This window comes from Poecilia latipinna, unplaced genomic scaffold (assembly GCF_001443285.1).
Source record: "Poecilia latipinna isolate Pla-1442-1.1 unplaced genomic scaffold, P_latipinna-1.0 Scaffold2135, whole genome shotgun sequence".
Taxonomy (NCBI): domain Eukaryota; kingdom Metazoa; phylum Chordata; class Actinopteri; order Cyprinodontiformes; family Poeciliidae; genus Poecilia; species Poecilia latipinna.
The window spans coordinates 1-72,089 of NW_015114751.1; the positions used below are offsets into that span (position 1 = coordinate 1).

At 38.8% G+C, this 72,089-nt stretch overlaps 1 long non-coding RNA gene across 1 annotated transcript; it reads left to right on the forward strand.

Annotated features, from left to right (window-relative positions):
• The first annotated feature begins 5,328 nt into the window (after positions 1–5,328).
• LOC106936406 (uncharacterized) lies at positions 5,329–27,540 on the forward strand. The gene is made up of 3 exons (XR_001422128.1): positions 5,329–5,520; positions 27,112–27,155; positions 27,467–27,540. It is a non-coding gene; the product is annotated as an uncharacterized LOC106936406 (long non-coding RNA).
• The last annotated feature ends 44,549 nt before the right edge of the window (positions 27,541–72,089 follow it).

Genomic DNA, 72,089 nt, shown 5'->3' on the forward strand with positions numbered 1-72,089 from the left:
GACGAGGAACGCAGGCCCAGCAAGACCAGATGTGGAGGCCCCCGCCCCCCCCCCCCCACACACGCACACACACACACCGCCCTCTCCAAACAACAACACTCCCAGAGAGTCAGGCCAGTGAAAGTGCAGCCCGGCCCATCTGCTGTGTAGGTGGCTGAATGACGTCCCAGAGTGCGAGCTGCCTGGCCTCTGACCTCCCCGCTGAGAGTTGCTTAAAGTGGCTCCTTCTCGGCTCCATTTCGTGGAAACACACACCGACACACACGCAGCTGCCCGTCCACGTCGCACTGCGCCGCGCAGGGAATATGGTGACGGAGAGGCAACGTCTGGTTGTGGTAAAAGTTGCCACGTCCTTCCGCTTGCGCATTAATTATAGATGTGGCATGTGGGTGTCTGATTGATATGAATATTTTACTGCTTTTAATCACTGCCATTGCCAGAGTGATGGAGCATCTGGCTGTATTACCTGGGTAATTAAAGAAACTGTCTCGCAAACGCGCTCACGCAACTCTCTGAGGCTGTGTCTGCGATATGAGACAGAAGTACTCAGGAGGCTTACTAATGAGTCCAAATTAAATTTGGACTGTTTTGAGGCAATGGAGCCTGAGAAAAGGTAGACGCTGCTCCACATTTCATTCTTGTTGTCTCTCTTCTCTCTGCTCAGCAAAATGCTTTTCAAATTGGCTGGATGCAAAACAGGAAAACAAAGCAAAGCAAAAATAAATCTATCTGTAGTTAAATGTCTAAACCTAAATTTTGCGTTTTCAGTCACAATTATCCTCTTGACTGATTGCAAATCCATCTGTGTTTACAGTGTTCAGTGGCAGCAGGAGAAAATTGGTTATGACCAGATTCGTCTGCCACTACTGTACGGATTATAATCATAAATATCGTCTCATCATGTCCATTCTTTTCCTGCTGGAGCCAAAAAAAAAAAAAAATTCTATTTATAGCAATCAGGGCAAAACCGTGGGGCTCTGGCAGCCTGGTTCATTCTTTCAGGTGCTGTCTAGTTTTCATTTAAGTAGGTTGACAGCACAGAGCTGCTTTTCAACTTCATAAAAACGCTTGTCCGAAGCAGCTTCAACACTTTCCACAAAGCAGGTCTCTGTACTTGGACCAGCTCTGTGCGAGTAATTGAAAAGAAATCAACAGCCATTCTTTGAAGACTGCCAAGCATGGCATGTTGAATGAAGCGGCCTGCGAGTGTTACGGCGATAACACTGGCTGCACCGCTGCTACTCCTCAGTTATGTATTACTTGCGGCTTGTGCGATACTATTAATTTTAAGTGTTTTCTCTCTCTCTTTTTTTTTTCTTTCCGTAGAAGGTACACCTGGGTCTGTTTTTTGTTTTTTAGGTTCAGTCAGCTGCGTTGTAGCTGTCAACTGAGCTTTTGTTCTGATTTATTTTTACCTTATTACTTTCCATGAGAGGGAGTGTATTTGTGTCTGGCTGCGTGCTTATGTACAACTCCTACGCACAACAAATCTGGAACAAACTCCCAGAAAACTGCAAAACAGCTGAAACACTGAGCTCCTTTAAATCTAGGCCTGCTTAGAGTTGCTTTTGAACCATAATAAATGAAACGTTGACCAACATATTTGATATGTATTAATGTTTTCACCTGTCAAAATGTAATGTTTGTCGCCGGTGTTCTCATTTAACTGTAAATGCTTTTTTTTAATGACGTAAAACACTTAAAAACTGCCTTGTTGCTGAAATGTGCTATATAAATGAACTTGATTGATTGATGGATAATTTTCTTCCCCATAGAAATCTATGCTGGCTTAGTGCTTCTGTGTTTAACTGTGTTTCTCTCCTAAGTGAAGGGTTAGGGTTAGGCTTTGCTTACAGAGTCCTGGTCAACAGCCTCTGTGTTTAGCCGTATCTCTTTCTTTGTCAAAGGGACTGATGGAGCTTTTGCTACTGTCAATATTTCTTTCCCTTTGAAAACACGATGGGAAAGCTTTCCTTTCCTTTTTCTTGCTCTGGTTTCTGTACTCCCTGCTTTCAGGCTGTTGCAGCAGAACACCGAGTCTGGTTCTATCTATTAAAACACAGCAATCCTCCCATCTTGTTGCTACAGGCTTGGCCAGGGGGAGAGATTGGTGCAAAGTCAATGACTCCATAAAATCAGCTGGGCTTTGTTTAAGAGCTTTTTTTTTTTTTTTTTTAATTTTTTCACATTAATGATTGCATAACTGATATTCCAGTGTTTCGTAAGTTCATTTGAATACTCACCATTTATTAGTCAAAGTGGAGCTGCCATGACCAATTGTGAGCATGTTGCTGGACACACTTTGAAAAATACTTCTGCCACTTTTACATGGAAATAGATCTGTCTTTCTTTTTTTTTTTTTTCCAGACCTGAACAAATCTGAGGTCTATCTAGATTTTCTCCTCCACCCTGCAGTTCGGCTCCTGCTCTGATGGCCTGTCGTCCCTTCGCTCCCTTCCTTCTTATCTTCTAATCTGTGCGTCGGGTGTGTGTTCATGACTGAACTGGTGGAGTTTTTATAGTCTGGCTGCTCTGATGCTATTAGAGATTAGGATGTTAACACAGTCCTTCATCTGACTGCATCGATCCCATCGCTAGCAGTGGAATCGCATTAATACTAACAACGTCAGGTACAAGCTTTACCCCTCGCTCTCTGTTCTACATCTGCTTCCCCGTCAGTGTTGATTTAGATTTAAATAACCAGCCCTCTTCCTGGTCTTTCAACGCTGGGAGGGGCCAATTTAACCAGAGGATGATGGAATGGAAGATTGCAGACGCTGATGGGGACTGGAGGCTGTGGAGATGAGATGAATCTGCTGTAATTGATCTTCCTGGTTTTAGTGATGAGGTGAATATATTAGGTAAAAAAAAAAAATAAAAAAATCAAACTCAAAGCATTAAGACGGCATTCCACAGGATCTGTATCAGATTTTACAACATGAAGCTGCATAATAAAGACCATATATACTATACTGCTTATAGTTTTATAGTTTTGTGTTTTTGCTTTCTGCTCTTAAATGTTTCAAATCATCAAATCGTTTCATCCAATCCATCCAGGCCCTTAAACCTAACCTAGTTAGGTGTCTGTGACTGGTACCGAGCGTCTGCAACAGCAATATGTTTTAATATTGCTTTGGTGGAATTTGAACCCCCTCTTATTTGCGAACTTATTTTAATTCAGCCACATTCGAGGACTTTCAGGCATTGTCAGTCTCCAAATCTCAACAAGATTTCCGTTTGGACTCTGGATCTTAAATCCTCCTTTAGTAATTTTTGTATGGACTTGCTGCTGTGCTTTGGTTCATTATTCTGCTTTATAACCACAAGTCTGCTTAAGTTCAGGATTGCAAACTGATGACCTGGATAATCACCACCACCATGTTTGCCCACAGTAAACATGGTGGTGGAGTTAAACTAAATACTGAGTTAGTTTAACGGATCATGCACTCTTTAAGTTTCACTTCTGTGTTGCCAGTCAATTTTGAGATATCTCAAAAGTCTTGGGGATCATCAAAATGTATTGTTTTTTTGTTTTTTTTGCTAAACCTTTCGGAGGATACATTTTTCCCTTTCTGTTTCCAAAGCAAATGACTTTGCAAACTTTGTTGGATGTCAGTGACATTGCTTCTCGTCTGTTTGTGAATTTTGTTAGGTTGGGGCTTAGCGTGACATGATTTTTTTTCTACTTCCTGCTGTTGAACAGGCTCTTTATTTTGCTGATCAGGAATTTATAGGGCCTAGGTATGGCTAGTGAAAATGAGTCCAAAAAAATTGTACAGTTGGTAAATTCACAATTTAACAATTACCTAAAGCCAAGCTGCTTTTTTCTTTGTCTTTAAGAAATCGCCATTTGAAAACTGCTTCTGTATTTACTCAAGTTATCGTTGTCTGCTAGCAAAATCTGTTTGATGAGCAATTTTGTTTTTACTGTATAATCTAATTTAAGGCCCAAATGCTTTTTACATCACTACACCCTTACAATAGTATGTCATTTTTTCAGTCCTTAATTTAATGACAATGAGACATGCTTGTTTTGCTCGGGCTTACACTCTGTCATCGCTGAAGAAGAAAAGAAGAAGAAGAAAAAAATAAACACAAAGCAGCAGCACCAATCTCCAATTCTAAGTCTGCCAGGGCAGCAGTGCATTGTGCTTTTCCTCTCTGCTTCTCTGTGATCCCCGTAAATCCACACGAATAACATGGCAGAGCAAAACTCAGACCAAAACACTGTCAGTCAATGTCAGCCAAATTCAGCAAACTGTGACGGACCCCGTTGTGCATGTACACCTAAAATAAAGTACAGCTAGTAAGCACAGCAGGTGTGTTTTGATGGCTTTGGCAGCACATATTCAACACAGATGCTGTTATCTTCTGATTTCATTCATCAGCACGCTGTACGGCCAGCTCTTACATGCTCAGTTACGGCTTGCTTCACTGGCTCATGAATGCTCCACGACTGTTACTTTACCATGTTTAGTCATGCAGCTTTATGTTTAGTGAAAGACCCTCTTCCCGTAAAGGGGTCGAACCAAGCAGCTTATTAATATCTTAGAATATCTGTCTTCAAATAAGTATATGGTGTTTTTATTTTTCAGTAACACAAAACAATAAAGTATAAACAAATACAATCTGGCAACAAAAGGACAGAAAATAAAATAGTACAAATAAAACAGAAAAATTTAATCATGTAAACCATAATAATGCATTTTAAAAATATATACCATACTCATAGAACACAATAAAAGCATTACCACTCTCAAACAACGCGGCAACAAAAAACTTGCATACATAAAATAATAATGGGTTATTTTTCTTTTTTGTGTTGTTTGAAATTAAAATATAATTGTTTTCTGTTGTATTATTGTATTCTCTCTCTTTAAAAAAACAAAAACAAAACCCTATCAGAGGTTTACAGTTTTGTGTGTCTTGCACAGCTGCGTTAAATTACACTAATTAAGACATTTCAATGTAAGAGACCTTTCTTTATAGAACCAGTGTAACGCAGTTGATAAATGAATAAGGTATGTTTAAAGAAAACGCTACAGTGGAGCTGCTGTGACCTTGTTTTTTATTTAAGCTAGGCTAATAATGTCATTGCGAAATAGTGAAGGGAGTTGTTTAATTTATTAATGCTTTGAAAAATGTATGTTTTTAATTTGAACACATGCAGGGGAGCAGCAGTGAGTCCCAACAACTTTCCCTCCAGTTTTGGGTTTGGATGACGTCACGCCAAAAAGAGCACAAGCTGTAAGTCCTGCTTTACAAAACAAAACTTTGGGGGAGATTTGTTTACACAGACAACATTGTTTTTCCTGTTAAAAGGGTCACCATGATTAAATGCTCAGTTGCCAACTTTTTGGTGGGAGCTTGGAATGAGACGACGTTGAGGGTGGGGTCAATAATAAAAATGGCGTCAGGTATGTGTCGTAATGGCTGAAAGATTCACAAAGGTAGTAGGTGCACAGAAAGAAGCAAATAAGATGGCAGCCAGTGAACGAGCTTTCAACATTAACATGCAAGGTTTGTTTCTATTATTGACTTGTGATTATGATGTTTTCTTTTAGTTACATGATTATATTTACGTTTGTTCTTGAGCCAATTCATTTCTGTAAAAACAAAAAACATGCAACCAGGTATGTCCAAAATAACAGATTGTTAAATTACAACGAGATTATGTGTAGCTCTTAGTGGTTTATGATATTTTTTGACCACCAAACGTGGAAGAATAATCATGCTTCTCTGAACTGTAGTATATAAAGCGGCTCTATTTACTTCAGCGGAACCACTCCCCTAGCTACTGAATTACCTAGATGTTATCCGCGAGTGTATTGATATGTGTAACGTTGAGACTAAAGTGAAGTTCAGTAAAGAAGTTACGTTCATGTTACCTTCGAGTTGAATCCTTCTTTTAAATATACCATGTTGGAGTAAAGACACAACATGAACTTGGTTTGGTCAGATGATTGAAATCATGCTGTGATTAAACCCAAAACAAGTGTGATGCAGACTAGTGGTTTCATGGCCTTTAGTTGTACGGAGCGCCATGGGGGACATTGGGAAATGTTCTTTTTCTTTTGCGTTACCTTCCAAAACTTTTGCGTTTCCTGGCAAAAGGTTTTGCGTTCTCTCGCAATAATGTACTGATTAGGTAAGCCTTTCTTACGGTGGCCGTCATTCTACTATAGTATAAGGCTTTCGTAAGGTTTATCCATGAATAATATCTCGTTGTGAAATATCTGAAGTTTTATATCTTTAGGATAGAAATGCACCACAAACGTAACACAGACTTTCCGTAAGAAGGAAAGAAATAAAGAATACATCCAAGCTATTTGGATTATTTCTGAGTTATCACAGGGTAATAAGGTCATCTGACAGTTTTAATTGTGTCTCTTTTGTGTTGGTCTGAAGGGCTAAAGAAGCTAATTGCATTATAACAGTCTGTCATAAGGATGTATAATTAGACACATTTTTTTACTAGTGATCTATTAGCATGCCACTGAATGTTGCTTTAAAATAAAAACATACCTTTCGACACATCCGGTTAAATTGTCGTAGTACAAATGTGCTGCTAAACATGCTGCCCTGATTCCAGTAAATCACAGTGGAAACTGAAACATATGTAGCACAAGTTGATGTCAACCTTGTTTACATGATTTAAAAAAATCCTCTTGAGTCCGTTTGTGCTTTATTAAACCAACACCTTTTCCCAAAGTCAGAACAGTGAAGTAAAACCTGACTTGTCAGTGTGGAACTTGCAAGATAACTAGAGGTTTTAATTCCTTTGTGGGTGTATGTGCATCTGCCTGCTTACAGCTACTTATGAGAGCTATAATGAGGGATTAGGGCTGGAATAAATTAGAATAAATTCACATTAATCCTTGAGTGTTTGTTCTTGTGTAGTTTATTTTAAATTTGACATTTTAATTCCAGGTAACTCCTGGAGAAAACCAGCATAGCATCTCAGGAAACCATAAGCCACTGCATGCTGTGAGCTAAGACTCATAAAATAGACTTTGTGCCAAATTCTTAGTGACTGGGAATAACTCAATACTTTTTTTTTTTCTGGTGTGATTCCAATCCTCTGGCCTGTATATGTTTTAATGAGTAACTTTGATAGCTAAGACTCAGAAATTATGAGGAAAACCCCACAGAGCCCTTATTAGACCAAAACACCGACTCACATTATTCCTCAAAGTCCTGCAGATATGCCAAGAAAATGAAGTTCTGGTTGCCGCTTCGACGCTCGTGTCTCGACGTGCTAGCATTCAGACAAGCATATAAGGGAGAGGATGTCAGGAGCTTGTGTTGAGAATCGTATTTTCTCCCACATATTATCTCAGTTCAGTTCCCCTTCACACGTCCTTTCAGAAAACCCCATCTAACTCATCAGTCCTCACTCAAGCACTGCTGTCTATTTGCTGTCATGTTGCCATGGTTTCCATTATGCCTCCTGCCTGCTCTGCTTTGAAGGACAAAGCACTGATGAGGGGCTGTATTTAGAGAAATAGTAAGTAAAAATGGTGCTGGAGGGTGTTTGTGTACAGCGCCTTTCCAAAGTATTCACACCCTTTGAACTTCACCATATTTTTAGGATTTTATGTGGTGGCCCAATCAACACAAAGTTTGGCATTATAATGAAGTGGAGGGAAAAGGACATGATTTTCAGTTTCATTACAAATAATAATTTTTAAAAAATGAAGCGTGGTCTGCATTTGTCCTCAGCCCTTAAGTTTGCACAAACACATTTTACATGAATTACAGCTGCAAATATTTAGGGCTGAATCTTGACCAAACTGGTAAATATAGAAATTGGTTTAAAAAAATAATTATTTCCTATAAATCTTGAGTTCAGTCAGATTGCAAAGGGAGCATCTTTGAACACCATTCATGTCTTGTAGTAGGTTTTCAGTTAGAAACAGGTCTGGACTTTGACTGGGTTGTTAAAACACAGTGTTTTCTCTAGACGTTTCCATCGTAGCGCTGGTTGCATCTTTAGGCTCATCATCCAGCTGGAAGGTGAACCTCCACCCTAATCCCAAATCACTTTCAGCCAATTGGTTTTCTACCAGGATTCCCTTTAAATCTGAGCCACTTTCATGTCCCCTCAGCATGATGCTGCCATCACTGTGGAGGATTTCGTGTTCAGGGCAATTTGTAGCTTCAGTTTTCTCATTTGACTTTCTCATTGGAGCATCTATTACCACATATTTGCTCATGGCTTTCCTTTTGTCAGTCTCTCATAGAGTGACACCATCGTTCTCCAACAAATCTGTGGCCTTCACAGAGCAGCTGGACTTTTACTAGAAACCTTTTATTGTTTTCCTTACACTTCTCAATCATGTGCTACTTCATGTTAGCCTCTCTCCCAAAAAAGTACATAAAAATTTTGGCTTTAATGTGGAGTAAAGGTGAAAAACATTTAAGGGGTGTTAATATTTTGGTGTGTGGCTGTGTAATTGCATCACACACACGTGCTGAGACCTTTGAACCGCGTCCCTGTGGTTCTGTGGAAGGAAGAAAGGCAACCACACACAGACATCTCCCTTAAGCGTAGTTACTCTGCTCTATCTGGCCTTATCTTTAACTGATCAATAAGCAGGTGGCGCAGCACTCCTCCTATTCTCTCTGGTATATGCTGCAGCTTGACAGGACTGCACCAAACTTAAGTCAGCCTGCATATTGCCGTGACTCTGCTGCACACTGGCCAAGCAAAGCGTGTAAAGGAATTTGTGAAAATCTATGATCTGGAATTGCACTTGATAACTTGTGTGTGTGGTTGCTTGTTGCTAGTTGCTACATTTATGTGAGGGCTTGTTGCTGTCAAAATCGGGCTAAACCATGGACTTTATTTAGCTGACCTGATTACAGAGGGAGAACGAGTCCCTGCAGTTGAGTGAGGAGAAATACGGCCATTTAGTGAGCTGGAAGAGAGAAAAAGAATAGAGAGCCCAGGAAGGAGAGCTTAAGCTGAATCCCTTCACCGCCACACACATCACCCTCTGCGTGTGTGATTCACCCCCCCCCCCTCCCAATCTTATTTTAAGGTTCTTAGGGCCTTCCTTAACTTTTAATAAGAGTCTTTAATAAGTCCCCAGATCATGGCTTGGTCGGTTAGGGCTTCTATTTCAACACAGCTCAGCTTAATCTCACTCTAAAATAGATCTGCCCCTCCTTTCATGTCCGCTCAGCTTTCCTGCTTCGTGTCTTTGTATTTCTCCACTACATCGTAAAAGTATTTTATAAACTTATTGGGAAGGAAGATTGTGTTGACCTTTCTGCTTTGCATATGTGGCAAAAAGTCTATTTTATAGGGTACACCAGGCGTTTTAATGGAGACATTTCCTTTTTTGCTTGAATGAGGAAAGGTGGTTATCATCAACTGTAAAGAGAGAAACGAGCCACGCAGAGATTTTGTTTAGACTCAAAGCCAGACTAAACCACCAAAGCAGCTCCTAGGAAATGTTACCTGTTCTTGGACCTCTTGTGATGCATATTGCTATGCTGTGATGCATCTGGATGTCATACTTTAGTCAGTCTCTTTGGCCTACTTAGAAATATTTTAAGTAGCACACTGAGCTGCCTGTTCTGTCCCCGTGGACCCAGGCAGAATAATTGAGTGCCGCTGAGGCAGGGTAATAAGCTGCACTGCCAGTGTAATAACCTGCCGGACGATGCACGGGAGCAGTAATGACTGCCATTACTTCAAGGCCTGAAAAGCAAACGCGCTGGTGAAGGAACCAGATGTACAATGTGACCATGTGTTTGTGTGTCATGTATGCAGAATTAAGCATAGCATGTTCTGTTATCTAATTCAGTGTCCTTCAGAGGACCTTGTCATTCTGTTTTATTCATCCCTCACATGGTTGCTATTTTCTGTTTTCTATGTGCTACATGGTACATTGTACAGTCTGTTTTTTGGAGTATTCTGGTGATGGATCATTCAGAAAATGATTGCTTAAGTTTATTAGTATTTTGTAAACTTAAGTCTTGTGATTCTATTTTTGGTAATTTGATTCTTAGTTTCAAGTCGGCATATAAACAAATGAAGAAGTACGTATGCAGTTTAAATAACTGCTAAATCAAAGATGACCACTATTTTTTAACATTTTTTGTTTAGATTTTTTAAATAATTGTATTATTTGTGTGCTCTTATACATCCATCTGTCAGCAGTTCACCAGCAGAAAAGCATAATCACCCAGTGATCCAAAATGGATAGATGGATTTTACTCATCCATTTCTTCTTTTGTTTATATTTGGGGGAAACAAATCCTCATCAAATGACAAATACCTCCTAGCGTGTTTCCCTTAGGACTGGCAGTGTAACCAGTTGCACAATCAAAATGTTTCTCTAAGATTACTGTGAACATGTTTGTACGTCGTCGATCATCCTTCCCTCCAGCCTTACCGTCGCTTTGGAGACAATCTGAACTGTGGAGGTTTTGTTTGGAAAGCATAAACAGTTGATTTGATTCCAGATAAATTACTGTTTTTTTTATCATCATTAAGTGAATTATTAATTTAAGAGCCAGTGGCCTTCAAACCATAGTACTGTCAATGAAATGGAGAAAGTGCCAATTAAATTAGTAATCGCAATTATTTGTATGACTATTAATCTTTACATAAATAGGATTGCTACGACAGCCTTACTTCCCCCTTTCCTCTGCTTGCCAAGTGCCAGTGTCACCACACAGATGAGTAAACTCTTTTCTGCTATGTTGAACCAGCAACACTTAAATCTAATAAATGTTTCATGCAAACATGTAAACCTGAAATGCTTGAAAGCCAGTTTCAAGTTTCTCTCTCCCCACTCTCTTTCATCTGCCTCCCCTTAGACAGCTGACTCTAAGGCTGCATATTTAATTTTATTGGCTTATTTACTTAATTTAACTTAAGCATAATTTTCTGGTGCTAAGCAGACTAATAGTTTGGCTTGCAAAAGCGTTCATATCCCTTGGACTTTTTCATATTTTGTCACATTATAACTACATTGCATTTTATCACCAGACTGTAGTTGACCAGCATGTGGCGCACTATTAAGTGGAATAAAAATAATTTTATTCTTCCACAAAGTCTGAAATGTGTGGTTTTCTCTAATCACTGCCTCTGAAGGCTACTAACCCCTTCATAAGTTACATAATGGGCTAAAATGCCACTTGAGTGTAATTTTAATGTGTGTGTAATATGAATACAAATGCATGCCACTCGTTTCACATTTTTATTTGTAATATATATTTTTAATGAAATTTTTTTCCACTACTTTGTTTCGGCTTATCCCATAAAATGATTTCACTTTGTGGTTGTAATGAGAAAACATCTGAAAACATTTGCAAGGAACTATCTCTTTAATTAGGTGGTGCTAGGATCATTTCGTCTTATACTTTGTAACCTTTTTTTTTGTAGTTGAAAGTGAAACCTCCTAGTTATGAACAAGTCAGAGGAAAGGATAAGAAACCCTAGTCATCAAAAACCTGGAGATAAATATCACCTTGCAAGGAGGTTTCCACTTATTTAGTGTTTGCTTTGAAGTGTGCACTTGCTGCCATGCTCTCTGTGAATAAAACAGTTGGCTATAGAAATATTATGTGCTGCAGAGTTTTCCTCCTGGCAACCTATGTCACCCTGTGTCTACTTATTGTCAGTCTTCCCTTGTCTCCATTTTTTTTCTTTGACGTTTATCCGCAGCTTTATGTTGCCAGCCAATATAATACTCTGTCAGTCACTCAGCTTGTATCTTGGCTTAGGTAGCTCTCACAAAAACACCCTTTTACCCAACTAACTAACTTATTATATCACACACGGGCACACATGCTGGGTTTAAGCTGTCTGTGTGATGGATGTGCCCTCTCAGACAGAACTGCTGTGTGTTGCATCTCAACCTGCACCCTCACCTTCAGGCTGCACTGTATTCCCTACCACTGCAATGTACTTTTTTTTTTTTTTTTTTTTCACGGGGAGAGGTTTAAAAATCAATATTTTTAGCAGAAAAATACAGCACAGTGTTTTAAAACACATGAAGGCTGAGGGACTCTGCCCCTTTCAGCCTGACTGTCGCACACACAGGCAACCCAGGCTCCTAGAGGCTGATAAAGACCTTTTTGGCAGAGGCTCTCCTCTGTGCTGTGGGCTCATTAATGCTCCGAGTGTGTCCCTGCGAGTGAGGACTCAGCCCTCAGCCCTTATCAACAACACCAGGCCCGGTCGGTTACACACATACACACGCCACCGTGGACAAAAATATACACACACAATGGATTATGAAGAGTGCGGATAAGTCGCCAACATCATCTCAGATATCCCCTTACAGGACAATGACAGACACCCCCACTCCCATCCCAGTGTTGCAGTCATGGATAGTGTGTGTTTGTGCTTGAGGCTTGGTGGGAGAGAGGATGCAGTGCCATCCAATTGATCAATTTGTATTTGTTGATCCATCTGCACACAGCTGGCATAATGAATAGGTCATTGGGACTGTGTGCTTTTTGGAAGTGTGTGTGTGTGTGTGTGTGTGTGTGTGTGTGCTGGGTTTGAACTTAAGCATCGTTTCGTATGCTCCTCGACGCTGGATATTATAAAAGCCCCCAACTGCTGTCTTTATAGGTGCTGTTTGTTTCCTGTAAAACACACACAGCCTGGGTTATTTGCATATTTATTACGGTGTTGTGTTTGTGCTTTTTAAATTGAAATCACATGCATATGTGTGTGTGTGTGCATGTGTTGGTGCAGAGTAATGTTACAAGGCTGGCTCAGTAAAGACAGTGTAGGCGGCTGCTGGTTTGTGCCTGTTTCAAGTTGGTATGAGCATGAATTGTTTCCATGTTTTGTCTGAGCCTTCAGGCTGTATCTCTTCAGCTTGGCAGTGAATTATTATTACTTTATTTCCAGGGAGGGCAGGGGTGACACAGGAATACCCACCTCCACAGCCCGCCACGTTCCACAGAGTCTGCAAAAACAAAACCAAAGAAAAAAACACTGGTCATACACACCCAGGAGGACTTGACAAAATCTTTCATCTTCAATCCATAAAATAGGAACTCGGAAAGCGTGCGAGTCATTATTTTCTGCTTGATAACGACTGAACAGTTTCATGCAACATTTGTCTCCCTTTTAACATTTAGTTAAACATACAAGCAACATTTTTCTTGTCTTGATTTTTCATCAGGTTTATAGTTTATGCATTTAGATCTACTGATTTCGAAGTGATAATTTTCTGCAGCCTGGATTTGACATGTGGGTTTTGCAGCCATCTTCAAGCTTCTGGTGTTATTCCATAATTTTATTTTATTTAACTCTGGTTGGGGTTCTTTAACATGTTTAGTTTTCTGACACAAACTCCAAAGTCCATGAAATTTAAATAAAGTTTACATAATTTCAGAAGTTTACCTGCTTGTCCATTCTAAAGCCATTTTTGATGTGTGTTTGGGGTCGTCCAGTATTTATCCAACATTCATTCTAGAGATAGATCACCTTCATTTTTATTAATTTACTCATTTGATGACTTATGTTACTACACAGACTAAATCTACTGTCCAGCATTCACCATTATGCAAAACAATTACAATGTTGTGAAGTCAAAAAGCCTCAGCTTGACTCTTCCAAACATGCCTTTTGTCACTTTGGACACGTTTGTGTCACCACAGAAAACATTTTTTGTCCATTTTAGATGCTGTATGTTTTGTTTAAACTTGAGGGTGATTTTTCAGCAGGGGCTTTTTCTTTTTGGCTCCACTGTGGACAGTGAAGTAGTATTCTGGCATGTCTCAGTGTTTGTAAAGGGTTAGGTCTTTGAGTTGTTGAACATCTTGAACAATTTTCTTTCAGCCTGAAGGTGATAGTTTGGCCTAAAGCACTGACACTTTGACACATTTCATCTTCTAGCTGGATTATGATTGCAAAAACGCATCCAAACTAGTTTTGAAAGGATTACATGAATCCTCTTGAGAGGATTTCCCAAAACCTTTCAATCTTGTATTGGCTACATGTTGTGTCATTACGTTCTTCTAAGATAACATCCCAAAAGCATCGTTATTAAACTCAAATTTGACATTTGTGGCAGTAATATAATCTTTTTACTGGGACTGTAAAATGTACAGTACATTTACAAATCCATTGTAAGAGTTGCAATTTTGTCTCTATAAGAACAAGTAAAATAGACGGTGTGGTTTGATATAATTGCATTGAAAAGCGCCTAGTGAAGCTCGCAGTGGCCGATAATTGGTTGACCTCTGAGACACTTCAGCTCTTGAGGATTTTATGTCTTACAGCTAATGCTGGAACACGGGCCGCTGGTCTTAATTCATCAAATTGTCCTCCTAGTTTTAGGACCGTCAGGCAGCTGGTTACTTATTCACAGCTATCTTACCAATAATATGGCTCATTAATGGCTGTATCTGGGGCTCTCGGAGATGAAGAAGCACAGAGGGCAGTTTCCACTGAACAACTGTAGGAAAGCTCCATTAAGTGATGTAACACTTGGGCTAACCTGAGGACGCAATCTGAAATCACAGTTTGTGCAATTACTTGCTGCTTGTTTGTGTTAAATTCTCGGCACATGGCAGATGTTGAGAGTGTGTTTGCGTGTAGACGTGTGTGTGTGTGTGTGTGTGTAGCTGAGGGACTGGGTGGGTGTAGGGGTCTTTGCGTTTGTCCGTTTGATGTCAGCCCTGGTGTTTCTGGTGCATGCGTGTGTTCCCTTTGTCCGTTAAGGGAGTTGTGAAGCATCTCTTTAATTTGGTCTATAATTGAATTTGGCCCGTGGGCATGCCATGCTCTTCAGAGAGATGGCAGCAGATTAGAAGGGGAAGAAAAGAGGAGACAGCGGGAAAGAGACGGGAACAAGAGGAGACGTGGCTGAGAGGGGGAGAGCGAGCTGAGAAAGAGGAGGTGGCATAAGGATGGCAGATGAGGAAAGGGAGATTGAGGAAGAGGACGCTGGGGGAGGACACAGCATTGCATCCTCAGTCATCTGTGAGACTTCATAAGTACGGGGTGCATGGGCGAGTGGCTGGCAGTCAAGTCAATATGACATATGAATATTGCAGAAGCTATTCTCTCGCCTCGTGCCCTCCTCAATTATTAATGTCTGGCTTGGAGTTGGCTCAACTTTTACTTGAGGCGATTTATTCTCATATACTCATGAAAATGAGTGAGAACTCTTTAACAGAAGGACCGACAGTCATATAAAAGACGGAGACGGTGTCTCAGCAGATGGGGAACATATGCACTCGGCGTAGACTGAGCCTATATCATAGACATGACCAAACTATTCCTGACAGCTGCAGCAGAAATGCAGCTCACTGCCATGTTTAATCTCTTGCATTTCTGGATTTAGACATAGCATGATTGTATCAGTTTCAAGCATTTGTGGGCAACAAATTAAATTTAAAATGTTGAACGTGGAAGGTGCTGTTTGTTACCAGGATGTCTGCTGAATTTACTGATGATTTGGAAATGTTTTTCAAGATAAAGAAATTACTCTGATCATGACCATCACTGTTTGACTGATTTTTGGATTGCCGCTCATGAAAGGTTTTAAAGGTACTAAACTCAGATTTTTGCAGATATAAAACAGAACTTTGTGAGATTTGTACAGTTCTGGGTATTACCTTACAACCCAACTCTGCTTCAAATGTCTCCGACAAGGTAATTTACAAAGGCAATAAGCAGCACTGAGTTTTTATTTTGGTACATCAGAGAAAAGGGGGTTGAACACTTGCCCTTTCGCACTTCCCAGATTTCTACTTTGAAATGATGCACCGCTGTGTAGCACTGTTGAATAAAAGCCAAATAAAATTCAAGGGTAGAGTTGTAATGAAATAAAAAATGTCAATGTTCAAACTGCGTGAAAACTTTTACACGCTTTTTTTAAGATTACATTTTAAGAAGACAAAATGGACATAAAAGATGGCTAATAATAGACAAGGCTTGCTTTTACCGGTTAAGGTTGGACTTTATCGACATTTCAGTCTGGCTTAATGCAAGTTTAAAGTATTAAATGTGTCACAAAAGCTGCACTAATTCACTGCAAATGCTTTTCCTTTAGCGCCATCCTTGTTTGCCATTGTTACCATGACTTCAGCCAGATTTCTGACCAGATCAACAGGCGCTAAATGAAAGTAACGCTCGAGAGAGGAAGAGGAGACGAGAATAGAGTTTGGGCAGGTTCAGTGTGACTGACAGAGTCCTGGCAGGACGCTGGCTTAGCAGCAGGCTGATTAACCCCGGCTGGATGGTTGGAGTTGGGAGCAGATGTCAAGGTCCTTCCTGTTAGTGGACTGCATGACAGTGCTGCTAAACATTTATGCCCACACGTAACTATAAATGCACACACTCCCTCTTTATCACAGTCGTTCTCTCTCACACACACTGCTGGTGTTTTTTACTGTTGACCTTGTTGGTCCGACAGAGTTCGGAGGTACAACACCTCTCTTTGGCAGCTTCATCTGTTTGCTTACAGCAGTGCAGTGTGTGTGTGTGTGCGTGCGCGTGTACCTGTGTGTGTGTAAATGTGTGCATTCCAGGAAAATCACTGTAGTTTTAGCTTAATTCCCACTGGACTAGATGAGTCATCCCATATGTATCAACAAGTCGAGAGGAAAAAAAAAGCAGAATGGGAAGAAAGGGTAGAGAGGAGCAGTGGGATTTCAGTTTGTCTGCCAGGGGCTTACAGTACAGCCTGGAGGAAGCTTGTAGTGCTGGCTTTGGCAAGAATAGTGCTCAGATTCAATTGATTCATTCTTTGAACTGAGCTGAGGAAAAGCAAATTTTACAAGTTGAATTCACACATATGAAGTCTGAAACATGGTTCATAAACTGCTTTAATGTTCACACTATGCATTAAAGCAGCACAAACAAGATGACCAACTAAAACTTTTTTTATTTCTTTTAGGCTGACATGAAAATTATGAACAATTTCATTTTGAGGTGCAGTGAGACATTGACTGGGGACTCGAGTCGCCTGATTCCCATTTTTCTGACCAGAATGTAGAATTGTTGGTCTGAGATAAACACTCTTCAGTGTGAACACAGTCACTGAGTGAGGAAGTCTAAAGTGGAGCTGTTTTCAGTGTGATGTTTAAAAATGAAGCGAAAGAGTAAGTACAAAAGATGTGAGAAGCTATTTAAAAGGCCATTTTAGTGTCTGATTCATTTAGACTGAGAGAGAATGAGGCTTTCAGCAGATGGGATGAATGTTGTACAAGGATCTGTTTTATCTCGTGGAACTCGCTGGGTTTGGAAATGTCGCCAGCATTTTTACCTTATTCTCTGCTGGTTCAGTAACACTTGATGCACCAACATTGCTGCTCGCTAATGTAAATGATAAAGACGGTTTTAAAGTGGAAATTTTGTAATCAGTTTATTGTTTTAAATGGTAAAACCCTGTTTTACAGCAGCTGCTATCGTACACTAGCAGAGTGCAAAGTCCCTGGATGAGGGAGTAAATTAGTTTATTTAATATGAATTATTGACAACCACAAACTTCAGGAAGACTAGAGAAAAATCAATACTGTTCTTAAATTGGCACCTGAAAGCTTTTCAAAATCGGAAACTAGAGATGGGTTCTCCATTGGTGCATTTATAGTGCACTTAGATCCCTTAAAGTTGTTTTTATTTTATTTTTTATGGAAACATGGTTTCTATTCAAAAATTAAAAGCTCCATGTTTGCAAATGAAAATACAATATATAAATTAAGTTTTACTGCATTCTTTTAGGAAAAACATTTGTTGTTTCATGTAGAACTCTTGAAATTGATGGAGAATGATTTTAAGTGTCTGTTTTTATAGAGCAAGGCAAGCCCAAGATGGACAAGACCTGCACAAAGTCCTACTTTGATAATCTAAGCAGCCTAAGTTAAGTCAGAACTATTAATTTAAAGCTTAAAGTAGATAATCTTTAAGTCTTAGTCTGTGTACAGAATTTGAGACTTTAGACCTAGCTTGGAAGCTGACCTCGGTCTAATGTTGTGTGATCATATATTTGCAAAAAACACAATTGCAAAGACGTGAACAAACAGTTCAGATTAAAACTGTTTGCTGCAGCTACTGTGGCAGAGATTTACTGTGAATATGTTTGAAGAGGACTAAACCCCATCTCAATTACATGTAAATATTTTATTCTGCTGCCTCAGCAAGTTTGCATATATAGTAGAAATGGATCACACACTGACAGCGCATAAGCAGAAAGAAAGCAGGAGGTGTGGAGGAACTTTACTAGTGTTGTGACTGAAACGGGGAATAGAAATGGAGCAAAGAGAGGAATGGCTCGGCAGAGCATCAGGGCTGCAACATTGAGTCCTCTGGCTCTACTGGACCCCTACCAGAACCACCCAACAGCAAACACAGATGATCACCCCCCGTTTTTCCCTTATGTTGTCGTGGTTTGCATTTTACATCGTTTTCTTTTTAAAGCCACGTCAACAAACAGTAAAGTCTTGAGCCAAATTGTAGCTTTGACTCTCATGGAGTCTTGAAAATAATGCAGTAAAGAATAAAACCCAACAATAAATGATACAATAAATGATGATACTATGACACGCCACCTAAGTATTGTTTTATGTAAGGATTTGATCACTGTAGTCCCTTGTTCGGTTGAGGGAAGACTAAAGGGAGAGTTCAGGATTAGTGCTCTATTTTGAAATATTTTTTAAAAACCTGAAGTGCACAACTCATTTTGGCGTCTCACTATTTCATACCCAAACTAGCATCTGCTGCTAGTTGGTTCCCTGCATCAATTCACGCGATGCAAAGTTGTTTAGGAAACACAACTTGATGCTAAAACTCTGACCGATGTAACACTGTTTTTGATTTTCAGATATGTTTATTAGTGGCGAGCAGGAAGGTGCAAAGTGCTTGTGTGTTAGTCTGCTGCTCTGCTTTGAGAAATTCTGCACCAATCCAGGGAGATGATAAATACGTTTTAAAATTTGAGTTTTTAGTATACAGCAGATCCAGATATTTGTGCACAAAACAGTTTTTCTTTCTTTTTTTTTCAAAAAGCAAACCAAAATGTACAGTAGTGTAAACTTATCTGCATTACTTTCTGGTTGTTCTCAAACATATTTGCACTTTGAAAACTGGTTAAGAAAGTGTAACTTTTTAAAGCCACAAAGTCCTGCAGTTTTTAAATTAATTTGTGGTTCAAATGAGCAATCTTTGAAAAGTAAACCTTTTTCGTTATCAATGTTTCATTGTTTATTCCAGTTAACTCTTAGTATTTCCTGAAACAGTTAAAATCTTAGACTTTTAAGTTGACACTGTGTTGTGGTGATTGTTGAAACCATTCAAAAAAGAAAAAAAAAAGTTTAGCGCCAGCTCTACAAATATGGACTATTTTGATAATGCTGGCAAGGAATAAAGTTTGAAAATGAGTCTGTGGTTAATATCGAACATCGGAGAAATGAACGTTGTCATTTCTTTTAAGAGCAGGGTTTGCCCCAGAAAACTAGCGGCACGGTAAGAAGGAAATCTTATTTTTGTTTTAAAAAATGTTAAGTTTACAGGAAATCAGAGAATGTGATGCATTTTTGGAAGATATTGGCTATATTTTTACACCAACTATGAAGTCTTGCTGAGGGACGTGTATCTAATTAGTGTATGTACACATTTGAACTTTATGTAAAATATTTCACCGGAAGAAGTGTATAATAAAGTAAACCATGTGCACTCAATTTTTGCTTCATAACTCAGTAGAATTGTCTATTGGATGATCATTCCACCCTAAAACACGGTTTAACCATCAAATCGTTCAGTCTTTTAAAACTTCAAAATAAAATTAATTTCCATGTTGCTCCAATAACCTTTTTAGTGGAGCTCTAAGGTCTGCTGTTCAGCTCTCTGTTGGGGAGAACTAATCCTCAGCTTCAGATGAAATGGACCCTGTCAGATATAAGAAGTGGTTCCTGCAGTGGGGCATTTCAGGCTAATTTAAAAAGGTAAAAGCTGGTGTTTAGTCATGACCTTTTCATAAATCGGTTTCTTTCACACAAATCTGATTGATGCGCTGCACTTGCACAGAATGAATGAAATGTTTTTACTCTTTTTACTACCCCTCCACTCCCTTCACAGCAGTGATATACCAAGTGTTTTGGTGTGGAACTAAAATCTTTTAAACCACTTTGTTTGGTTGGTCCACTGGCTTATGCTATTCAGTGTGAAATAAAATTGTGAGCTTCTGTGAGGCATGTCCAAGTCTTGATTCAAAGGCCTGCAGCTTCTTTAAAGAAGGATTTAAACAGAGGAGAGTTCTGACACAAAGTGGCTTTGTTGATTGCATGAAATTAGGTCCTGCACATAGGCTTTTCACTCCGCTCTGCTCTCGCACAAGACGCTGTGCTGCCTTTTGCTTATATAGATCCCACTAGCATTTCCATTACTCTTTTGGCATAAGTACATGACAATAGCTTCCCTGTGTGGTAACATGATTACATTTACACAAGGGAACTGAGCTTGGTGCCCAGAGAAGGCAAAACTCAAACATGCTACTTTATGAATGCCTAAATTTGCCAAAACAATTAAAGCTTCACTGTAACCCCGATTTTTTTTTTTTTTTTTTTCTTAGCTGTCGTAACTTTTGTAAAATTTACTTTCTAAGCAGTATTTCATTTTGGCAGCGAGGGAGCGAGATTTCATTCACCATGGGGTTATGTAGGAATAGTGTGTGTTGTTTCAGGGTTATAATGATGTGCAGTGCATTTGGGCAAAGATGACAGAATCTCCCAGAAATCATCTGAAAAGCTGCAAATGAAGCAAAGCTGTGCACTTCTTTGCTTTGTTCTGCAGCTTGAGTTATTCTTGATGTGCTGTGCAAAAACTGGTGATGAAATCTTTCTATAAGTGCACTCTCTTGTAGAGTTTTGTTGTTTCCTCTAAAGCGGAATATGATTGTTGAGCACGTTGAATAACAAAAGTGGGATTGGATGTCAACATCTTCAGTTTCTATTTCTGTGACTTTCTATCCGTTTTGATTGTTTCAGCAAATCTCTTAAGTACTTTGTTTTTATTTCAGTCTTTTTTTTTTATTTTTTACTTTTGTATTTTCCTCATGTTTGAGGCTGTCAAAATACAATCTAAACTCAATACCACAGCAGATTCACTCTGATGCTCTTCTCCTTGGATATTATACAAAGCACTCCAGGACACTATATACAGAAGCCACTAAAGGAAAACTTTGATGCAATATTTGCACTGCAGTTTCATTCAGCTGTCATGTTTTGTTTTCAAATTGTTTATAAGTCGTTTGAGTAAAATTAGTTTGTCATCAGTTTATATCATTCTACATGTTTTTGGTGGGCTACAGATTAATAACTTGAATAAGTCACTGAGAATATTCTCAGGTTTGGTTTTATTTCATGAATGTAACTTTCCAGTCAATATTTTTTTTTTTTGCAATTTCTTACAACAATAGAGACAGTGGTAGGTGTTTTTCCTACAGTTGGTGGTTTGCCAGGGCATTTGCTATTGGAACGCCCAACCACAATCCGTACTCAAAGTTGTTGTTTTGGGAAGGAGGTTGTTGGCCAGAATCTTGCGATGCATGGTCCCATCCATCCTCTACTCGACAAGGTGCAGTCATGCTGTTCCCTTTGCAGAAAAAACACCTTCAAGATACTTGATAGTTGGGTTCTTGTTCTTGGGATTGTACTATTCCACCACCTTCAAACACCAAAAAGTTGTAATTTGGTCTCATCTGACCAAACACCCATCTCCCATGCTTCCTCTGGATCTTCCAGATGGTCATTGGCCTGGACATGTGATGACTTGAGCACGGAGACCTGGGACGTACTACTTGATTTCAAGACATGACGAATGTGTTACTATAGTAACCTTTGAGACTGTGGTCCCAGCTGTGTTCAGTTCACATCCTCCTGTTTATTTCTGGGCTGAGCCCTCTTGTTTCTCGATCTTGTGTGGAACACCAATCCGAAGGAGACGGTCAACTTGAATTTTTCCTTTTCTAATGACTACACCAACAGTTGTTTCCTTCTCACCAACCTTGACTGCTTGTTGCCCTGTAATGCTTCCCAGTCTTGTGCTCTTGGGCCAAAATACTTGTTAGTAGGTGATCAAAGACTTATTTCCTGCAATAAAATGCTAATTATTTTAAAACTGTACAGTAGGTTTTTCTGGAATCTTTTTTTGTGTCTAAAATTGGTGCACTATTAAATACTTAGCATTAGGCCTGTCACAATAAACAGTAAATCAATTAATTACATGATAAATTAAAAGAAACTATTATTTTCATTGGCTTGTTTAATCGTTTTTCTAATTTCTTTCCCTTTTTACCAAAAACTGAATGATAGAAGTATTTATTCTGGTGCTTTGGTCTCAACTATCCCTTTTTTGGAAAGATAATTTTGTTTACAGAGACTTCATAGTTCATTTTAGTTGTCGTTTCTGTTTTATTTATTTTTGGATATTTAAAATGTCTTCCACTTCTAGTCTTAAATGTCATTATAATTTATAAGGTTATTGAGAATGTGTTCTTGCATTATTGTGCCATTAGTACTATTATATTACTTGAAAATGGTCTCAAAACAACAATATTATCGTTTATCGCAATACGTTCTGGGACAATTTATCGTCTAGCAAAATTTACTATCGTGACAGGCCTACTTAGCATATCATCCAGGACCCCCTAAAACTATTGCACTAGGGCTATGCTTGTTTTTTCTTTCTATTACTTTTATTCTCTGTGTCAACATAAACCATTAAGAAAACTCCTCCATGTGACTGAAGATGGGTGAAAGGAACAGGAGACGTAACCTCAATGTGACCACAAGTTGTCCTTGTAATTAACAGATAACCTTTAATGAAGCTTTGGCCTCACAAGCTCTCAGCCAAGGAAATGTCACGTTTAACCAGAGAGAAACGCAGCCCAGCCATGCACACGCACACACATGCTCAGCTAAACACATGTACTTGCACACAAACACACGCAGTTGAAAAAGTGTTAAAAGTGCCCTGTCAACCCATAAATGTCATCTGTCTGTAGCTTTCAGGAAATGCCTCTGTGCTCTTTGCAGATGGTTTGTGTGGGTGGTATAGGAAGAGGCTGGGAAATATCAGCCTGTCACAATGTGTTGTCATCTTGCACTGAGGAGAAAAGTGAGCTGAACACATGAACAAATTAATTCAAGGACAATTTTTTTAATTAAATTTACCACACACAATTAATAATAATTGACATAAGGTTGTTGATGCAGTTATTTTTTGACGTTAAAGTGTCAGACTCTCTTATGTAAAAAAAGAAAAGAGGGAACCATTACAAATACCGTAAGACCTGGTGGTACAATCAGATCCAACCCTCTGTCTGTGTACTGCATTGATCTTTTCTATTTCATTTTCTTTTCTGCTCTTTTTTTTTTAAAGATTCTATTGGTTTCCTTGTATTTTAAACTCAGAATGAGGCTTCTTTCATATATGAGGCAGCAGACGCTGAGCTCACTGCAGGTCTAGAGCCAAAAGCAAGAGAAAAACGCTGAGCTGGGCACACACGTGTTAATGAGGGCATCAATTGTGGACCAAACCATCGTCATTTACTGTCACCTGGTACTCACCGATGCCAGAGTATATTGATTAAGAAATATGATTGCATTAATGGACAGTTTTTGGATTGTAAACATTCCTATCTTGTCTCCAATGCTATGTAAAATTACAATTTGCTCCCAAATTGCTTGATAGTCTTTTTTTTTTTCTTCTGGTGTTGAAGGCTTCAAATATTGAGACATTACCAGTTTATTTTTTGTCTTTGCTTTCTGGACAAGTGCCAGGTTGTCTCTGATTTGAGCTGCCTAGATTATGTCACAGAGAGCCGCGCCCTAGGGCAGGGCAGCATCAGGCATGATGAGGCGCTGCCTCACTGTGCCGTAGAGCAACACAAACACAAGCATGGATTTAAGAGCAAGGCTATGTGAAAAGCAGCCGAATGCTCAAAATTGATCTCACAAAGAGCTATGTTGTATCGAGAAAGATATTTGAAACTATGATTGGTGTTTCAACAGTGTCTACGGTCTGTAAATCTGTATAACTGTCTTCCTACCCATATCTCTGTGCAGTGAGGTCCTGGTATTCCTCAGGGTTGGATCCCACAGCCCCCACTAATGGTTAAAATCTACAAATACTTGAGAATGCTTTTAGGCGCCCATTTTAATAGTTCAAACACAAAGTACAACCTCAATATGCATAATCTTGATGCTACCACAGAATTTACGTCTGCAGCAAGTATCTCCAACTCTTATGCCAACCAGCATTAAATAAAAGGCTCGTTGCTCGTCCTTAGCCAAACTTGATTGCATGCTGAAGAGGTAATTCAGTCATTTGATTAATCTGTGTTAGAGGAGGGATGCATCTAAAAGTTACAGGACGGCAGCTCTTGAGGACTCTAGTTGGACTCCTCATGGTATTATTTCCTCTCTTGGGGATGCTGCCAATCAGACCCAGCCAAGGAAAATAATTATTGCTCTGAGGTTGGCTGCTTTGGCAGCCAATGGCACATCAAGTGGCATTACATCCTGGTATTTCAGCTCCCCTGAGTCTGATGTACATTTGTCCATATGTCAGCAGTGTTCACAAAAACATTTGGGCTACTTCTGCCACGCTGGCAAACATTGGAGTGTCTCGGGCAGAACAGTTTTGAAACTTGTGCTGCAGATTTGTATAATCGGTTAAAATGTCTGATCATTTTAAGTCTGTCGAACAAATTAAATTGCATTGGTAATGTCAGACTGAATGTCTTTTTGCAGACACTGCGTCAGTACCTCCATTCATGTGTCTGAGCTATCAATACATTGTCAGCATATAAATCTGTCACTACATCCATCCATCCATTTAATATGCCCACCCATCCATACAGAACTACATCTCAGTCCATCTGTTCATCAATCTATGCATCCATTTGTTATTCCATCTCTCAATAAAAGTGTAACTGTTGATGCATCCATCTGTTTGTTCATCTCTCCACCCATTAATATATCAGTCTGTCTATCCATCCACTAATCAATCCTTATGCTATTTTTGCAGGTTCAATTTTTTTAGGCATCACTGCTCTGAAAGCATCTATTATTCATGGTAAACATTTGTGTTTAGCATGACAAAGTAAACACAACGGTAAACACAAACACTTGTGCTTATTAAGTCAATTTCAGCATCGGTTCTGAAATTGACTTGACTGGAAATCAGAAACAGGAAAAATAAGAAATTATGACTTGGAAAAATAGTTAGAAAATTTGTACCGGAAATGGGGAAAATATTAATGCAGTCGCTGAGGTAGTGGGACTTGAGCAGTCCCACGCACCATGATGAACTCCTGCTTGAACTCCAGTAGTTTACGATCACTCTATAGACCTTTCTTAATTTTCTCTGGAGTGGAAAAATGCAGCTGTATTAAACTATTCATGAATGCCATAAATATAAATGTCCTCATAAGTGAACTGCTGAGCACAGTTTTTGGGAAGCAAATTGGGTTTCAGAGGCTAACATTTATTAAATCCTTCTAGGTCTACACTACACGTGAACGATCATGATTATTTATATGTACATACATTCAGTGAACTTTAGAAGTAATTGGTGAAGGAGGAAAAAAAATACATGTCGACTATTCATGGCCTCTGTGGCAGTGGACGTGGGTTTGTGAGTGTCCTTTCACTGGAAATTGGTTCAGAAGTGATGCTGTCAACTTGGATGAAACAGATATGTGATGGCCGGTGAATCTTAAAGTGTGTGTGTGTGTTCGTGGGTGTGTGAGTGACACTTAGTCAAGTTCCTGCACTGCAGCCTAATGTGCAGATTTTACTCATGAACTGAATCGGCCTCATCCCACACCTCCACACACACTTGTGCAGGCGGCCACACACCCCCAATCGTCGTGTCAAGATGTACAAATGCAACCACATAGACATTCTCTCTGCATCTTGTGCTCTCGTCACGCCTCTCTGACATTCTCTCATTGTCGGAATGCGAGATGAATTCACACTCAACTTTGACACAAACACACACATACGCGCTTGGAGTCGCTCAAATTATGCAGCCCACACAAACACATTCTTTAGGTTACAGGACAATTTGTTCAGCATCTGTGAAATTAGACACGGGTTTACAATGTAGCCCTTTCAATACTGATCACTGCCATTCCTGTCTGAGTTTGTGTATATTTGGGGGTTTTATCCTGGAGAGCTGAGAAAATCACTCAAGGCATTTTAAGTGTGCTTTAGTGATTTAACTTAATTCAGTGCCAGGATGTGAACTGCAATTAATTGTGCTGCGCACTTTAAATTGCTGAAGTACCTGAAACAAGCTTGCAGATGGTTTTGCGCCAGTTCATCCTTAACGAGAGCTATTTCTAAATTAGGTGCAGCTAGGTTAAAATGACACAATTTATGTTCATAATTCACCAACTAAGCTAAGCTCACAGCTACAACATGAACGAGTTTTGATCATTTGTTGTATATTACCTGAAATGCAAATTAAAAGGTAATTCACAATTTAGTGTGCTGATGATGCTAAATTGCCTGACCCACATGTTGGCAACCAGCTAACCTTAGAAATATAGAGTTTAGTTGACATCGGCTCCACCTGAGGGACTCCATGAATGCTTTTAACCTATTCATACACAACTGTAGGGCTGCAACTAACGATAGCTTAGTAATTGATTATTTGGTTGTTCTGACAATGAATCGGATTTAAAAAATGGCACATTATGCATATTTTTCATTTAACCTTAGATTTTTATATGCAACATCAGAGACGCATTAAAAGATGCAAATAATTAAATACCTTTTAAATATGAAAATAAACATTTCAGTGCCTGAAATGCAATAACATAGCGTTCCTTCACTGAATTTGAACTGGATGAGGCTAAGACGATGCCACCTGAGGAGCTTTGGGTAAAACATATTTACAGACAAAGAAGTTTTAACTGCTAAATGTATATATATTTATTTTGTGCAGATCTTTAAGAAAACAACTTTTATTGAGTCTATATGCTCCAGTTGACGATTAACTAATTACTAAATTGTTTTAGTCCTACATAACTGCAACACTGCCAGACTTTATATCAACTTTATAGCTGTTTTATTTAAAAGTCTGAGCATTTACTGTTTTTTCTTCATATGTTTCAGCGTCTGTGTTGAGTGGCATGGTAGCACACCTCCTTTCTCTGAATGTAAGATGGATGTTTACAACAGATCCTGCAGCAATGCACCCCACAGTGAGAAGGGAATATTTAAGCTCTAAAAACTGATGTCTACTGAAATAACAATGTCAAGAAATGTTGACACAGACGTAAATTTTTTGTACACTGACACAAAGCTACCTGTTACTCATACTCCCACATTTAGTAATACCTAATACAGTCATAGGTTTTACGATCATTGATGTTTTGGATTTTTTTTGGGGGGGGAAGGGGGGCATATGGATCAATATTAATATTTGAAGTTCTTAAATAATAAATGTAGCTTCTCTACCTTCCTCCAGATAGCTGTATTTTCTGATCTTGGAGGGCCATGTGAGGAAGTTGTTCTCAACAACTGGTTTCACTCAAGGTAAGACTTTGCAAACTGAAGTTTGTTTAACTTTTTGAGAGATACAGCCAACCCCCAATGCCCAGATTTACAACTTATTGTCCGTTATTTAAACGCCTAGCCAGGAACATTTTTTGAGAAACTGTCAGCATGAAGAATTATATTTATCTTGCATAATCGTAGCTGATTGTACATCTCTGCTGTATAGATGGAACGGTGCGCATATTTGAAAAAATACACACTATAATCCAGTATATAAGCAGCAAACAACAATGAAACACATTACAGTTCACTCCAAAGTGGAAAGATGAATTTTACTCAGCACAGTGCAATTCAATATGGTGCAATAACATGAAGGATATGAAATATGCCCAAACTTTGCAAGTCATCCGTGAGAATTATAATGCACTTCTATACTGTTGGCTGTTGAAAGTTAATACATGTCATGATTTTAATGGTCACTAAGTTAGCTTAGCAATTGCTGGATTTTAATTCCAGCAGCTGTAAAATGCTTCATAGCATTACCACATCAGTTTATTAAACTTTCCTTTTGTAAAGAAAATAAAACTGCTTTTGTCAGACCTATTTTAGAGGTCAAGGGTTATGCCAACAGTATTTCCAGTGATAATTAAAATGTAGTCACAGACGTCAACTAGAACAGCTATGGTGTGCTAGCTGTAATGGATTTGGCATCCTAAAAAAAAAAAAAAAAAAAAGTAGATTTGTAATTTGTTTTTTTCCTGAGAAGTACTGTGGCTACTGTTGAAGGGGAGCTTTTATCGAAACATATCAGGAAGCTGTATTACAAGCTAACATGCGTTTTTGTGTGGATGTGTGTGTGAGAGAGAGTGAGTGAGCCTGGACTTTGAGTTAAATCAAAGCTGCTGCTGTAGCTGCTACTCAAATCCCCTGTTGGTGAAAACTAAGTTTGTCCGGGAGCGAAGAGAGGCTGGTGAATTATTAATGCCTGCTGAAGCTTCACTCACGGTGAACCAGCAGACCACTGAGACACCACTGCTCCGAGACGCATGCTGAGAGGCCAGTGCAGTGCTGTGCCCACAGCGTCCCTTTCTCACAATCACTACACATGAAGAATTTCGACTGCTCATGCTGAGTAAAGCTGGTGGATTCCGGTGCTGGTGAATGCAGCAATCTTTCAAGCATCTATCTGCAGGCTACTCTGGTCACACCACACTAATGCTGATTTATTTATTTTTTCTTCACTTGTATATCAGTTGGTAGGAACAACTAGTAAGCTGAGGCCTACTTCAGAGGAAAATAAGTTTATAAATTACTATTATACACGCTGTATTAATGTTATTCTAAAATATTAAGATTATAATTGGGATAAAACAAATGTAGACATAGTCTTGTAACATAGTCCATTAGTAGATATACATTAAAATCAGATGTTTTGCATATGCTGTGTTAGATCAGCTAGGAATTAGCATAATGTTGGCTAAAGGCCACTATGATTTGGAGACCTTTTATTACTTTGATTAAACTCATCAGTTTACACACAATGATTACTGTACCTTTAAATAATATGATGTCATGGCTTTTACATTTCTGAATGAGTTGATTTAAAAGATTTGAATCTATTTGAATCCCACCTGTAAATGTCTCTTAGGACAATGGCTCAAAGACACTGATTCCTAGTGTTGCAACATGGGGGAAAAATGGCCAAGTTATAAAGAATATTGTGAACCACCAGAAGTCTGACTCATACTTTAGTACAATTTTCAGATTCCTAAATGTTCCACATTCGTCTGCAGTGTCCATGAAAACTTTTGAGCTACTTTCACCAAATTAGTCAATTGTCTCAGGCAGGATATTTTCTTTATTTTTAATTTTTAAATGTTTTGTCAGACAGGGAAGTGGGTTGAAGCGGGACTTGAACCTGTGACATCAAGGGCTTAAACGATTACAGGTCCAAGATGCAATAAACAATCAGGTCTGCAGAGAGATCACTGGGGCTCACCTTCACTCCATCCAGGAGTTCACATCGTGCAGACCCCACACATCCATGACACACTGTTCAGTCTGTTACCTTTTGGTGCTACAGAGCACTATTTGCGAAAACCTGCCACCAAATACAGTTTCTTTCCCCAGATTCTCTCTGAACACAGTGAAGACCTGCATACAGAGCAGTCAGCTTCTCTGCAGTGAAACAAAATAATTTAATATGTGCACTACAACAGCTTGCATTTATATATATATATATATATATATATATATGGCTGTACCTAACCATATATGTACACACATTTTCCTTGTATCCTTTATTTCCTCTAAAGTTTATATATTTATACTTAATGTCTGTTTCCTCAGCATGAAGTCAAATTCATTATTTGAGTCTTTGCCAGTACAGATGATTCTATATCTGCATCTCTTCTTCATGGCACTGATGGTTATGTTTGAGACTAGACACATCGTTGCTAACGTTAATGTGTTTTTATACATCTGCTTTTTCGTCACGCTGATTTCTTATTTTTTTCCTACCATAACATTAAGAGAACAGGACCTTTTGCACTAGAAGCTTGTGGGTGGACTGAGTATTTGCGTTCAGTGTTTTAGTACAGTTATCCACTTGAGAAATGGTGAGAACAGAGAGAAATAAAGCTACAATTATTGTGCCTTGCGGTTTAATTAAGTACCTCAAACAGAGCCAGCAGTGTTGGTCTTCTGCAGGAACAGAGTCATTTGTGCCTCCTAAATGAGCTGATGACCAGCTGATTCCTTTAAGTGCCATCTTCATACCCATTTAGATAATAAAGTGGTCTTCTCCAACACTTGGCACTATACATCTACTCCTCGCCTGCTTACTGCCCACTGCTGCATTGCAGAGTGGAGGCATTCACCCATTCTGAGATTCATAAATTAACCCTTTCATACATAGAAAGCACTGAAATGAATAGTTTTAAGTGTGTATGCGTGTTTCACAGCATGGATTGCTACCTATTGGAAAACTACTGCAAGTTCACAAAAGCTGTCTTCATAGGTAAAGAATTAACAGAAATGCATTGTGAAAAACTTAATTTTCCTGGAGATGAGTGCAGTGAAATCCAGTGTCTTGTGTTATAACTGAGTACTTTTCTGAGGCCACCCTCATGTTTTGTTTTCTAATAATGAAACGATATAGGAGTTAATCCATAATAGCTGAAATTATTCAGACAACAAGGGGTGATGGTGCAGAGCTCATTTTGTTTTTTATTTTTATTTTTTACATGTCCCAAACATTTGAACATAACTGTGATCAAATGGAGTAAAGGTACATTTCAAAAATCCTAATATTTGGTTATCATTATCTGTAAGCCATAATCATGAAAATACATCAAAAGCTTGAAATATTTAAGTGTTTAATGCACCTTACTCTTGACTTACTCTTTTTGAAACAAGTGACAAATAATTAACTTAATCATGACATAATTTTTGAGATATATCTTTAGGCTACAGTGTTGAATATGCAGAAAGATGATATTGGAACTGAAGTTTTGTCATCTGGGAGATCATCCTTTTTTATTTTTGACTTTTGATTTCTCAAAGCTTAAAGAGAGCTTTGAGCCTGCGTTAATGTGGGAACTTATTTGTGTTAACAGCAATATCAGTATATTTATATCATTAAATCCTTATCTCAAGGTCTGATTTCATTGGACCTGATTGGACATATTAAAAAAACGTACAAAAAAAATGCATGTAGGCAGTTAAAAAGATACGAAAGAATAACCCTGACGTTAAAATTCATCCATGCACAAGCTACAACACCTGATTCTTTTGGCTAGTTTCTAATAAAAGATTGATTCATACCTGTGATGGTATTAGTCACACTGCAATAAAACATTATCCAAATTTATTCCAACAGTCTGAACCTCAGAGGACTTGTCGTGTTGTCCCCTGTGATAAATGCCAACAATCTGCTGTTCTAGAGAGGTTTAAATAAATGCGTTCCATTATTTGCAAAAGCTGCTCCATCCAGGTATAGCATACAGTAATTGCGCGAGTCTTTCATGGTCCACAGTTTCTATCTGCCTTTGCCATTTGGTATCATTTTCTCGCCGTGACAGATTGCAGCTTATCTATTCTTTTAAGCTGGTGGCAAGTTGCAGCGCTATCTGCCGTGTGAGGCCGCCTCCATTGACGGCTGCTAGTCAAGCTGGCATTCATTATCAAGCAGGTAATAACACAGAGCACTGGGCCTAACTCGAGCGGCAGTGGGCTCATTAATACAAACAGGACCCTAAACCCAAACTCAATTTACTTGAAAGCCTCTTTGGAGTTGGGAGTTCAGTGAAGAGTCTTTGTGTGTGTGTGTGTGCGCGTGTGCATGCATGAATATCCATCTGTGTGTCCAAGAAAGGTATTAATCATCCCTCTCCCACAGCCCGACACAAATACACAAACAGTGCAGAGTGTGCATGTGCATCACAAAGCTCCAATTATATAGCTGATCAGTGGTGTATGTTTAAGTAGTCACTCACCTCTTTCCTCTCCCCATCCTCACTCATATCTCTGTCATTAATGAGTCCAATTAGCACATGCAAATATTTATTTCCAGCTAACAGTTGTGATTTATCACACTGTTCTGTCTTTAAAACAAACGGTGTTTGTAATTTGTGTATTTTGTGCACGCACATACATGTTTGCGCGTCCCCTTGCTTTGTTTGCAAAGACACATTCACTCATTAGGCCCTCCTGGTGCGTTAGATCATCAGCAGCACAAGTTGAGGAATCAAAAGACGGCGTAAAGAGGAGAAAAAAGAACATAACAAATTCATCACTGGAATATTCAACTGCTCACATACACCCTCCCCATGTAACAGTCATTGATTTAGGGTGTGCGACTGTAATGGGTACCACTCCACTATCGTCAGATTAATGACACCCAGACATTGCAGAAGGCACCGAGAAGAGGGGGAGGAAGGAGGAGATTAAATAGAGGGAAACAGAGATGCTCTTTTGGGGAGTTATTGCTGAGAGGTACTTAAATCTGCTGCACATAGCATTTTAAAATATCAATAAATCACAGAGAAATGTGTTATGACACCTTGGTAGAATTGAAGTAAACAAATGGTCGCTGTTGTAAATGCTTGTTTCTCAAAATAAGAGCAGATTTTCTTTGAATAATTTCATTTCTTTCTTTTCTATGCAAGTTCTGCTGTAAATCTCCCTTTATCTGCAAAACCTGAGTTGATTCTGCACGAGGAATTCGGTGCATTAGGCATGTGCTGATATGAGATTCTCTCAGCAAGATAACCTGGAGTAAAACACCATGATTTCAGTGTTAACACAGATTACATACTATGATGACTGAAAAAGAGAAGCAACATTTGAGTTGCTCTGTTTAATTTTTTCTGTATCAAACTCGCACTTTACATTCAATTAAACATTTTCTTTTGGAGGTTATAATAAAACTAAACTTAATTTCAGCTATAAGAGCCAGCAGATTGCTTTAAAAATGTACCATTGTTTCTTTTAATAGATGTACAGAGTGGTAAAAGAAAATATAATTTACGGGATAAACGTGTTTTATTTAATTTTTTTTACTAAACATACATATTTTGCAGAATTGTATCCCTTTAGCTGCTCTTTTACAGAGAAACAGAGTCTAATGAGCTGCTTAGCAGGGATGTCACTCCCACCTCTTGAGTTGCAGTTTCAAAACAGCATTACTGTTCAGTGATGGGTGACACTCCTTAAGTTTCCACAACATGACTTTCTTTACAGGCAGCTTTGTCTTGTTTGTAAGGATAGGAACTAGCAGTTTTCAGCAACATGTGAGGGAGGGGCAGTGCCATTACTTTATGCTGCATCCAGGCAGAATAAATCAACCTTGCTCTTTGGCTGGCCTCTGAAAATAGGAGTTCAACACAAAGACGTTACACATTTTAGCAGTTTTAAACCTTTTCAGACCATGGTATTCCTAGATGTCGGGTATCGCCTATTTGCATGACATTACCAAGTACAAAATATACAAAAAGTTCTGTTCAGGATTTTGGACATATTTGTTTGTACACAACATAATGAACTCCTGATTTCTTAAGTTGCACTTCACGTCTAACCTTTAGGGATCTTGTTTTTACTTTTACAAGTCAAAAAGGTCATTAGGCTTTGAGAGACCTAATATTTTTTTAGACTATGCTGATTGTGTTTCAGTTGACTGTTGGCCCTCTTTATAAATTAAATGTGTTACTTGTTTAATAATATACTCCCCAAAACATGATGAATTTACGTCTGTTACCTTTCTGCAGCATTATAAAACAGTAATCTGGTTAGCTCCTTAGACCTTGTAACAAATCGGTCCCACTTTCAATGCCACTGCGGTCACTTTATCTGGTGCAGGCACAGACGGCAGCCGTGGTTTAATTTGCCTTTTGATAAGCTTTGATCAAAGAGTGAGGTTTTTTTACTTGCCTAATATTGACGAGCTCCTCTTGTACCACCAAAAAAGCTCTGATCTATCCAGGCATTGAGGTGTTGTAAGTGACCTGGTAATGTGTTGGTGACAAAACCTCTTAGCCCTTGAATAAGTGAGTGGGGTCTCTGTAGATTTACTTTGACTCCCACAGATCCCATAGCAACCCGGCAGATTTGTATCAGGGAAGTTTGGAGGTCATGTTAACACGTCTTTGTTCTTTGAGCTGTTAAACAGTTTTTGCAGAGTTAGCTGATGTTTAGAAAGGAGAGAGCTTAGGTCAGGGTGGTGAAATGATCTGTGATTGGTGAGCAGAAATGATGACACAATAATTAACTTCTGCATTAAAGTTGAACTGAATCAAAAGACGTTCTTCCACTACAACCCTGTGGTGAAATGTGCAGTGAAGACAATTTTCCTTGTCTTTGGTCAAACAGGTGAAGATGATCAAACCACAGCGTTGCTTGGTCTTGAGAAAGGAAACGGACAGCTCTCTAGTCTGACAGCCTTCTAAAATGGTGGATATATATGGGATTTCCAAAAGCTGCCAGTGAAACCAATTCCAGCATTGTCTGTCAGAAGTTGAAAGCTTAAAAGGATAATGAAGAGCATCTTTTTTTGTACTCCATTTAGCCTTCCTGTTATCCGTTAAGTCTCACTCTGTGTCTGCTTGAAGAACTGCAGACATGCCTCAAAATGTCAGAGAATATTTTATGCTTAAAATTCAAATCGGAGGAAATGCAGAGATGCAAAAAGGTATTCAAACATCCAAGAAGCAAAATGACTCATTGCTTTTTCATAATTTTAATATTTTATTGCTTAACCCTAAGCAGGGAAAATGAATCACATTTAGTCTAATAACGTAACATGCTTAGTAGTTAATGGGAAAACACTAATTTACTAAGTGTTAGGAAAAATGGTAAACTTCCTCTGTTTTTGTCTGTAGACGTAAAAGCGCATTGGTCTGCATGGAGAATCGCATGAAATGCATGTTATTTGAGCTGCACTTTAATTCTCACTGAAATCAAAGACAGAGTCAGATCATAAGATCGACTCTGAACAGGTTTGACAAAGCAGATAAGGTGTAGACATTAACATGTCCTTAAATAGCAATTCAAACATGTGCGTAATTGTGGAACAATTGCAGTTTTGGCATTGCTGGAGGACATCGCCAATGGAAGGATTCAGAGGGAGCGTGTGCTTAGAGATCAGACTGATCAGACGGGCACATGATGAAGAATCACTGATTAGCCTTCAGATTGCCCAGAGCGATCCTGGAGCAGGAAATTGCCCCAGCATTACTGAGGGACACCAGACAGAGCCGTGTGTTACTGCTGCTGGTTCAGGTTCTTACATTTTAGCGGCAAATAGCTGACAGGTGGACAATCTGACAGTCATCTCTCAGCCGAGCCATGGCAGCCGTATGTGTCAGCCTCATCCGGATGTTTTGTAGGTATAAAAGTTTCCCCAATGCTGTGGCTGAACAGGCAGAAATTAAATTGCAATTGGAAACAATGAGCCGATTTTGTAATGTGATTGGATCCGTCCACTGCACTCGTATAAAGGCACCATCTGTTTATGAATGTGGCTTTGTGCTTAGATAGCATTTCCATTATGTAAATGTGCAACTTGAATGCAAGGTACAAACGCGCCTAAAAAATGTAGCAACACGTTGGCCTGGTTCAACATGCGATTTCTTCATAGTGCGGCTCAACAGATTTCCCCTCTGACTACAAAGGCCTACCTGGTATGCTGTCTGTTTTTCAATCCCAGCTGAAAACAGAGACTCGCCTGTTCAATCATTTTCACTTTGATTATTCTACTCTATAAAAGCGGTTCTCAAATCCAGGCCTCCAGGGCCAGTGTCCTGCAACTTTTATGTGTGTTCCTGACCCAACACACCTGAATCAAATGACTGAGTTACCTCCTCGGTATGCAGTCAAGTTTTCTAAAGTCTTGCTAATCACCTCATTATTTGACTTGGATGTGTTGATGCAGAGACTCATCCAAGACCTGCAGAGACATTGACCCTCGAGGACTGGGTTTGAGGATCCATTCTCTATCGGTTTTCTTTTCTATTCTTAATTCTTTTGCTGTCATTTTTTGTAAGGTTTTTTTCCTTTTAAAAAATTTATTGCCATTACCAGCCTATTATTGGAAAGCAGAGACATTGCCATGGTTATTTGGACATGTGGTGGAAGCCGTCCAGGACAGCTGCGCTCTAGTTCACATATATTGCGGCTGTATGAAGGAAAGGTGTGCAGTCACATGAGTGTGCAGAGTTTTATGCATCTAAACTTTGTGCGCTGTGCAGACCGGTCTGTTATCACTCTGGGCTGATCAAGTTAAGTTTTCTGGTTCTGGTCAGCAGCTGATTTCTTCACCTCTACTTCAGAATTATAAATGAAGACACCTGTCAATAAGCCTACGATCGGTAAAAAAAAGCAAAAACACACATGTAGTGACTATAGTCGGACAAAGGCATAAATTAATTTCAACTCAAGTCCTTAACCAGTAAGCTGCTGATTTGTCTTATTTTGTCAAAATGCCTGAGTTTAAATAATCCTTTGAGTAATAATATACTTCACACATCTGATTATTCCTTCATTGGGCAGGTTCCACAAATAGGACTTGTTTTGTTGACATTACATTAAACAAACAGATAATAAAGTAATTTTTTCTTATACATTTTTCTACTTAGGTATGTTTCTATATGTTGTACTTTTACTGTAATTTTTTTGTATTTTATTTGTTGCTGTGGAATAGGGCTGTGTAATTTTATTGATTCTACGATATTTATCAATAGTTTTTTTTCCTCTAAAAGTATTTTTTTTAATCCGCCAGTATTGATACATTAAATCCTACTTTGAGTTTTATGTAAAATCCACATGTATTAAATGACAGCTATCACATGACATTTTTTACCCAGTGGCACATTTATATTAAAAATGACATGTAATGAAACAACCAGTTGGAATTAATTAAATAATGAAATTAAATAGATAAATTACATTATCTAAAATAAGTGGTTATGTAGAAATGCACAAAGCCACACAATTAGCTTTTAAATAAAGCAAATGTATAACAAAAACATTTGTTACGAGTTCAGAAAATCTTAATGTATTGAATCATGTCGTTTGCTGAATATTGTGAGCAGAATATCTCATATCGTATTGTATCGTGAGATTGGTGTATCGCTACAGCCCTACTGTGGAAGCCTCTCCAAAGAAAAGTAGACTCATGAAACGGTCTTCTTTAGAATAATTCTTAATCATTGGCATTGCAGTATTTCACATTATCCACTTTCTCACCCATCTGAACCCCCTCCCTCACCTCCACTGGTCTACTCCCCCCCATCTCTTCTTTTCCTGTCGCACAGCAACCATTCGTAATTAATGAGCTTTTACAGTTCGATCTGATCTTCCTCGGGGTTGGACACGTCTGATGAGCCAAATGGAATATTCACAAGGACCAGGCCTTCGCTCCTTAGCACTGCCTGGAAATATAATGAGCGGCAAATGAATACACCCGCATACATATAGATGCGTGAAGCCAAACACTTTAACACACAAGCTCAGGTTAATACAAATGTTTTTTTTTGCTCTGATCTGCACTAATGAGAAATGTACCAACAAGTGATTTGTTTTGAACTTGAAGGCGGTGTGCACTTATCATTCAGAGATTCAGAACCTTATATAATTAAATCTATTCAGTGAACAGGAGTGTATATGAGTGAACAGGAGTGTATATGTTGATGGTTTAATGAGCATGTGACATTAGTAAGGAAGCAAAACAGGAGTTCACATCTAAATACTCTTCAGCCAATCATTAAAAGTAATCTATCCACACTTTGTCAAATGACACTTAACATGCTTGCTTATCACTTTGCCCCGTTAGCCACACTCGACAGCTGTCAATAGACTCCTCAAGTGGTTCTTTATAGAGGTTAATTTGCAGCAAGAAGATGAAAACCAATTTCCCAAATGAAAAGATTGCCAAATATCGCTTTAATTTTTGCTGCAAAGATCTGTGGTAAATTTCAACATGCGAGTTTTATAATATTTGATGTAGTCATCATGGAAGTACATAAGGATATCCTATAGAGGCTTTCATTTTGCTCAGAATCAGTCAGGTTTATGGCTGTGGCCATGGCAACAACCAAGACTGGTGATGGAGATTAAATTTTTTCTAGTGGTGACGCTCTGAACGTCCTTGTTCAAACAAGAGAGACGGTTGGAAGCACATTTGGCCACAGCGATGGGGAGAGAGAGAGAAGAGAGTGTAGTAAGGGCTGCAAGAAATTTCAGATAAGACTGAGCTCAGGCTTTCTGTCGGATCCTTTGAGCTGTTTGTTCTACAAGCTAGAGGATCTTTGAGATGTACTTGGTTTCATTTTTTTTTCTGCCTGCTTATATCCACAGATGTAGTTTCGTGCAAAATCAGAAAAGGTTGCAGTGCTCTTGTACTTACGTTTAAGCTTTGGAGTTTTTTTTATTTTATTTATTTATAAAAATCCGCTCAGGCTGCAAGATCAAGGTCAGCACTTGTAGAGCCAAAACAAGTGGAGAGTAGTTTTATCAACATGTTTCTTGAGGTGTTTGTTTTAAAAACATTGGTGCTTGAACCATGAAATTCATATTATTGCAATTGTAAAACAGTACAATTGTTTTACAAACAAAAATAGAGATGCAGCTTTAACATTTAGTGATCTAAATGTTAATAAAAATCAAGGAAGTGCCAAATACAGTCAGAGTTGTGACTGGGCTCTTCCCATTGGAGGGAATATATATATAAATATTCAAACTCAAATTATCTGGACAGGATTTGAAAAAGGTAAACACCTGTCCATATAAGTAACACATTTTTTAAATCAATTTTAAAATAAGGCAGTCTCATAACAATATGTAAAAGGATCTTCTGATCTGCTATTTGTAGTTTGACATTCGTTTTGTATGTTGTAGTTTTGCAGGATTTACTCGCCATTATTCAAACACACAGGTAACCATGACTGTTTGCACTGTAATTACCTAACACAAGACGAATCACTCAACTTTGTTGAGATGCTAACAGAGGAAAGGATGGAGATGGAAATCTGTCTCGAAATGCTGGGATTGTGTAAACTATGAGAAAAGGAGAGGAGGGAGTGAAGGCAAAATGAGAGCGAAACCGAGCCGAGCAGGGAGGGGAGCTCGGCTGCTGACTGGGAGCTCTGCAGCGTGGAGCTGTGAGCGAGAGACTCGCTAAGCCGTGCATGTGTCTGTCGTGCTTGCTGTGGTGCAGACTTGCCTTGCCTCGATAGCCTCCCACCACCGCTTCCACCACTTGGGCAGCTGGCTGCGCCGCTGTGTTTCATCAGCAGCTGCTTGGCTCCACAATCTTTAAGTATCTCTTTCTGTGACTGAGGATTTCCTGCCCTTTGGAGGATTCCCTCTCATTTTGGCTTAAGTAGGCTGAGAAAAAGAGACAGATTGTAGGAGGAGAGGAGAACACGGCGGGCCGGGAGTGACCTTCGTGTTGTGGTAAGAAGAGGAGAATCGGTAACGTGCGGGATCCATCAGGTGTGTGTCAGCACTTAAAGGGATGAGTAAGAGAAACTACTGTGGGTTTTGAAGTGCCAGTGCATGTTACAGTGAAATAAATGCTCCGTTTTGAGTAGTAATCGATTTGTGCTGAAATGCTTTGAAGTGTTTGCATTTCTTTCTGCTATACTACTCTGTTGAAGCATGCCAGTCTAAAGAGGACAATAGCGAAAGGAAAGTTTCAAGAAAGTAGGCAAAATAGAGATGCAACTAGGTGTTGATAAATGCATTCTAAAATAAGATGGATATTGAGAGCAAGGGAAATATAAATGGATAATGCTGCAGATGGATGGAGCAGGAGACTGGGCAGATGTACTTTCTGCCAGCTACAGCTCACTGATGATGACAGACATGTTTTCTTGTGTTTTGTTTTGCCAGCCTGGACCTGACTAGTGAGAAAAATGTCTGTTTTGAGCATCAATCACTGTGAGCCGGGTGCTGCCTCAAGGTTGCAGAAGTGCTCCTACAGATTGCTTGGACTGTCTGTGTACCTTTTTTATTTATTGATTTGTTGCATTGTGCAATTTTACTGCAGCAATCAGCCAAGTTGACAGACAAAGGAACTAACATTGACCATCTTGCAGTTCCAACCTTGGGTCATGGAAGGTCATGCCACTGTTTAGTCATGTTCCCTAAACATTGATACCAAAACGAGTGATAGACTTTCACGAGGACTGTAAACCCCGATGATGGCTGTTCTCTACAGGACAGTGCAGTTCTCCCTCTAGCAACATCTCCACCTAGCTGGCTAAAGAACATGATTGAAAGGACAAAGTACTGGTGTATCTTCTAAACTTCCTGGATTACAAACTGATTAGATGTCAGTGACACAGAGGAAAAAGTCAGCCTTCAAAAGCTTCAGTCTGCAACTCGCTTGACCCAGTGAGCTACACACACTAAAACCCTCTAAGCTATTCTGTGTCAATGCCTTGTCAGTTTAGAACCATTTTGCCCACCAAAATTGACGTCTTTTAACAAAGCGGATGATCTGTGTGCAACTTTTTATGTTCAGTCTGGTCTCTACAGTCTGAAAACCATGTCTGTGTTGATTGTTGACATGCAGATTTTTTTTTTCAGGTGTGAGAATCACTGTTCTTACACCTGGAGTAGCACAATTTATTTTTGCAAAAAAATAAATAAAATAGGGACATTAAAATGTGAACAGCACTCTGTGCCTGCTGGCAAAGTGTGTGGTCATTATTATCTTAGGCAATTCCCTGCATCTCTACACCTTTGTGCAGATTTCTCTGCATAACCATTAAAGCAGAGAAACACAACGTTTAAAGCCTGCAAAAGTTTTCTTTATCTGTCTTGGTTAGGTGTTGCAAAATGGCCTCCATATTCTATCCAGTTATTTAACAAAAATCTGTAGCTTTTATAACAATACACCAAAGTCCAAAAAAAGAAAAGCTTTTATATATATATATATATAACAACCACAGGTAGTAATATATATTAATTTAACAAATTAAGAGCATTTAATATCATCCTTCAAAAACAGACATTTTTAAGTTCCATTCATCCTGAGTATAAAGATAAAATACAGTCATGTTAAAAAGAGACCACAAATTTAAATTTTAGGGTTTATAGTCTTGGTTCTCCCTGTCACAACAGCTGCTACCTTGCACATTTTGTACCCTCCATATTCTCAGGAAGTTTCTCTCACAACTGTGTTTGAAGGTTTAGTGGACCAGTGGAGGTGAGGGAGGGGGACAGGCAAATTAACAGTGTGTTAGTGTTTGTTTTTATCACCTCCAACGTCTTCAACTGGTTCTTGTTTGCAACTTTCCCATGCTCTTCCTCCTTAGCTGTACCTGTTGACATCAACAGCTGGAATAGTCTTGCAACCTTCAGACATGTCTCCACTTCAACATACCTGAATCAAATGGCTGAAGTACCTCCAGAGTCCTGCTGATCACTTCATTATTTGACTTGGGCGTGTTGAAGCAGATGCATGTAAAAGTTGTAGGTCACTGGCCCTTGAGACCTGGATCTGAAGATTCCTGGTCTAGAGTGTCTCATTAACGTAAATGCATTTCATCAATCCAGACCTGAAAACTGATGGATAGGATTAATCTGAAAAAACTGATTTATCTTTTTCATCTTGTTCTACTGCCCTGCCATTGTGCTCCAGTGTTGATGCAGTTTGGTTAACCATAACATTCCCATTTGAAATAGTGGGGAATGTTACTGTGGTGGTTTTTCTATTGACTTTCAATGGTGTATAAAAAAAAAATGCCACCTATATTGAACTGGAGATGCACTCAAGATGGTCATTGTGGCGTCATAGCATCATGCTCATATGGTTGATATGACACTTTACTTACTGAATTAAAATGAATTATGGTCCTATAGTTTGTATTTTTTCATGTTATATTGGGTTGTCTCTCCAGTTAACAACGGCACATTGACTTGCAGAGAATTAGGTTTTACTTCTGGCCAATCCATTTTGTGATCTGTGACTCAGCAGCACTTTCTGAACACACACACACACACACACACACTCACTGCCTTGTGCTGCTTTTGAGGTTGTTAGGATTCTGTCCTCGCCTCCGTATTGGTATACCGCAGAATATTGACTGTGAATATGTGCCCTGATGTAGTGGATATGAGCTGGAAGATTACTCTGTCTGAAAAGAATAGAGGTCTACTCCATAACACTGGCTTGTGTAATATTGCATTGTTTGCTTAACTAGATTTTCTGTGTTCATGTGTGTCTTAATGCCTGTAACTGTGCTCTGCAGCACTCATAAATTTCTACCTTCTCTAGAGCTTTTAGACCAGGGGGGGGATATTAAATTACTTTCTCTTTGCGCTGTCTGCCAACCACGAGCCAGGTTTATAATGTCTTTGATTTACCAAATCTCTCTCAATCATCAAATGGGCTAAATGTACGCAAAACGTTATGCTTTTACTGTATTCATTTAGCCTGCAGCATGGCTGTGGGGGGAAAAGTTTTTGTGTGTGTGTGTGTGTTTTCAGCTCAGGATAAATGTGTTATCTGTGTGTGGAGGGAGGGGGGGGGGATATTTCTCCATGATAGATTTTGACAGAAAATTTCATTCCCTATATAAGTGCTGCTGGAGTCTGTTTTTGAAGCTCGTGGAAGAGTGTGAGTGTTTATGAATGAGCAATATAAATGCACATATTTGTGTACGTATAGGTGCTCTAACATTTTTATAAAATTTCTGCTCTGTACTTTGTCCTTTTTGTGTCCTTTATGCTTTTAGGATCTGTTAGACAAGGCAAATTCAGGATGGAAGGAGAGAAAGGGAGATCGCATCTTCTTCCTCACTTTCCTCTTACTGGTCCTCCTTTGTGCTATTATGGCTATAATGAAGGCTCATTTATCTCAATCTCAGCACAATCTCATCTTTCACAATGTGACTGCTGTGCTTCTGGAATGAGGATGAGTGGGCCTTTTTTAGGGACCAGTCATGCCTGTGCATGTTTTAAAGATGGATGCTTGAGAATGCATTTGGGGATTCAGTGACTGGCATGTTGACAGTAGGTTTAGGTCAGTAACAGGTATGCCGAGGTTTTTAAAAGTAAGCTTCAAAATCACAGATATATGCAGTCAAAGTATAAAGTCTAGAAGAAAGTGTGTAAAGAGAGTAAACTGAGTTTTTGGTCAAACTTGAAGCTCAAAGAAGCTTCAAGTTTGTAATTGTCTCTTACTTAACAAAGATGCAGTTGGCTGTTCCTTTCTTATCTATGCAGTGTTTTTAATCTGCAGGTAAAGAAGACGATGGGTATAATCTGCAGAAAGCGATTGAATAGTACAACTATTTTTAGCAGGTGTTTTTCTTCATTTTTGCTAAAAGCTATTTATATAAATTTATGCAGCAATAAATGAATGTTATGGATATTTGCAATAACTATATAAACATTTCTATGTAATCAGCAGAGGGAATATCTTTTTTTCTGCTTTTAAGTAACAGCAGTTGATTGTTTTTGTTCTAATTTTTGTGTTGATGCCACAAAACTGTAATATTTCTGCTCTGGTTATAATGCTAATCTCACACCAACTCATGCTTAGTTGATGACACTCTTTGAAAGTGGATCACATTTGATACAAAAAGGGCTATGCATCGTTTATTTGGTTATCATTACGGGGGCACACTGCTGGGAATAAACTGGATCAGTAAACACAGATTACATAAAGAGCTTAGATTAAGTAAGAATCCTTTTGAGCTCATGGGTTACCCTTGTCCTACTGGAGCGACTGAGGAATGATGAGCAGAGGACGAGGTGGATTTCGAGGCAGACGCACAGAAACACGGATGTGAGCGGAAAGATAATAGCTGACTAATATCATCACTGGTCCCATATCCTCCAGGTCTGATGAAGAGCCTCTCTGAGCATTCCCAAACGCTGTGCTATGATCAGCCAAGGTCACAGAGATTCATGGCACCACGCTGCAGATTGATGCTTAACTCTGTCTGGAAATGGCACAATCTAATTTGGCCAATGGGCTTCCTCCCTACTTCAGATGAAAAGGATGATTCTCTTTACCCTGGGGCCCTTTGAAGAAGCCAGTGTGTATGTGTGCATAATATAGCATGCTAGCTCACAGCTTGTTTAGTCGAAGGTGTGCATTTCTCTGGACATCCGGTTTTATTACTTCTTGTGTGCACATGCACGTCTGGATATGTGTGGATGTGTTTAGCACTTGAATTCAGATGCATATCCCTCTTCTCCAGTTTGTGTGCTGCCACAGCATGTTGTTAGGTAATCCATTGGAAGTGATTGGCAGGCCATGATATTGGTTTGGGAATAATAGTGCTATGATAACTCAACAGTGTTTGCATCCAGAGGGAGACTCCCAGGTAATCGCATTGACTCAACGCAATTACGGTCTTGAATGCATGTGCCTATGACAAGACATTGCTATTTTTCATTTCCTCCTATAAATGTCACAAGCTGTGGCATTTATGACTTATCTGTGTGCTTCCCTGTGCTTGCGCGTGTGTGTGTGTGTGTGTGTGTGTGTAATGGTGTCTTGCAGCTTAGCAGACAGAAGATTGCTTGTGAGATTTCTGTAATGTCTATAGTTACGTTGCAAGTAGGCTTAGTAGGCTGAGATTTTAAGGATATGATAACCTTGAGATAAAATACTACATTTTTATGGTGTCTCTGTAATAACACAAATATTTAGAGCTAAAAAATAAAATGCCATTGTTTAATATCATTTATTTAAAACTGAAAAGCAACAATTTTTTACTACTAAAGTACTTCTATGAGTCATAATGTTGTTTATTCTTCTATGGAAAGTGTTTGAATGCTTGCACATTTCTTCTGTTTTTCTTTTTTGTTGCACATAAATGTTTTATCCTCCAATAAAACTGTACTAACAAGGAACAATAGCCTGAGTAAATTAAAAATAAAAGTTACAAAAATGAATGAAACGGTGGTGAATCTTACCCGGATTGGGGATCCTACAAAAATTATTTAAAGAGGCAAGTATTTAAAGAGTGCCTCCAGTTCAGGAGGCTAGAAACAAACTCGGAACAACATTTAAAACACTGGAGCAAAATATAGGTTTCCAAGTTTTAGTCAAAGACTAGATTTGCATCAGATTGAATAGATGTAGAGTAAAACTCTAATTCAGGGAAGTATCTGTAATGTGGAGGGGACATATTGGTTTCTGTGGCTCACAAGCTGCTTGCGATTCTCTCTCCTGTGCAGTTCACGGCATCTTGACTAGTTCTCATTTTAACTGCAGCTGGTGGACAATTTTACTTAGAAAAGTTTTATTTTGAACTTTCACCTCTATTCCCCTCTTTCCAGTTAACCTCTTTGGAGCATGTAATGTCGTGAGTTGTTGCAGGTAATCAGGAAAACTCAAACATAGAGTGGTGTCTTAGCAGTATGTATTCTGTCAATAGTGTGGAATAGATTCTTTCACAAAGCAATAGAAACAGCACTGAGGGAAGCAAGTCTGTAAATGTCGAGGGGTCCAAATAAATATTTCTCAAATGTGAGGAAGACATGTCCCCTTCACATATAATTGTTGTGATGTCTGTGCCCTCCTTGCCAGTTGTCCTTGATGCTAGTTGTTGGTATCAGCATTGCCCAACCAGTTATTAGGTTTAGGGGACAATTACTTACAGCTGGGTTCTATTGAATATTTGTTTTTCTGCTTAAATCCTTTTAAAAATGTCATCGTTTTAAATTTTATCTGTCACTGACACTAACATTTGCTCCATCTGAAACAACTAAGTGTGACAATAAGCAACAACTAAGTAAATCTGTGAGGTGAATAATTTCCTCAACACTGCTTTAGCTTCCTAATTTAAAACTGTTTTATCCTAGTAATATTTAGTTTCTACTGCATGACTGCCCTCGTTGTGTAACCTTAAAAGATATTAAACAGTCAAAATCATCTTTTATCTTGGTGACGGACAACTTTAGTGGCCGTTTTCCATCTTTTTTCTTTTTTTCAACCAGCAGTATAGGAAAAAGAAAGCATTTTATTGCAGTACTTGTAGAAAGACACAGCTGCAACAGAAACTCTTGGCATCACTCTTAGAGAAGTTGAAAATAATGAAAGTACATCAACAAAGTGCACAGTCACAGTTTTTGTCCAGGTTGATTCAAGGAGCTGTTGCAGGTGAAATGCAATGCAGCAGAAACTTGAACATCAATTACAGTGATGGAGTGAGCCAGTGCTAGCAGTGTCAGAAAATACAATCTCCTCATCTACACTTTTTTTTTTTTTTTTACTGGGCAAAATTTTACCATCCTTGATCAAATTTTGTGTCAACAATTAAGATTAAGGCTGAAGAAAAGAATAAATGAAAATGAACAAAGTTTTGCAAATATAATGCCACATGCAGTTGAAACCAGAAATTTATTTGTTTGTTAAATTCCACAATGAGAGAATATAAGATTTATTTATTAATTTCTTCGATTTAAGTTTTCATGCAGAATGGTTTAACTTCAGTGAGGAGAAAAAGTGTTTTTTTAAAACATTGCGTCTTTGATTTAATTTTTTATTTTTTTTTGCTTGTCACACTTCAGTGTTTCAGAACATTAAACCAAATTATTTCCAATGCAAGTAAATACAGAATGCTTTTTTAAATTGGTGTTTATTGTTAATGCTGGGAAAAAAAAACAAAAAACAAAAAAACATCCAAACTTGTGTGAAAAAGTGATTCTTCCTAAACCTGCTAACCTACATAATACTTCTTTATTTAAGTATGTACCTTGGATTCAGGGGTGTAATATATATGGATTTGGAGCACATAAGGTATTTGTTTTACACTTTAAACAATGTTTTGTCTATGTTTCTAGGAGTTTTACGTCATTTTATTTGGTAATCAACTAAAGTCAGCAGGTTTAGCTGTTATACTGACAACCTCTGTTTTTTAATTTTGACCCGTTTTATTATTAACCATCTTTTCTGCCGATACCTTTTTATTCTGAACAGAAGAACCATGGAGTGTGTGCTCGTCATTTTGCTGCTTTTCAGTTTCATACCCGATGGAGCTGTGTGGATGTTTCCCTGCATGAGTTTGTATCCATGGCCGCATGGAGCCTTTGATCAATGTGGAGTTCAAGTTGCTAATATTTATGCAAATGTTAATTTATACTGTCTGCCATGTTTACTACTACCACGCTGCAAATGCTGAGGCTTTACTGACCTTTTAAAATCCCTCTCAGACATCTGAACATCGACTTTTAAGATACTCTGCTGGGGTTGTAGTGTTTTTCACCCCCAGAAGGAAGTCGGCATCAGGGCCTAATGTTTGCCTGTTGTATAGAAACAATCCCCCTGACCAAAACCCTTTGAGCTAAAGAGGGTCACAAAGGCAAACAATTGTCTGTGTTTATCTCTATTCCCTTGAATTGTGATGTCACTTCATATAGTATACTACTTTTAAAAAGTTGGGCGACAAAGCAATTCTTCTTGTAGATGCTCTGAATATCTAGATTTAAGATGAACAAATTCCTATCAAGCATCACTGGTACTGCATCCCACATTAAGATCCTTTGCAGTGTTTTTACAAGGCATGGTTAGGAAAGGTGACTTTAAAATGTAAAACTTGGTGGTTTGTGGATGTTGTACTCAACTTATACGGCCTTCTGCTTGTGTCTCCAGGGAAGCATCTGAGATGCTGCAGTGTTGAACAATAAGAAAACCCCAGAGATGTTGAGGCTGGTCATTGAATACAGTTGTAATTTTAAATCTGTAACATCGATTGTTGGAAATTTTATCATTAAAACTGCGAATGATCTCATCCCTTGTACAATTTTGTCAGGAAAGTGAAGATGTCGGCCCATGAGGAATTTATAAAATATGTTCCAAATGCTTATGAAACCAATGCGAAAGAGTGAGACTAACACGAGTCGTTATTGAGGAAGGTTGAGACATCTGTGGTTCAGCTGTTGGGGAAGCAGAAGGTGAACACGGTGCACCAGGACAACAAGATGAGGCTGTGGATCGATAATGTACTCTCCAATCCATAACATATTAATTGGGGGAAATGCATTATTACTGTTAAGAGACGTGAGGTGGACAGGGCAAACTCTCACACTCTGAAACAAAGAGTCATTTGCAGCCAAACAAGGGTGAGGGACAGAACACCGGATCTGGGAACAAAGCCAAAGAATAAACATCAATCCTCCCCCCCTTTCTCTTTTCTTTTTTTCCTCTTCTCCTCCTCTGTCAGGATTCATTTTCCCAATGCACCTGTTTTGTTCATTTCATTTCCTTTCTTAATATCCTGATTGAAGTGGTCACCTTTTCTTGTTGTGGTTAATGAGGAGCATGTGTCAAAGTCCAGCTCACTCGACCACAGAGCCAGGGATGGCAGCGAAGCTTCTTTCTCTGCCTGAATAAAAGAAGGAGCCTGCAAGCCACATTTAAAGTGAAACAATTAAATGTTACATTTTTGATTTCAAGCAAACTTGAATATTTTCTCTTTTTTTTTAACAGCTGCACTGCATTTTCTAATTGTCTGAAAAGCACCAACCTATTTAGAAATATGTGATCAGATATCATTTTCCATATATTTAATTCATGATTCGTTCATTCAGTTATACCACATCTTCTTGTCAGTTCAGCAACACACAAAATATAAATCCTGTGTGCAAAAAAGACCCTCAGTTGCAAGGTTTGCAGGACCCCATCATATACGGTGCTGTAGTGCTTTAGCATTACACATCTATGGGTAGACATGTTGAGCTACTGCATGTGTCTTGACTTTGTATTTGGCATCGTTTCTTTTAACAGAGCCATGTTTGACGGGACCATCCTGGGTCTGTGTAATGCAGTAGATTGTACTGTGGATTTTATGCTTTGAAATGAGGCTAGTAGGTTTGACGATAAATGTGAAAAGACTTAACAGGCTTGTTAAAAATAGAATGAGCAGTGGCTTTGTCGTGTCATTAATGCTTTGTGCTTGGACTTTAATGCACAATGTTTTGTGCCAACCTAGACAAATGACCATTTTGAGGGAACTCTACTAATTTTAATAGAAAAGGTTATCTTCTTTGATTTACAGTGAGTTGCACTCATATTGAACTTTCCACCTTTGTTAGGTTAAAAATACAGAGAATTTCAATTGAAGTCCATTGAATCAATTTAATTCAGTAGACAGACAAACACAAAGAGGTGCATGGAACGCTCTTGACTTAAGATTAAGGTTGATGGACTTTTTATGAAGAAAATAAAAACTTATCTTTATGATTAAAACAAACAACAATTTATTGTTCTGATGTTTGTCTTCTAAGTACATCACTTAATCTGTCCTGAAAGGTGTTTTATAAGTAGACTTTGACTTATTTACTACTTTCTTTTGTGCTGATGTCTCAAAAAATCCCCCCAAAATACCTCAGCTTGTTGAACTGTGATAAAATACGGAGAAGTTCAAAGGGTGTGAAAATTTTTTGCATGGCTCTGGACATCAGATAAGGCTTTTGTGAGATAAAGTTGAATTAAAGAGCATAGTTTAAATCGATAATATTGGGTGATCTCACTCATGTTTTCTGAAATCGGCTGCAGTAGAGAGAAAACTGGAAATGCTAAGCTACTTGTCATAATCACACAATTGTTCATTTTCTCTTCTGATGCTGCTCTTATCACAATCAGCATCATAACCATAATTACAATAATTAAACAGCTCAGCCTCTTAAGCAATCAACTTTCATTACAATTTAGCAAAAACTACCAATACAAGCCAAGTATTTTCAAAACAGTGTCTTATTTATCATTTGTCCTCTTTCAAACATTTGTTTACTCCTGCTGCAGCTGCATTCTGGATCTGGGCCTCCTGAGTCCACATCACTTCAGCTATTCACAGCAAAGCTTCAGCTCTGCACACTTTTACTACTGACACTTTTATCAGAAACTTACTAGTATGTCACTTTATAAAAAATATAGTATATATCAAACAAATATGTGAAAACATTCTAAATATTTAGCAAAATTCCCATAATTGTTTGTTTCTGAGATGTTTTTTAATCTTCCCTAAACAATAAAACTCCTTAATTGAACCGTCCTAAGCTTCCAGAGCATTCTTCCTATCCCTACCACCTACCTGGAAAAACATTTTATATTAATTTCAAGATCTAGGGATTTTGTAGCCTGAGCTGATTCTTAAAAACTACCCAAAAAACAGCTATTGTGAAATTGCCACAATAGTAATAAACTGGACTTAAGTGATGGATTTAAACAGGGATGTCATTTCTTTCTCTCATATAATCCACTCTCTGACCACTACCATCTTTTACTGGAACAGGACTTGTGTTCCCCCTCATTCACATAATCTTGGGTCTAATTTGATGAAGCACGCGACCTAAAGGACAAATCAGTGTTGAGAACAAAGCTCAAGTAGGATTATAAAGTCCAAGCAGGAATGTACACCTTAAGATTTATCAGATATCGTAGACTGCTGGACGTGAAACTGGATTTACCTACTTGATCTACAGTGAAACATTTATTTACTATATTTATTGATGTCTACTGTGCCTTTGATTGCATCATTTGGATAGAAATGTGTGAACTACATGTTTAATCACTAACAATTAGTTGCTAAGTCAAATAAAAACAAAATCTAACTTTCATCCATAAATATTCCTTCTGCACGGCATTTATGTGATGCATCAGACTCCATTGTGAGACTCGCATCTCTAGTCTACCTTTTTGAACTAAAATCACTCGGGTTCTGCTGGTGACTCAGCTAATTGGTGTTTGAATGGGCTTAGTTTTTTATTGTAGACTTTTAAAAGTATTAAAGAACTGAACCTAACAGAATGCCCTGAGCATTACGGTATTAGTTCTCTGGTAAATGCTAAGTACTAATCGACGATCAGAGAGTCGGATAGTCAAACATTGAAGACAGAACTTTTACAAATGATTTTGTCCTTCCTACAGTAGCACTGGTTTGCTCTATTTGTTATTTAGTGCTTTGTGGCTGAGGGAAGTCTTGTTGGAATGTTAATGAGCCTCTGCAAATTGAACTCGATGACTTTTGTTCTGCATTGGAAGAGTTTGGCGAGAATAAAAAGCTTATACAGCATCGACAGGACTCTGTGGATTTACTAGGTGGTTCATGTCCCTGCTCTCAGATGTGGGTCTGACCTCAATGATAAAACCACAATGATTGTGAATAAAACCTTCTCTCAATAGGTAAAAATAAACTATTGCACAATTTTGAACTTGTTCGACTGGCTCATATTTTTCTAGTTTCGTTCTAGGTTCAGTTCAAGTGTGGTTCAGCCACTGTTGTAAAGATGGTGAAATATTTAACTACATTTTAGATACTCGTAAGTAAGAAGTCATCCTTCACCAAAAACAAATGTATTCAGTTGAGGGCACTAAGTAACTAATATAAGGCTAAAATCTGATGTATTAATTGAAGTAATGTGATGTGAAGCGTAGTTGAGATAATTAGCTGCTGAAAAACATAAAAATCACCACATTTCATATCTTTGTAACATTGTCTGAGGTTGAACTCTGAATGAACTATTGTGACGGTCTCATGATCCTAAAAAGTGCAAACTTTGCACATTAAAAGTGGTTTCTGCTTTGCACTCGTCTCCTGCAGCAGTAAAACTGTAGCAGCTTTGGTTCACTGTTTCAAAGAAATATTTGAAATGGGGAAAAAAAAGGGGCACCAACTACTATGTGCATGTTTTTTTTTTTTCCTGCGTCATTCAGAAAACTGTTTTCTCAGGAGGAACGGCTTGGTTTATACTCGTCTCTTTACGTTTGTCGACCAAAGCCTCTTACTGTATCTAATTTTGCTGTCTGGGTTCTTTCACTAGGCTTTTGCTTTTCCGCTTTGACTGGCATAGTTTTCTGCTTTATTTCTCGAGTTTTTTCCCTGCAACTCTGCTGAAACTTTTAAAATATTTTTAATGAGGTACAGGTACATTTTCTAACATCTGATTACAAATTTGTGAAATTAAAATTAAAATTAAAAAATTATTATTATTTTTTTTTTTAAATGCCGCATAGTTATGGCTAATAACCATTCTCCAGTTAGAGTTGTACAGGAAGTGGCCAAGCAGGAAGCTATATGTACTTTAGTTTATTTTTGTGGCAACAATTTGATTAAAACAAATCTAAGTGTAGAGCTCAGCCTCGTTTTTACTTCTTTATCGTTCTCAGGACCTCAGATTTCTTTGGTTGACTTACAGGTAGATGCTGGGTGAGTACAAAAAGCTTATAAAATGGTGAAGTGAAGCCAGCATGTTTGAACCTGTCGTATTCGTGTTTTTCAGTTAAAAATAGCAAAGGTTTACTGATGGCCTTATGTTTGCAGAAAATCGGCACACGTGAGAGAAAAGGGAAGTGCATGACGCGTCCAACTCCAGCTTTATGCATTTATCTCAAAGCCGTAGCTAAGCTGAGAGAGGGAGAGAGAGAGAGAGAGGTTTTGTATCTATGATGGACATGGATGCTGGAGCTCTACATGCAGATATATGCATTCAGAGAACAAAAACTGTGTATTTGAGAGAAATTAAAAAAAGATACTGTAGTTTTGCCACTAGTGTGAGAAAAGCGGTTTCTGCACTTCCTTCCTTGCCATCGCTGTCCTCTCTCTCCTCCCTCTCTGCAGTGAGAGGAAAGGTAAGGCCAGATGAGTTGCTGTGTTACCGGGAATGCAGCAGTGAGGGAGGTGAAGCTTTATTTTCCTGTGAAAGGTGTATTTTTCTCTTGTCAACAGCCATGGCTGCATCAGCCTCTCCTTGACTCCCCCTCCCAAACTCCATCTTATTCCTTACATTTCTCTCTGCTTCCTATCTTCTCCCTTTCTCGTTTCTTGTCTCCTATGTGAAGCTGTACAGGACAGATTGAGGGTATTATTTTTTTTTTGTCCTCCCGAGTTTTTCCTTCCATGCTGTGATACTGAAAGTCCCGCTCTGCTCCTGTGTCCAAGATAAATTTAAAAACATTTTTCTACAGCTGCACTCAAAGTCAACCCCTCCCTCCCCTTACACTCCCTGCTTCTGCCCCTCTATCCTACACATAGACCTACATACACACCCACTCTCTCAAGCCTCGCATACACAACCCGTCTCTTCATTTCTTCCTGAGGCTGTGCTTCTTTCTTGAACACTGACATCAGATAGCCTCCCTCCAGCAGTCCACTCCTCTGGGAGGGATTTGCATCTTATTTGCATCTCATGACAGATTAAATAGAGCAAACTGTGCTCAATCTGGAGTGGAAATGATGAGGAGGGAGGAGAGGAAAGGTGAAAGGAACCGGGGAGAGTCAGTAGACTGACAGTGGCGCACCTCCGAGCAGCTGTTACTGTGACTCTCCTGTCCCACACCCAGCTAATGTGGCTCCAGAATGAACCAGTTCATGTAATAGTCAAACTGGTCAGTGGATAGTTTTGCCTTCTAATGTGTAGATTTACCTGAAGCTGCTCGAATCGGTACCATATGGTTAAACATGATTACCTGCTTTATTTCTTAGAATATTGCGTTTTAGGATAAAATACAGTTAAGGATCAAATTATTTTTACATCTGGCAGATTTTGCCTAGTTTTTGTTCTGACTGGAAGAAGTGTCAACATTTTAGAGAGGCCCAGTCAGAGTCCTAATTTGATTCTGATGTGGAAGGAGCCAAAGATTAGGGTGATGGCAAGGAGCCCTTCCAACCTTTGGAGTTGTTCACCAGGCATAAATCATTAAAATACCAACAGACAAACTGGAAACTGTTGAGCAATTATGTAATTATAAGAATGGCTAAAATGCTGCAATAGAAAAAAGAAGGGTGTAATCATCAACCATTTTTAATATAAATTAGTGGTGGAATTCGTTTAAATGTTTTCATTGTGTTGACTGCAGGGCTTGTAATTAATCACAGTTAATGACATTTTAATCAAACCACCTCAACAAATAAACATTCTCAATTTAAAACCCCTTTTTGCTGCTAAATTGAATAAATAGACATGTGAATTCAACAACAAATATATTTTGTTTTTAATCTTGGGTTTCTCAACCATCAGATTATTAGAAAGTAAGAAACTGTGTCCATTCAGCTCTCAAGTGTTTCAGGAACTTTTTGCACAATAGACTTTTCCATCGTCCCATCAGATTTTGTTTTGAAGCAAAAATTAACCCCCATTGGATCAAGAGAAGCAGCTTTGTAATCCATCCACAAACTGCAGTGTTCATACCTGCAAATCTAATATACGGCGGATTTACTGGTATGTCAGAAACCGATGAATTAAAAAATCTGTAACGCATCAAAAACTTTGAAATTGATTAATCAGAATTAATGCACCAATACATGCAAGACATATCACATCATTCTGTAATATCATAAATTGTGCAATGAATAGTTCAGCCCTAATGGAAATCATGTACATCAAAAATTTCCCAGGATACATTTTGACTGTAATTGTTGTTTTCCCAGTTACAATGTTTAGTTGTAACCTGGAACTAAACTGTCTCCACTCAATAGTTTCTTCCTATCCATAAAATCTGATAACAGCGTAGAAAAAGAAAATTACTTAAAACAGAATATGATTGCATTCTATCAAAGGTGAGAGGCTAAGCTGTTTAAAAAAAACATTTTTGCCATATTTTGTAGAGCCAAGTTAAAAAAACTGTGACAAACTGATTTTTAGCAACACGTAGAAGTAAGAGCATTTTAAATCTGAAACTTTGGAGCCATGCAGAGCTCAGGTGGTTGGTGACATTAAAAATTGATGTTGCCTTTTAACCGCGCTTGATTCAGAGCTGAGTGTTGTTTACATTCAGTCACTGTCTGTGTCTAATTTTTCTTGTAGTGCATCAATTCTAACAAGGAAATGTTCTGCTAAATCAAACATGCTTTTGCACTCAGAGATTGAAGTAGCAAGTTTTCTTTTTTTGGTATTTACAGCTTGTTGGTCTTCTATTGAATTTATTAACATTACTCTAAAAATAAAACATACTTCACGCTCATCCGTTGTTCCTAGTAGGAGTGTCATTACAATATTGTTAAATATTTCTAGCTGTGTGGTGTCCTTAACAATTTACTTTGGACATTTATTCAAACAGAAATGGGAGTGAATGTATTCATTTGATATGTTGAATTTTGTGTGCATTACAGGAAACTCCTATTTCTACTTACATCTATTTGAATGAGTATTTTCTGTGATCATCTACACTCAAATAAGGTTTTGAAAGTCATAATCAAGCCTGAAATTAAATTAGCACTCCACTATGAGTGATGAATGTAGACTAAAAACCAGAACTGTATTAGTAGCTTGGGAATGTTTACAGTAAGTCCACACACGTACCGATGAATGTGTTATTTATTCAGCCGCTTCTCTTATTGCTGCCATTTGGAGCATTTCTAGAGTGAGAAGTATACAAGATTTTACTCATAAAACTTTGATCAAAATGTATTCACGAATCCTGGTTAACCTAATACCACTTAGGCAAACAAAAGCACAGGTGTAAAATGATAAATGGTCATAATTTCCCATCTTGGTGCTTTGGTTAAATCCATGCCCATCAGTACTGACTCTGAAGTTTGTACTTATGATCAAAATAAATCAACCTCTTTAGCAAAGTAGTTTCATTCAAGTTCATGCACTGTGCATGAACAGACATGGGTGCTTTTGGGGATATGTTTGATAGGGCAGAAGATATTTGTTTGTGTAGTTTCGTATAAGTCGGTGTGTGACGATGCTGAGATGAACCCTGACGCATCGTGCCGCTCCGTTATAATTACCTTATTGCGTTGTCTCCTCAACGGCAAACGCCTGTGAGGAAGAGGCTTTTTCAATTAGAGCTTATTCTCTGTCTGAGCTCCGGTCCCTGCCACATGCTCTGTGATTCTCTCTCTGTGTGTGTATTCGGTAACCTTTCTAATTTCACACTTGTTAAGTTTCCTTGTAAAAGCCAACATTTTAGTAAGAAGCCCTCAGGATGGGTGAATGTCATTAGTAATTGTGTGGAAGTGTGTGTTGCTGTGTTAGATAGAGCAGAGATTAATTTAGTAAGTGAAGAGAGGAAGACTCTCTCACACTCTCCGAGACTCGCCCACAGACCTTTTACTACATTGTCTTGGACAGAGACCCAAACACACACACACACACACACACACATACACACATACATATTACAAGCAGAATACATTACCATACTGTTGCTTACATTTCTGTGACAAAATGAGGTGATCAGCCGTTTGCTGTTGCTGGTGATCCCAGACCTCTGCAGGCATATTTTGCCTTGTGTGTTTCATGTTGATGATTATGCTCTCTTTCCGTTTGTTTCTCTGCGTGTGTGTGTGTGTGTGTGTGTGCCTCTCTCACTCCTCCTCTCTGTCTCTCTGTAATTTATGTGTTGTTGTTGGAGCTGGTGCTGATAGGCCCAGAGATGGCATTTAACTAAAGAGCAGAGAGGCTGTTAGCTTCTCCATTCATCTAATCAATCTCACTAATGAAACCACTGTCCTCTCCACAGCCGCTTTCTTCCCCGTCTTCCTTCATTCTGCCCTCTACCTTCTCATCATTTGCTCTCCATGTGCCTGCACCCATTCACTCGGTATCCTGTTGGATTTTCACGGCTGTTGTTTGGTTTCCTTTTATCCTCGCTCGCTTCAAACATCTGGCCTAGATTAGCGAGCGGCAGAATCTTTCCCAATGAGCCTGTTTTTTTTTTTTTTTTTTTTCTATCACCATTTCAGCAAAAACTTGCAACTCCTCCTTCCCCCGCCAGAATGTATGGTGGATTGACCCAGTTAGGGTGAGAATGGGTATTGTGCCTACATGGTAGTGTGTGTGTGTGTGTGTGTGTGTGTGTGTACGTACAAAGTGTGTACTTCTGCCTACTTGAGGTTGTGTCTTCTCCTGAATGTTTCACAAAGAAGCTGACATGATACTCCTGCAGGAGTGGATTATTTTGTCCATATCGGGGAAACTGCTTCTATTGATTTGCCTTTAAAAAGCAGTTTGAACACCAGGTGTATTTGAAAATTAGATCTATACTGTTGTGTTTCCGAAATGACATTTATTAGTCAGTCTACCGAGCCATATGTTGCACATTTTGTAGAGGCTGAATGAAACAAAGTATTTGTTCAAACAGATTGGTTAAATATCAAACAGATTTATTGTTGCACTCCGCAGGCTGTACTTACTTAGGACTTAGATCAGTGAGGTAAAATCTAAAGATATGTCATTTGACACAACCTGTGCTAAAAGACCTGTTTATCAAAAACCAATAGTGTTTCCTTTGCAGGGCTAACATCCATATGCTTGATGCAGTTTTTGCTATCAGGCAATGAGATGAATTTAGTTTGCTGTCTCATTACTTCAAATAGAAAAAGCTGATGAGAAAGAAAGGATGTCAGATTTTCTGCCAGTCTCATTTTTCATCCCACATTCTTGATCAGACCATTTAATGAATTTGACATTATTTGGTGTACACTGAATGTGGCAATAACACTGAGGTTTTAACAAACCAAGAAAACGTCATCCTAAAACGACAACAAGCTTTATTAACAGACTTAAGTCCATGTAAAGTCAACAAAGAACACAAAGTATAAAATAATGAAAATAGAAAAAAGTAATAATGGCGAAGGGGAGGGAGGGAGGGAAGGGAACATAATACAATGAACTAAATCTACCTACTGCATGTTTAGGCAATCAAGTAGCAAATGTAATTCAAAATAATTTATCTGTATATTAAAGTCTTTGAGGAGCCTCAGAGCAAGAAGGGAGGCGCCAACACTGGAAGAGCATTATTAAAAAAATAAAAATGAACCAGGCAGATACCTGGAAGCCCCAGAAAGAAACCTTGGCAAATAACTATAAACAAGACTTATGGACAGATGCAAGATTTATTCTACAAATATTACTACTTAATTCAATTCACACTCGGATATTTCAAACTCTGCATATTTTTATTTGTATTAAACAATCAGTAGAAACAACCAAGTTTATTCAGTTGCAAATGAAAGCTTTTTAGCTGATTTTATTTTTCTCCAGCTTTCAGGTAATACAAGATAAATAAAGCAGCAATTTCATTACTGGGAAGCTGAGGAGAAAGGAAAAACAAAAACAAAAGTGATGAAAATTTGAGTGAAACATTGCCCTTGTATAAATTACTGTGGTGGTTGTTAGCGCTCAGCCCTGAGGTCCTGATGCGATGTGGACAGAGACCTTGCGAAGGGCCTTTTTGGAAAGGTTTTTCCTGCAGCAAGGTCAGTCCTCTACCCCATCCACCACTGGTTCTCGGTCTGCATCTGCCAAACATCCAGAGGGTTTTCTTTCACTTCTGATGACATTTCCTGTGTGTCTACTTTTATGAATATCAAGTTAAAAACTAACGTAACGGTTGCTTATTTAAAAAAATCCAAATTGATTTCCTGATATAAAATTACAGCATACAGTTCGAAGCTGTTGCGTCCAAAGTGGCAGTGTGCCAGCGTGCCTCACACACTGACACGGAAACACGCATACAGGGACAAAAAAAACAAAACAAACACACGCAACATAAATCAGTCTCTTGAAGGCTGGTCTCTAGTGAGGCCATTTTGACTTCAGTGTATACATACATATGTTATGGAGAGTGCGCTTTACACATGTTTGAGTGTTTGCATCTTTGACTTTGGATAAATCTGCTGAGTAACGGTGCAGAATGGGTTTGCTGACCTATGTAGGAGGACAAAATATATTATTCGTAGTGCATTCGCTGAACACATACTGACCTGCATAAGTGTAGAAAGGCTGTGCACTTGAAAACTGCAAGACCTTTATGTATGTATACATCTACATGTTTAAAGTGACTCACTTCATTTCTGTATGCAAAAAATGTTTAAATAAACATACCATAGCTGGATGGTCTTAAAACAAAAACATAAAAGTTATCGGGTAAAATTTCATGTTTCAGGACTACTTCCTCCAAGAGCATCCACTCTTTGGAGGAAGATCTGATTGACAGGTCATCGTGAGGGGAGGTCGAGCTGAAAAGTCAATTATGGTCAATACTTTCTAGATGTATAAATAAAGGCGCAATATTATTGTTCATTTAAAAAAAAAAATCACATATAATGTGGAATTCTACCCTTGAAATGTTTTGATTCACCTCTCAAATTGCACTGTTGGGGAGGAAACAGCAAAACAGAGATCCTGTAATTTCCTCTGTCTCACTGTGAGTAGAAGATTATTGCAACAATTTCAGCTTTGGCTCCGTTTTCAAACTCGATACACATGCAAACACCGCTCAGCCGGATGGGCATCAATCACTCCTCAAAGCTTACATGTCAGGTGTGTTTGCTGCCACTTACCTCTCCAGGCTCACCGGCCACAGACCTCAATCAGGATTTACATTCACTGCACATCACCTTTTTGCTCCTTTTACACACTGAAAGATGAAGAGGAACACACACTTGCATCCAAGAATGGAACCTACAGTGCTGTTTCGCTCTATAAATTACAGTAAAACTAGATGATGAAATAGAGACTTGAGTCTCTTTTTGGGGGGGTGAGATAAATGAGTGTGTGAATATGATAAGAGGAGGAAAAGAGTGGATCAAAAAAGATGTACGAAGTAAAGGTGTGAAATTGAAAGAATCAAGTCAGGAGGAGGGACAGGGTAGATGTCTGTGTGTGTTTGAGATGAGTCTGCATAATCATGCACGGAGCTGAATGCTGATCAGGGACAATAAAACCTCCATTAAAGATTTATCCTGGAGAGACAGAAGGAGGAAGGGCTGGATGATGGAGAGAGAAAGGAAAAAAGCTAGAGGGGAGGCATGGAGGTAGAGAAAGCGCTCAAGTTTGTGTCATGGAGTGGATTATAGCAAAGACACCTCTCTCCACCCATCACTGCAACACACGCACGCGCACGCACACACACACGTGTACATTGGGTGTTCAGACTCCGTGCATTTTAATGGCCCTGTCACCTCCAGCTATAATACCAGACAATGGCTCTTTGAGCAGACACTCATCTTCAGAAGTGTCTTTCGTGCTTTCTGACAGGCTCATGCGTGAGCTAACTGGCTAACTCACCACAATTATAGATCCCATCTGTGTAGTCACGGCACAGCAGCAAACCTTAGCAAAACAAGCCCAGGACCACTCTGTCAAAATGTCACCCAGACTAGGCTGTGCTCCAGGCGAGACACTCGGGCGCTTTTTAGTTAATATCTACAATAGCTTTCCAGGGAGGCGAAGGCTTGGAGGTGGGGGGGGGGGGAATGAAATGACATGGAGAAAATGTAATCTAATTCACCGCACCCCTCCTCTTCCTCCTCCAATGAAGTCTGCTGTCAGTTTTATCTCGGCTCTCCAACCTCATACCTCCGTCTTTAAACCCCCCACCAGTTTCATCATGTTTGAAATGACTGAGATTCTGGATTGATGCTGATGACATTTGAGCAGGTGCTTTAGTGTTTCACTTTTAAGTGACTGACTGGTTGACTCACAGTTTGGATGCATGTCGAGACGAAGGAGGAAGAAGGGCTGAATCAGTGAAACGGAGGAAACGGGAGTTGAGATGGACTAAGAACAGGACAGGGTATCTAAAGTTAATCACCTTTCTGAGGTTTTTATAAGATATTGTGAGCTTTTGTTAGAAACTATAAATAAAAAGTGTCTTTATTTAGTCAAAAGTCATTACCAAATCATTGCGTTATTTTTTTTTCTTTGCAGATGATTCTTGGGTACGTACATTCTTGGTGTCTTCGTTGTATAGACAAATCCCACCGATTGACCCTTGAACATTGTTACCACACACTATTTTAGCTCTGTCCTATCTGTGTCTCACTTTCTATTATATTGCCATTTGCTTTGCTATCTACAAAGATGTTTCACATAGGTGCAAAAGTTAAGAAATCAAGGTCTTTTTTTTATTGGAAAATAACTCGTCTAATATCTTTGGTGTGGGTGTGTCAATTTTCCTGTTTTGTGTAATGCACATAATGATGAAGGTTGTAAACATTAGGGTGTATAACTGCACCAGGACGTAGTAGCTGATTAGTCAGTACTCGACTTCCAGTGTCCTGTCTTCAGTTTTTTCCTCCCTCAACACATTTGAAATAAATGAGTGTTCATTATGAAGAAGCTCATTATCTACTCCTCCTGTGTTGGAGCAGAGACTCTTCTAAAACATCCAGGACATCAACACTTACATGTACACCTCTAAAGTACATTTGTTTCTTTCCTATGTCGACACAATGCATGAGTGCAAAAAACAATTATTATTGGTGAAACACATTATAGGATCATTCAGACTGCCATCGTTTGGAGCTGCTTTTGGAGTTTTGCATCCTGAAGTATGTGCATTTTCAATCCAAATACCCAGCCTTGTTTCCTTTTCTCCCCAGACCAAATCATTGCATTATTTTTTTGCAATTAAGTTGGTATAAATTTCAGATACTAATGTTTTAAACCCCAAGACAAGTGACAGTTTTCAACATTTTTGGATCATTCATAAATGATGAGTGTCTATAACTACTAAGTGATGTGGTTACTGGTGTTTTTGAGAACACTAAAACAGGGAAGTAGACAAATAACATAGCTCACCATGAGAGCTTATAGAAATACCCAAGTCTGTCTCGAATCTTCTCAATTAAGTAGATATAAAGTTTTATCTGTGGTTGATTGAAATCATTTTCCCTTCACAACTTCTCAATGTTAAATGGTCTAATTTAAAAAGGCTTTACATTTATATATATATTTATTTTTAAAAGATAATAGAAGAACACAAAGATTGAGGCTGAAATGAACATCTAAAAGAAATCAATGAAGGCAAATTACATATACAAATTACTAACAAACTGATGTAGTAAAAATCAATTTAAATGAATCAATAAATTCAAGTTTCTTTTTATTATCCATTGAAATTCCCAAGACATCTGCTTCGCTGAGGATTACACTTATACCGGCTTATAATTGGTTATGCCACGGCTAAGATAAGATATGCAGCGGTAGCCACATTTGTTGACTTTCTAGAACAAGATGGTGAAAAGTCTTAAAATAAATACTTTTATTGCACTGATCCCACATAGAACCTTTAATTTGATTAGATCTTTTTCAGAGGGGAAAAAGTGCTACATTAAACAATTGTTTTAAGCAAACATATCAATTTTAAGAATAGGTATTCTTAGCAATATCTGGATTTCTGCTTTTGCTAAGCACATTTAGGTGAACGCCGCCAGATATTTGAATGGAAAAGGATCTATATTATCTGTTAAGGGGGTCAACAAAATATTTCGACTGTCATGTCAACCAGTTGTTTGGGAGAGATTGTAGAAAAAAATATTTCCTGTCATGACAAACATAAGGATGTGAAATAAATACATAGTTTTTTTCCCCCCTGTTTGTTCATTATTCTCTGTTCACAACTTGCAAGTTAAAATCCCTCCTTAACTTTGTCTTGTGTTTGTTTCATCTTGTGTATTTGTATCTATTTTTGGAAAGAGGATTTGCTGGTTATTAACTGCTTGATCCCCATTTTATTGTGTGATGTAGTCAGAAGTTGAGCCAAGGCCTCCTGTCCAACTGCACTGAGCCTGATGACGCCCAGAACCTTTGGCTGTTATCATTTGTCTGAGCTCTGTCTGTGTTCATCGCATTTGGGACACTTGGCACTGTCGCTGCTTACTTCAATTTCTTTCTCAAATACGCACATTCATGCTTCTGCAACACTCTAGTTGTCACATGTCAGCTACTGTTAGCAGTGATCTTACTGCTCAGCTTTCTCGTCTCCATCTGCTACAGCTGGCTGCCAGAACTCGTGTGTGCGCTCTGCCTGTTTGCTGCAGAACTGATAGTTTGTTTCTTCTTCTCCTCCATCTTTTTTTTAAACCAGCAGATTCATAAGTTATTGTCTTATTCTAAATTGTTTATATATCTGCCTTTTTTTTCTGTGATATTCAGATGCAAACAAATTTGCTTCTTTTTTGCAATGGAGACGATCGTTGAAATAATCGCACAGATCAAATGGGGGAAGTATTTAGGCTGTGTGTCTTTGTCTGTATGCCATCTGAACTCCTCTCTTCTGGGACCTGCAATTCAGTTCTTTACAGAGAAAATTCTGGAAATTTGTAGGTTAGCCTCTATATCAATATAAAGTCCAACACCAAATCATATTTACCAATTCCAAAAGTTCAAAAGAAATTATACATCAGTTAACCTCCTGCTTCACAGGAATAGTTAATACTTTGTAACTCAGAGGACATTAATATCGGTGATTGTCTGAATTTAATTTGTATACCTCAAGGATTCTAATCGGATGGAAAAAAAAATATTTTAAAGAAATTCTTCTGTTGCATCTTTTTTTAAGATGATGTAGAGGCTATTCAGAATTGTACCGACTGATTTCAGTAAAACCCATTCTTTTTTATTTTTAATTGAGGGTTGGATTTTTTCCCCCTACTAACTGAATTAATTCAATTTAAAGAGTGGATTTTCCTAAAATTAACATTTAATTTGAAGCAAATTTGAAAGATGAATCTAATTTGAAAATCTTTACACATTTGTCAAGGATGTCGAGAAAGGTGTGTTTTTCTTATGCAACACAGCACAACAATACGATCAACACTTATCTACCTTTCGGACACCAGTTCATAACAATAGTACATTAAACATCCTTTCCTCTCGGTTTCCTGTTTTGTGACGCCTCAAAGCCATTTTTTCCTTCCCATTTAATCTATTTAAACCTTCGTCTCAAATGCCGAGGTAACACCAATGGTTTATCAGCGAGACTGGAGCTGTCCATGGTGCTGAATCCCAAAGCTTGTGTTGCTTCTGTTTCGGACTGATCCATTGAGCAGCGTAGCAGCGGGTCATTTTGTAAGGATGAATAAATACTCAGACGTTTTGACGCTGCTGCGGTGTGATCTGCAGCCTGTGAGATTTTCTTGAGTGCTGTATTTTCAGAGCGCTTTTGAATCTCCTCCTCCTGGCGTCGTTTTCCTCCTACTGGCAAACTTCAGGTCAGACGGTCTATTTGAGTTCAGACCAGAGACGGCTTTAGCTTTCACAGCTCAATCCTGCTGAGGCGCTCTATCATGAGCACCTCGGTGTGTCTTCTTACCTCCTGTTCCCAGTGAATGTGGGCTGTTCGCCACTCTCCCTCTGCTTTGTACTGATTCTTTCTCCCACACACTTCACGCTGTGGTGTTTCAAACTCATCTACTCTCTCTTTCCTTTGGGCACTATGTCTGCAAGGAAAGATTTCATTATTATCCTCTTTAACTAAGATTTAATGACAAAATTGGGGCATTCGACTCCCTCCTCGCCTCATATATATATATATATATATATATATATATATATATATATATATATATATATATATATATATATATATATATATACATATATAATTAATATTCTCTTCTCTAAATTCGAGGCCTTAACTTAACAGAAGCTGCCTTTGAACTTTACAAGCTTAAGTCTTATTGTATGTGTTTCTTATCTAAGTTATTAGTTTATCTCCATGACTATCTAGGCTTCATATAGCTACTCACTCTCTGTCCCTCCTCCACATATTAATCCATTAACTCCCTGTTCACCAGCTCTATCTGAGCCCAGCCCACAAATAAGACTAAAGGCCAAAGATAAGACTAACATGCTCTTGTATTGGTTCCCTCTAATTGAATTGGCATCATCTGTTCTGCCTCAATACTACACTCAACCTCTTGTGATATTTGGCGTATTTTAAGTTTTTTTATTTTTTTTATTTATCCACTGGCTCTGTATTCTGATTTGTCAGCTTACCGTGATTGACGACGTAAGTAAAGCGGTTCTGGGAGTGTACGGTCTTAAAAGCGACACACAGCCTTTTTGGTGTACAGTGGGTGAGCTCTCTCCTGAGCAGGGAAATCGGCTTATTTCCAGCAGCCCTTAAAAACACCTCAGAGGTGTGTTAATGAAACGGCGTAAAAGCAGGATGAACGTTACTCTAATCCTAATTTTTGTCTGCCTCTGTTGCCCAGCGGGCTCCAGCCCTTCCAGCCCCCTTAAATCTCTCATTTCCCCTTTTAATTGGGCAACACTCAAATTCACGGACACAACATTTCTCTCTGGAAACCTTCATTTTCCTCGTGAGCTGAGGAATGGCTCGGGAATATTAATGATTTTTGCACATATTTTACCGTACGAGTAGCGTAAGCTGCAATCCTGGCTGTGTGCCCTGGTACTGTGGTTGCCTTATTGGGGAGCGTTTAGCTAAAATGCTCACATTTCTTTCTGGAGGGAACCCCAAAACAGATCCAGTACTTTGAAAATGTATTCCAAAACCTTGAGCTTTTTATGATTTTTGTCACATTAAAACCCCAAAAGTCTGTGTTTTTTTTTTCCAGGGATTATTTGTGACGGAAAAAAACAATATAACATGAAGTAAAAGAAACACTCTTCACTTCATGACATTCAAATCTGATACAAAGAAAAATATGAAAAGTGTGGTTTGCACGTTTATTGTCTCCATTTTCTCTGACACCATCGATAAAACCCAGTAGTGACAATTGACTGCAGTGTTCACTTAATTAGTAAATCGTTTGCTTTCCTCTACATCTGTAAGGTAAAAGTTTAAGATGTTTGCTAAAATGACACTAATGAACTGCTAAATGCTTGGCTTTTGCAAATCTGGTAAGAAAAACAGCCAAGACTCTGATGATAACTCTGCAGAGTAACTTTAAAATGAAACGCTAAATCCAACATTTTTTAGTTATTGACACGGTGGAGCTAAATTCATATGCAGGCTACACTTTTCAGATTTTTACTTGGGGGAGAAAACAAAATGTTAAACCAATTTCCTTCCATCTCATAATTACACATCAGAAAAAAAAGTACCTTTGTTTTTCTGGCCTGAGAAATCCTGAAAATTTCAAAGGCCATGCGTACTTTTAAAAAACATAGTCTCTTTGTCATTGTTTTGTCCTTAACAGAAATTGTACTCGGTTATAAAAGAACATTTGCTTTTGAGAGATGCAGAAACAAACACTGCATGTGTTGGAGGAGGGAAGCAAAAAAAAATAAAAATAAAATAAAAAATGAGACGGGGCTCTGGGGGTAGAGCCTTGTTGTTGCACTGAGAGCTTCAGGGTAGGCTTAAATTTAATGGCTGGACTGGGGCTAAATGAGCTGAATTAATAGGGTCTGCTCTGAGCACTTACATGCTTGCTAAACATACGTGTGTGTGTGTGTGTGCATGTGTGTGCTTGTGTCATTAATAATTGGGTCATCTTTCCACCATTTCATGCCCTCCCAGGCCTCAGACTGTGAGGGTGTGTTTTTGTTGGACACATTTTTTAATTTAATCTTTTTGTAATGTGTCTGATTCCTTCAGAGCATGCCTTGATGCCTATTATTATTGATTTTCAACGTACTATATATATTTTTTTATTTTTAATTTGCCTCTTTTTTTGTGTTACTGTCTCTTATCAGAAATTTTGCAGGCAGATGCAGAATTTCAATTGGGGCTTGCGCATACTCTGTCTGCCCCTTGGTGATTGTGTGTGTGTGTGTGTGTGTGTGTGTGCGCGCGTGTGTGCGCGCCTCATGTTAAATGTTGGCTTAGAATTAAAGGGTCATTCCCTTGTGTGTTCATTGAATCTGTCTGGTGCAGAATCTGCTCCACCTCCCCCAGCTCCATCCCTTGTTCTCCTCGCTGCTCCAGCTCATTAACCCCAAGTTTCGCCACCTACAGAATCTTTTCCTTTTCCACAAATTGCTATCACCATTCATCTCTCAGCATTCATGAGAAATTCCTCCTCCCTTCCCCCTACTCGGGACTTGTTAGGTGCAGTCCAGGTCGGCCTCTGCAGGGGTTTGAGTCCCACCAAATAAGGCCAGACACACCGACATGAAAGGGTCCGGCCATGTAGGAACAAAGAACGATTTGTGTGAGGAGGTGGTGACACTAAACACATATGTATGAGTATGCGCTTTTACACAGCCGTCTTGTTTAACAGAAAGGGAAGAAGGTGAAAAGGTTCTTTCCCATTGCTCCCATTGCCTTGCTAAGCCAAAGAGGAGGCTCTTTGGCTTAGCAAGGCACCTCAGGAACCTCACAGATGATAAAATGAGACGTGGAGGGAAAACAGTGAAAGAGAGAATAATCCGTGTTTTCTAAACTGAGTCGGTGGCCTTTTGTCTCTCCAGCTATCTGGACCTGTGTCAGAGGTTTCTTTGACATTTTCTGCTTCTTATTCAGATGGTTTTGCCTCTGAAAACGTCCCGTCCAATCCTGACCTCAGACAGATTACCCAGACAGCGAGAGGAGTGTGTTTAGTGAGTCATGCAGGCTGTCTTGTTCCATCCAAAGGCAAAAAAGGAAATAAAAAAAACCCACAGAGCCACCATGACTCACTTTGTATCACTGTAGGAAATCCTCTTGGTGATAATTGAACCCAGATATCCTACCGCACACAAAGCTGCAAACTTACCGCTGCTACATTGCGGGTAGCTCTGAAGAAATATGCCTACATTCCATGTAAGATATCACACAAGTGTTTTCTCAGCAATATACCATCTGAATAGGCAGAATTAATGAGACCCAGTGGAATAGTAACACTCATTTGCATCCTTCCCTCCAGTTATCTCACCGTCCCGTCATCCTCTACCTCTTCCTATTGCACTCCATTCACCCTTTAGCACTCCAGCTCTTACATTTTCTCTGCATATAACTTATATTGCCTTGTAAAAGTATTAACGCTTCTTTAACTTTTTACTATTTTTGTCACTGTACAACATCAAACTTTATTACATTGTTCTGTAATAAAGTTTGAAGGAGATGATTATGCGATAATGGAGATGGATGCATCGATGACGAACATTTCAAAACCACGGGGCATATTTGAACCGAGTCAACACTTGTAGAACCGCCTTTCATTGCAGTTACATCTGTAAGTCTTTCGGGTTACGTCTCCACCAGCTTTGCACATCAAAAGGCTGTTGCCTCTTCTCAGGTTAAACTCAGACAGGATGAAGAGTGTCTGTGAACATCAGTTTTTAAGATATTCTGAATTTTATTCAGGTCCACAGACAGAGTTTGTCTGTGGGAGTCTAACACATGAACGCTCTTTGTTCTAAAGTCCAAAACATTCAATTGTGGCTCTGGCTGTATTTCTAGGTCAGATGTTTTACTGAAAGGCGTCTCTTTCAGTAAGTATAAATCACTGTCCATCTACTAAGCATCCTTGTTCCTGCCCAAGAAATGCATTCCCACAGTATGTTGCTGCCACCACAATATTTCAGTATAGGAAAAGCCACAAAAGTGTACGCCCCCTTTTGTGGCGTAGTTGGTAGAGCTGTTGACTTGCAGCAAGAAGGTTCTGGGTTTGATTCCTGGCCCCGGTCCTTCTGCATGGATTTTGCATGTTCTCCCTGTGCATGCGTGGGTTTTCTCCGGGTACTCCGCTTCGTCCCACAGTCCAAAAACATGACTGTCAGGTCAATTGGTTTCTCTAAATTGTCCCTAGGTGTGAGTGTGTGTGTGCATGATTGTGTGTCTTTGTGTTGCCCTGCGACAGACTGGCGACCTGTCCAGGGTGACCACGCCTCTCGCCCAGAGAGTTAACTGGAGATGGGCACCAGCAACCCTCCCAACCCCACTAAGGGACAAGGGTGTAACAAAAATTGATGGATGGATGGGTACGAAAAGTTTTGTATTTGTATGCGCTATCTACTTGCCTCTTCTTCTCTAGTAAAGTGAACTTGTGTGACAATATTTGCATCACTCCTTAGTAGTTCACATATATATATTTTTAAAATCAGACAACTGTTACAAATTGCTGCTGTTAAATATGGGAAACTCCTCTAATAAAAATTATTTGCGCTTTTCTAAATTCCATATAAATTCCCTCGAGCATTTCTGATTAAAACAAAGCAACACTCTGTCTTGCCAGTGGGTTTTTATTAAATCTGTTCTCACGTAGCATTATGTGCAACAAAATTGGGCTTGACGTGTGTAGCAGTAAGGAGAAGCTGGTGGCTTTTACCAGCTGCCTGTTTTAATATGAGATCTGGCATGAAAAGTGCAGGCAGGAGATCCCCTCATTTCACCGCCTGCTTTTCTTATTAAATACTTACTGCTTGTAGGACTCGGCTCCCACTGACACGCTGTAGCGAGTGGGACTGTGTGGCTAAAGTTTGACGTTTCTTCATTAACCGTGACACCAAAGATCTAAAAACGGGACAAAAGCTGCACATTTCTAAAGATTTAACTGTTATTTACTTTATCCCTTTTGGGGAAGTATAATAACTATAATGCAGCTAATTCCTGGAATGTTAAGTGATTAAGTTTAATGACGATAAAAGGTAGAATTAAATCTGTTGCGATTTCAAGCATATCTAAAGCTCTCAATAAAGTACCACACCTTCACTAGGAGTGGATTCAATGATACTGATTTGGTAGGGTTTTTTTGTTCATTGTTTGCTAATGCTAATTTATTCAGTCAATTCTTGGATGGACGGATTACACAACAGTATAACCATGTGAAAGCTGCAGGTGTTACTGTTTCGACAAGGGTTGATTATAAAACAAACAAAAAACCAAATGTTGATGTATAGCGGGGAGCAGATTCACATCCTCACTAAATCTCCGTCTGGTTTGGATGCAGATTGAACAAGAAAGCAAATGTGCAAACATACAGGTGATCACAGTTAATATCTTGTCTAATATTGCTGATATCTGACATTTAGCTGGGGGAGTTTCAAAACATTAAGTGCACAGCATTGCAAGAAGCAAGTCCAACTTCCAAAATGTCATAAATGCCCCATAAACCTGTGAAGAACAAGAACATGAAGTTTATCAAAGCAGCTGTGTGTACACTTGAACAAACTGTTTGGAAATGGAGCAGAGAGCATTGGCAGGTTTTTGGCAAGAACTTGCTTAGCTTGAGGGCAGGGTTTTAGAGTGGGGCAGTAAAATTCCTGAAAGTACGCCAAATTGCTTAGAACTACTATAATTTTGATTTAAAAAAATGAAGTATTAGGCCTTTGCAGTCTTAGATGGGCTACGACCACACTATTACATTAAAAAACCACCAGAGCACGACTCATAACCTTAGAATCTCAAGGAGGTTTTCTGGGTTGCATTTAGAAAGCAGTATTCATTACATTACGCCTCATGGAGTGTGAGAAATCCTTGACTGTTTTCAGCATGCACAAAATGTCTGTAGGGAGCTCGTGTTGCCTCATTATCATTGTTCCAGCATAGCCGGTTCCTTAGTGCAGCGTAGAGCAGGAACCTGATGGCAGCCGTAGTCATTTGTTCATTACATGTGATGAATCAGTCATCGGAGAATTTGAAGTAGCAGCGCCATCATGCCAAGGCTGCAACCTAATCAGGCCAACACCGGAGTAGCAGTTCTCCATGTAGCTCAATATAATGTGGCTTTCAGACCAGAAGAGGCTCAGGCTTGTTGCTCTGTCTGCAACAAACGTGTCAAGTAGGCGACACAAACAATCCAGAGCCTCTCTGCCAAGAAACATAACACCATGATCAAGCACCTTTGAACACAGAAATTGGTTTGTCCAGTAAGCATGCCAGCTTTGGAGGAGTGTGCATATCTCCAATTTGCACATAGGCTGGTTGATCAAAGAAAGCTGCATTTTTTTCAGTTTGTAGTTTGATTGCGAGATGTATTTGTCATGCTATCAAACAGAAGTTAAGAAGAAAAAAGCCAAAAGCAGCACATTAAATGGCTCAAAATATTATTCTCTAATAGTTTTAGGGAAACTACAAGTTTAACCAGGAGGGTCTTGGTGCCTCGTTTCAAAGCCTTGCTCCTCCACAGCAAGGCTGAAACTGATGGTGAAGGTGTGGAAACCTTCACCATCACCTGCTACTACGACTACGGCAGCTTCCAAATATATAGATATATAGAGATCATGTTTCTCAGTTTTGCTGTGAAAATTTGACTCCAGGGTGCTGGAAAGAGGGATATGACTAACTTAAGAACCTTGAACTCAATCATTGTGGCTTTCTTACTGACCGTGGAACATGGGAGCAGGTCTCTTTTGCTCAACGGGTCACTGGAATTTGCTTGCCCAGTTCACATGTGATGTAGAACGGTCTTCTCTGCATTTTCAGCAAAAAGAAAAGCTTGTCTGCAGATCTAGCAGGTCTGCCACGGGTCATTTTTGTGGTGTCCATGATGGGATCTGGGAACAACTTGATTTCCCCCAGAATGAGACGGAGAGTCTTACTGGATCAAAGGATGGCTCAGTTTCCTGCTTTCTCCTGCTGCTCCACAGACCCATCATGGATGTGTGGTTTACAAGTGGAAGATTGATGGATCAACCATGAGATCAATCGCCAGACAGTAGCTGACACTGTGAATGCTGCGGTGCTGGTTTTTTTTATTTTTTCCCCACACAGAAGCACAGACTAGTATGCTTTCTACTTCATGCAGAGCTGAATATTTTGCACAAACAGATGATTTATTATGTTTCCTTGCCATAATACTTAACATTTGGCAGCTCTTGATTTATGCTGTAAATGTACTTTCACACTGCTTTGTTTTTATGCCGTTTATACAATTTGAGTAATGGCTGGGGCGTTTAATCTTTTATTTACATCCAAATGAAATTATTACTAGAAAGTGCATCCAAAGCTTTAACGTAGTATTTTCATTGTTAGCCGGTCGCACTTCCTTTCTTTCCGTCTTCCCTCTTTTTTTCTTTTTTCCAAGTGTGTAGGACAGACAATGATTTAGCTCAGGTTTTGATTAATAGCTCCACATTTAATTCAAGGAGCTAGTGAGGAAGAGAGAGAAATGGACAAAGAAAATAATAAAAGATGGTGAAGATGGAAGTAGATACAGGCTTTGCAGAAACACTCAGTCTCTCCAATAACAAGAGTTTTTCTTTTGTCTTTACACAGCGAAGTCTTTCTGCTCAATTTTACTTTAGTTCAACAGTTAAGTAATTTAAAATAAATATTTCTGCATCTGTGCAACATAAAAATAATGTCAATCTGTTTTTTTCTCCCAGATTTTTGTTGCACAAATAAAGGTAAAGAATTTCCTAAGTATGTATGAGCTTTGTTGGAATTGACAGTTTTGATTGAGGTCAAAAACTAGATTGCAATTACATTCTAATACGCAAAAACTGTAGTAAGTTGATTCTTAATCAGTTGCGTCTGATGAAGTGTAAAACCATATAATCAA